Source organism: Haliotis rufescens, unplaced genomic scaffold (genome assembly GCF_023055435.1).
Source record: "Haliotis rufescens isolate VD_foot unplaced genomic scaffold, xgHalRufe1.0.p SCAF_9, whole genome shotgun sequence".
NCBI lineage: Eukaryota > Metazoa > Mollusca > Gastropoda > Lepetellida > Haliotidae > Haliotis > Haliotis rufescens.
The window spans coordinates 19,653,338-19,725,426 of record NW_025964383.1 but is presented as its reverse complement, the minus strand read 5'-3'; the positions used below and the strand labels follow the sequence as shown (position 1 = coordinate 19,725,426).

Genomic DNA, 72,089 nt, shown 5'->3' with positions numbered 1-72,089 from the left:
CCACGCAATTGGGATCGATGACATGCATCAACCAAGTCAGGGAGCCTGACCACCCGATCCCGTTAGTCGCCTTTTACGACAAGCATAGTCACCTTTCACGGCAAGCATGGGTTGCTGAAGACCTATTCTACCCCGGAATCTTCACGGAACGATGGTAACTACCGACAACATCGAACTGGCCACTACCAACTGAACTGACACTCGAACTTGACTCGCTTGAGTTAAACCAGTTTAAAATATCATCTTCAATTCTATGGTTAATTCTCCTCTTTCTATGGATTTTATAACCTTAAGGTAAGTGATCGTTCTTGCTTGCCTGTGATACTACCACCCTAGTGACCCGTGAAGATTCCGGGATAGAATAGGTCTTCAGCAACTCAGGCTTGCCGTAAAAGGTGACTATGCTTGTCGTAAAAGGCGACTAACGGGATCGGGTGGTCAGGCTCGCTGACTTGGTTGATGCATGTCATCGATTCCAATTGCGTGGATCGATGTTCATGATATCAATCACTGAATTGTCTGGTCCAGACTCGATTATTTACAGACCGCCGTCATAGAGCTGGAATATTGCTGAGTGCGGCGTTAAACAACAAACCAACCAACCAACCCCGGCCGGTAGATTTAACCTTCGGCCCCACGTGGTCATCATCGTGGCTTGCTATTGCAAGGTCTAGCGACATTTGACTGACTTCTCAATTTTGGGGAGGTTTGTCATGATCCTGAACCCTTGGAAGATTGTATGGGGTCATTTAGATGGTGTTCACCTTATATTTACCTCTATATACTCGCAAATTATCTCCAGCGAGATACGTACTTGTGATTAGCATGAGGCCTTGATGAAGGAAGGCTTATGGGTAATTTAGTCTCTGATCCCCTTCCACAAGACGATCGTAGCGCAACGAATCATAAGTCTATGTTGAAGTATGGGAGTTACAATCGCCTCGGCGCTACGATCGCTTTGTGGAAGGGACCCCTGTATTCTAAAGGTACGTGTTAACTTTTAACGTGTTTTTTTAAGTTTTATTCTGTTACACTCAATTGGATAATGCTGTGGATCGCGTAGCCTTTTCACACATGAATATTTTTTAAAGGAAGTTATAAAGTATTAAATAAAATCAAGCTAAACTCGCACCCGTATATTACCAGTCTTGTCAACCTCGTGAATAGTTCTGTTATATGATTCGCATCACTCGTCAGAACTATTCACTCGTTTCATAAAATTGGTATTACACGGGAGCGAGTTTAGCATTATATTTAATACTTTATAACTCCTTTAAAAAAAGATTTGATGTCACAGTCGTATATAGTAAAGCTTGTTTTCTGCACGATACGTATTGCCACACATCCTTTGAATAGTGTTGTGACAGCAACATTGCATTATATAGCCAATAATTGTATGAATATTTAAATATGGCTACCAACAATGACTGTAAAAGAAGTACTATTTAAAAATAAATGAGTATCCGCCGTAATGCGGCCGTCAAATCGGCTGTTTCAATCAGATGGGGCGTTTTTATAATATGATACTGTTGAATGACCAATCAGAATCGCGGATTTTCCATAATAAAATAGTGCTTAAACCCCCTTGATTTATCAAACTTTAATTATTCATTAACGTGTCATTAAACCTTCAATAACTAACGTATCATTAAATGTAGTTGTACGTTTTAATGACATATTGCTGTCATAAGCGCGTCGTTTAACTTAATGAAGGTTTTGGGTCATCATTATGCGTGTCATTAAAGACAACATGGCTGCGACTATCTTGTTTGAAAGCTTAGGGCGCAAAGGAAAGACCGTGTTTTCATGAAAACGAACTCGGCACCTCGAATCCATTAAACATGAAGAAGTTTGGAGAAGGAAAGGATCAGATATATCTGCAATCTTGTGAGAGATGAATTACATCCCAATCTGCAAGATCTCACGCGATACATGTTGAACTCCATACAGCTAAATGTAATTAATACTTCGTTACCAGAAGAACAGAAAGTTTGAAATTTTATCAAATAATTATAGCGCCAGATCGGGCACATTTATAGCCGCAATCTTTTCAATCAATGATAAGAAGTTCTGCGTGAATCTGCGCACTTACACGTGAATCTGCGCACTTACACGTGTGTTGTTCGTATATGCAGCCTTGTAAATAAAGGTACGTCACAATTTGAAGTAATGTAAATTCATGGATTAGTTTCACTTCACACAAGAAAGGGGGCGGTGGGGTAGCCCAGGGTATGAAACTCCCAAAAATTTCAGCCAGACCACAGGACTGACTAGCTGAAATACTTGCCAGCCCTGACCAAAACCTGCCTGCCCAGCATAATCATATGTTTCTCAGGATAATTTAATTAAAAATATGAAAACTGATTGCTTTTAGCATGAGCGCATCGCTAAATGTTAGGTTGTCTAAAAGCTAACGGGTTTTTTTTTTGGTTACATTTAATCATTCATCTATACATCTGAATTAATGCTTATCATCGGGAAATATTTAGAATATTTTCACCTATGAAATATAACCCGACAGTCGGGCAGGGGGATTTGAAAATATCTCAGCCCGAGTTGAAATCAACCCGTCTCGGACGGTCGGGCAGGCAGGTATTTCGAACGCTGGGTAGCCTAGTGGTTTAAGCGTTCAGTCGTCACGCCACATGGGTACAATATGTGAAGCCCATTTCTGGTGTCCCCCGCGGTGATATTGCTGGAATACTGCTAAAAGCACTCACTCACTCACTCACTCACACAAGTAAGATACGTTTTCAACTTGGCGTCCGTCATGATCAATTTCATAAGGGAGTTACTCTAAAGACTTATACTAAATATGTCGTGCAAACCAAAGAGAACAGTTTTGCGTGTTCGATCCCGGTCAAAGGAACCTTTAAATTATTAACGCATGCACATCTTATATCCATCCTTCACACTTTACTTACTGAGACATCATGCAAACGCAACAAGATGAATAATAAAGCAGATATAAGCAGTTAGAGAATATTTAAATATTTGTGAATCATATCATAAGCCTCAACCATTTTATCATGTTCTGGTTACCCGATGCTTCTTTGAAAGTGGAAGTTTCCTGCACATCACTGGCGACACAATAGGGTTGGTCAAATCAACAGCCTTTTAACCAATGAAATCTCGGTGGAGGGGACATCACTTTCTCGCCTTATCGCTTTATCGCTCTATCGCTCTATCGCTCTATCGCTTTATCGCTTTCTCGCTTTCTCGAGGTAAGCCATATACCCACTTGACCACTACAGGTGGGCCGCATGTGTTATCTGTTTCAATTGGGAGGGAATGTTGAACTTTTACACTATTTTCTTTTGACATAATTTAACTGTTCAGATGTAGGTGATTTTAAAACAATCCACAGATTTCTGCGTAAAATGTAATTGATTGATTTATGGCCCTATTTAGTTTTATGTGACCATCACGCCGGAAGCAATACGCTCTAAATAAATCAGGCTAAAATAAAAAAATATAAACTTTTCAAAAGAAGTAAAGAAGAGTATAGTTAATAAGTCGGGTTAAGGCGCCGGGACTCGCTGTGCAGAGTTGCGTCCCTTGGGCACGCCAGAAACCTATGATTGTGGGTTCGAGTCCCGGTTCGCCCCGATTATGTTTCTAGGTTTGTCAGCACCATACCCGTGCTCATGGGTTTCACCGAAGGGGTAAACGTGTGAGACCTGCATCACTTCGGGCTTTCCTCCCACATTAAGCTGACACGCCGTGATATAACTGGAATTCTGTTAAAAGCGGCGTTAAACCCAACCTAACCCAACTCACTCACTCACTCTGTCTGCCCAAATATTTTCTTCCTTGGGTGACTGTGCTGCACAACTTACTGTTAAGTAACTATGGAGATATGTTTCTCCACCAACTCGGCTAGTAGCTGAATTTCAGAGCTGTCAAAATTCTTGTTTTTCTTCCTTGGTTTAGGTGGATGCGATGCCATTTTCAAAGTTGGCCGGAAGTAATGCGTACGTGTTTCCATCAGGGAATTAGGGGAATTTTGGAGCAACCTCAAATTTACTGTCAGGTTAATGCAAACACATTAAGGCGTCATAAGATAGTGGTATGCTAATAGAATTTTGATACAAACGATTTTTATGATGTCTTTAACTATTGATCATTAAGAATTTAATGTATTATTAGGATTTCATGGAACCATTAGCGGATAAGCTAATGAAGCTTTGATACAACCGAGTCCAAGATCTATTCCACCCTTACTTTGAAGTCAAATAAAATTTACATTACACTCTCAAAAAAAACAACCGCACAGGTAGATTTTTAGTGAACCTATTGTACCTAATAAAGTCGATATATTTAATTTAATATCATAGATACAAAAATAAAATTTTGGAGCTCAAACGTCAAATGTTGTCGTTGTACAAAGGCATTGAAAACTGTTCATTGTCATGTCACACAAGGCCGAAAGGTTGCGCTGACTCAGTATATCGTGTGACCGCCCCGGGCAGCAATCACGGCTCTGCATTTCCTCGGCACTGCCTGGATAGGTGTACGAATCCTGTCCTGCGGAATTCTGCGCCATTCTGCCTGTAAAGCATTGGCCAGTTGCGGGAGTTTCTGCAGCGTGTTCTGACGTTGACGTACACGTCGATCGAGTTCATCCCAGAGGTGTTCGATTGGGTTGAGATCTTGAGATCTCGACAGCCAGGGCAAGACGTTGATGTTGGCATTATGGAGGTAGTCTACCGTGACACGTGCTGTGTGCGGTGGAGCGTTTTCCTGTTGAAACATCTCCCTCTGGCGGGCAATGATTGGAAGAAGTTGAGGTTGAAGAATTTGATTCATGTAGCGATTTACTGTCACATTCCCTGAATCACAACCAAATCAGATCTCGTGGTGTAGGATATGGCCTTACACACCATGACACTACCGCCACCGAAATTGTCGAATTCACTTACATAATGTGGGGCAAAACGCTCATTTCGACGACGATAAACACGTTGTCTTCCATCTTGCCGGTGAAGAGGAAATCGTGATTCATCTCTAAAGCACATTGGTCTCCAGTTTTCAAATTCCAAGGCTGTAAGGTATGGCATCAACACAAGCGTCGCTGTCGATGGATCTGTTGCAACACAGGGACAATAACTGGTCTTCTGGGTCGGATTCCAGCCTCGCGAACGTGGTTTCTGACAGTCTTGTCCGATATCCTCAAACCAGGGTGTGTCATTTACTGACATACTGACAAATTATAAATCACCATTCACAGCGTTATTAAGTGTATGTTTTGAATCTAAAATTTCAGATATTTACTCTGAGAAGTAACTTTCAAAAAAGGCATATTAGTGATCAAGGGTATCACAAATGATCATTCTGAAACGTCACCGATAATCCTACAATCATTTAGAATGTTTCGTAAAACATGCAAACACGAACACAAAAGTGACCTTTCGGCCATATTGTATAATATTTAATATTGTAATTACGTATAAACAGGTACCATTGTATCATAACTGAAACTTAATGTTTTATTTTAACAAACTTGATCACATTTTTTATTTATGATATATGCATACATTTGTGGAATTGTCTTGGTCTTGGAATTGTTTTTGGTCGTTTGATTGACAGAAAATTGTTGTCTAACGATTCACTGGGTGCGCGTTAATCACAACAAACGATTTAAGAATTACACCTGAAGTTTTATATTATATAATCAATTGTTTCACACTTTATAAATATTGTGATCACAGGATATTAAACTGTTTATTTAATTTCTGTAAGAATTGTAAACAATAAATATAAAGCGTGCCATGTATCCCGTTGGTACTTCGAATTGTGAGAAAAGATGACGAGAAATAACCACAAAATAATGAACTAATATATATCCAACATTTGAAATATATTTGTTTGTTTTGAAATAGTCTTCTGAATATGTGTTTTATGTAAAACTGATGCCTAGCAGGTGCGCGTCTTGCCAATTAAGATACACGGTCAAACTATCTAATGGTTTATCTACTTAAAACATTATTTACATGATGGTAAAAACGGTCATTGTATGTTGTGTCGAAAAAGCTTCAAAACATATTTCAAATCGAGCTTTTTCATACTATGAAAGACAATTAAGTTTATAATTTACAAGCCATGACGTAAAACAAAAAGGGTGTTTGTTTTTTGGTATTTCATATACATTAGGTGATAAGACTACTTCTCCATTAATAACAGTGCAACATTGGTCAAATTACACTCACACAATCAGGACCCGTGAAGATCCGGGGTAGAATTGGTCTTCAGCAACCAATGCTTGCCGTAAAAGGCGACCATGCTTGTCGTAAGACTGTCGCTGACTTGGTTGATGCATGTCATCATATCCCAATAGTGTGGATCGATGCTCATGATATCAATCACTGGATTGTCTGGTCGATTATTTACAGACCGCCGTCATATAGCTGGAATATTGATGAGTGCGGCGTAAAACAACCAACCAAAAAACCAACCAACCAACCGAGTTACAATGAACTATTGCTAAGCACCGCAGAGTTATGTCCTCTTTCCTTTGTACGTGTGTATTCCTCACTTTTGACTGTCTTAGAGGAAATCAATTATCTTCTTTCTAGCAAGACATTTTTCGTATCGAATGTGTAACGTTACATATAAGCATACACGGCCATTTGATATATCATTTTGTCGTTCGGATATTAGGGTAGTGTTTTTTTCGCTCCCACTGTCAATAAAGCTGTTCAACAAAAACATCATCGCACAGTAGGTTTGTCGGCGTACGATAAAAAGTGGCGAAATATGCTGTTTTTTGACGCATAACAAAATCTCTGCACTGTTGAATTTTGTTAAAAAGTTTAATATTTGCAGTCACTTTTTTTCTTTCAGTTCGTGCTGGTACGCTTCACACTCTGCTACATATAGCCGCTCAAATTGCAACGCTGTGATAATGATCATGATGATAATGTTTATGGCTGACATGAAATTCATCAGATATCACCAAATGTAATGAATTACTGAAAATTTGACACCTTTTGCCGTGATGTCGTGTTTTATTTTTTTGGCGATGTCGGCGAAAGACGTCATTGCTATATATCTCACCTAATTTCGTTCATGGTAACAAATATATATTCGATAAGTAAATGAGAAATGGAACTATTTCGACGCAACATCAAATTACTACTTTTACAATGTAAATAATGCCTTTGAAGGTATTCTGGGATGTATGTATCTCAGTACAGTGGGAAAAATAAATGGCGGAAAGTTCTCTTCAGGCTCCGTGTTTGCGCTTTTTTTGAAACAAACTAAACAAGTCTATGGCCAGTGGCGACGTTTCAGAAAGATTATTAGTCTCTTGATAAATCACATATTTCCGCGATCACCAATCATTATGGGATATTTTTATAAAACATTATTGCATTTTCCGCGGAAATGTCCAATATTTTTATTTAATAACATCGGCAATATTTCAGCCATATCTTGACGAAAAGTTAAACATTTTACAATAACTAGATTACTACAGATGTTTTTAACTAGTTTGAGAACATAAAATACAATATTATAAAAACGGTCTACAGATAGCCAGTAACCAAAGGGCACCACACTTGGGACCATGGGGACCGCCTCTGTTATCGGCACTGTTCACCAGCGAGATTTACACCATCCCTTCAGCGGCAGGCGAGAGTACGCAATTTTAGCCACTAATTCAAGTTCACAAATAGTCTTAACTTCTTGGAAACTCTATCGCGTCGTCTATAATCTCCTTTTCTAAAGACCTGCGAAGATCCGGGGTAGAATAGGTCTTCAGCAACCCATGCTTGCCGTAAAAGGCGCTATGCTTGTTGTAAGAGGCGACTAATGGGATCGGGTGGTCAGGCTCGCTGACTTGGTTGATGCATGTCATCGATCCCAATTGCGTGGATCGATGCTCATGATGTCAATCACTGGATTGTCTGGCCCAGACTCGATTATTTACAGACCGCCGTCATATAGCTGGAATATTGCTGAGTGAGGCGTTAAACAACAAACAAACAAACAAACAAACAAATCCTTTTCTAAAAGACAAACAAGGACCAGTAAAGCTGAAACGTGATGACAAAGAATGATAACGGACGTTCGATGTTTCACACCCAATTAACTACACATATACCTACTGTAATTACATTTTGAACCAAAAGGCAGTTCGCTAGTCGTCTAAGGCGCCACAATTCGATGTGCAGAGTTGCACGCCCAAAACTTACGATCATGGGTTCGAATCCCTGTTTGCCTCGATTATATTTCTAGGTATGTCAGTAGCATATCCGTGTTCGGGGGTAAACGTCAAAGGCATGTATCACTTCGGGCTTTCCTCCAGCATCAAGCTGACATGCAGTGATACAACAGGGATATTGTTCTAAGCGGCGTTAAACTCAACTCACTCACTCACGTACAAAATGGCAGAGTAATAACTATACACTTTATATCTATAGGTTTTTCAATATGGCTGCAGTGGCGGCCATATTGAAAGTCGGATTCGAACCTCTTGAACAAATTCACTGTCATCACTGAAATGAGAAGAAAATGTTTAAGTACCCGGACGATGACGATTTTCTGTCACTTGAGATTACAAATGTATATTTTCACGACTCGGGTAAATGAGAAACTCCCGTCCCTGACAACTAAGGTCGCGACTTCGCTGATACCCACACGAAAGACCCGTGAAGATTCCGGGGTAGAATAGGTCTTCAGCAACCCATGCTTGCTGTAAAAGGTGACTATGCTTGTCGTAAAAGGCGACTAACGGGATCGGGTGGTCTGGCTCGCTGACTTGGTTGATGCATGTCATCGATCCCAATTGCATGGATCGATGCTCATGATATTAATCACTGGATTGTCTGGTCCAGACTCGATTATTTACAGACCGCCGTCATATAGCTGGAATATTGCTGAGTGCGGCGTAAAACCAACCAACCAACCAACCCACACGAAAGCTCTGCCTGTGAATGACTGCAAGACTAAGACGGGATATCATTACATCTAACATATTGATTGGCGGAGAACAATGATTCACGACTCGACGACACAGATGCACACCGCAACAGTGACCAGGCAAGGATGTGAGTTGGATTAACACAGTTATAATTCCACACTTATAACACTACATGCCGCGTGAGGGGCTGTCGGGTAGCCTAGTGGAATAAACTTCAAATCCTGTTAAATTTGCATCGTACATACGTAACAAAAAGTAAAACAATACTTCCGTAAATGTCAATGTGACATCTATCATGAATGCAATAATGTCATGAAAGGAAGTGAATTACTCATATTCTTTTTAGCATCACCCCGCACAGGTTGAATTAGAGCTGCAGTCTCTTTTGCTCATTGGGGCCGTGGGGTAGCCCAGTGGTTAAAGCGTTCGCTCGTCACACCGAAGATGCGGGTTCGATTCCTGACATGGGTACAATGTATGAAGCCCATTTCTGGTGTGGGGACCGTGGTATTGCTGGAATGTTGCTAAAAGCGGCGTAAAACCATACTCACTCACTCACTCGTGCTGCGGGATACTGATACTCATTGTGGTACATTGTGAACGGTTGTCCAGATAAGCACCCGATTTGGTCCAGCATCTATGTGTATCTATTACTTAGTGAGGTGAGCTCATGTCATGTCTGTAAACCTCTTCGTGTGGGTCCAGTCATCTTGCGTGCAGAGTTGCGCCTCTTGAATGAATCCTATGCTTGAGACTGGGAATGGCCTACAAATATGTTATACATTTTACATATGACACAACATCGATGGGTGATAATTTAACAAGGTTTTATATCTAAATGTCTGCTGTGGAAACGTCTGGGAGTCTACCGTCCTGACAAGAAGTCATCATTCCGAGTAACTGGCTATAAAGTCACTGATAAATGAGACCATTATTTCGACCTACTGTCTCACCGAGAATGAACCAAGTTCAGACTGCAGAGTTGCGCCTCTTATGTTGCTAGAATCCTATGATCGTGGTTTCAAATCCCTACCTCGGCAGAGATTCTTGAATAAGGAGAGGGTTTTGTGGCTTTTATGTATGAATCCCCATCAAAGAATGACGATGGCAGTTGTTCACAAATAGGCGAACGTGTCCTGCCCCACCGGTGGCACCCGTCACAAACACATGCAAAGGCAAGTTCACCTTTAAAAAGCACGGGAACATATGGTTTAAGTCAGACCTGACCTGCAGGAGTTTACGATTCCTCCCACGTCAATCTGCCACGCCATAATGTAACTGAAATACCGTTCATCAATATCCACTCCCTCATACAATGAATTTATTTTGGCAGACCTTCGGTTAGCAAAATACAATATAATTACATTATCTGAAATATGACCCATAACGTCCATGATGCACACGAAATGATAGTCCTAGGCAGGCATATAATGAACATGTCACAATGCAAAATCGATATAGGATCATATCCTGGGCTAAATTGTAACTTCTCCGTCGGCAGTGTATGCTGTATGACTGGCGCTCTTATCCTTATAAACTGTTAAATTGGACAAAGACGGGACACGTAAAAGCCCTAGTTCAATCAATAGGTTTAGACAGGAAACACAATGACAGAGTTACGAGGGCAATTACCTTCAAGTTCAATAGCCTTCTGACTGCCAAGAGACAGATAGTACCACCGGGTGTCTAGCCAGTGGCATACCGCTCGATAAGCACTGAACCACGATCATTATTGATCTTGCCTCACTGCACACTCTGATGAAAATGATCTCAACCTATCAAACTGATCTCAACTGTCTTTGAACTGGAAATGTTACGTTTCCAGGTGCTGGACATTAGTTAAAAACGAACAGTTACAAAAGTGATATTTTAAATGTTTGATGTCATCGATATCCAATTCCTCTCGGACATTATTTCGAAAACACATACTGTCGGGCTTAATTCTACCACGGAGGATACGCTTAGACTCTCATTAAAAACTGTTTCATTGACTGCAAAGTTATGTTGTTGGTTTTTTACTCTTTTCGCGAACACCTGGTGTCATCAGCGATTTTCAGTGATCCATTCATAAGTTTTACTGCAATGTTGCCTTTTATGCCCAATGGAATTGGGTTCGTCTTATAATCGAGACTGGTTAATCTCTGGCGTTGACGTTTGATATGTAAACCCGAACTCTGTTTATAACTTACTACTGAAATCTCTGCGAGGCAAACTACCCAATGTTATTTCAGGTTAGTTCCGTGGTACCAAATATAACATGCAATGTTCTTCACTATTTTCGCAAATTAAACAACGTATTCAAATATGATACTCGAAGTCACAACACGAACCGGTACAGGAGAAATTGTTCTATGTTCCTCCTCCAACAGTGGAAGATTAATTAAAGCGACAAAACCCTTTCAATACCCAATAGAAATTGTACGACTATATCATGAGCATGTGTTTATGAATCACTATCGAAACGTAATGATACCAGGTGTTCGCGAAAGCTGAGCGTATCCTGCCCCATCGGTGGCACCCGTCACAAACACATGCAAAACCAAGTCAAATGTTAACCTGAAAACACGGGAACATATGGTAGTCAAAAAAGGGAATTGCATCGGACATAATTTTTGTCACTGATGCGTCAAATTTTGAAATGTCCTCCACATGTCTACCATCAAACCTTTTGAAAGCTTTACTGAGGCCTTGCATGTCGTAACCTTGATAAAAATAAAATTCAGAGCAAGAGTCGTATGACGCTCTTAGAAATCTTGGTAGAAAGAGCATGTTTGATTGTATCTTAAAAGTTGTGAAATGTAAACACCAAAAGCTGGAGATGCTGGAATATTGCTCCACATGAAGGGAAAGTTGACTATTGGAAAGGTGAGGTCACCCCTCTTGTCATACAGACTTGTGGAGAGTGTTGCTTGGATCTAAGAAACGAGTGAATCGTTTACGCGGCAGTCAGCACCAATTTATAATTAGCCTGAAACTGGTCCAAACTGACTCACTGAGGTGAGGTGAGACAGCGGACGATTCCAACTACAGTCAAACTCCGTTGTGTCGAACTTTGATATGTCGAACTTACGATTGTCTCGAAGAAAACGTTTGGTCCCTGCGTATTCCTTCTTTATTCATCATTATTGAATTAAATTTTCATTTTCTCGTTGATTGTTTGTCGCATATGTTTGGTGTTATGTATGTGTGTATGTATGTATGTATGTATGTATGTATGTATGTATGTATGTATGTATGTATGTATGTATGTAGTTTGACTCTACAAAATCTGTTTATGAATCACTACTAAACTAACGTTGCTGATTATCATTTGGCACAAAATTGAAAACCCGTGAAGATCCGGGGTAGAATAGGTCTTCAGCAACCCATGCTTGCCGTAAAGGCCGACTATGCTTGTCGAAAGGGGCGACTAAAGGGATCGGGTGGTCAGGCTCGCTGACTTGGTTGATGCATATCATCGATCCCAATTGCAAGGATCGATGCTCATGATATCAATCACTGGAGTGTCTGGTGACTCGATTATTTACAGACCGCCGTCATATAGCTGGAATATTGCTGAGTGCGGCGTTAAAACAGCAAACAAACAAACAAACACAATATTGAACGGTTAACTCCGATATTGTGTTCCTACGATATTTATATTTAAAGTTACTTCACAGAATGAACTCTGTCAAAACTTCAAATATCTTAAGAATGACATCATATGATAACGAGATTATTTCCAAATGTGTTTCGGTATGGCTAGCAAATTTGCGCAACAGGTTTGTCACAGCTTCGGAAACGTCAGCAACGGCATTAAGACACCGTATAAGTCGACGTATTGTCATTTCGTCTCCATGTTGCAGGTATTCAAGCCTGCGGCCCCTTGCGTGGAATGACCCATCGTCGAAGACAGCAATTGGTAGTGACAATACAACGCAGGCGCAGAACGAGACTTGTCATCATCCGTGGCAACCTCAACGGCCAGATATACAGGGATGACGTTCTTCAAGCCGTACTGTTACCATTCCTTCGAAAACATGCAACAGGGAACGTTCTCACAGCACGACAACACTGGGCCGCACATTGGAAGTGTCGTCCAGGATGTGTTAGCTGCACTGTGGCCGTTCGTCAATCACTAGCTCGAATACCAGTTTTAAACCCGACATCTGGGTCTCCAGATCAAGGGGCGTCACCACCAACCTCAGAACCGTCAACAGCTGGAAGGGGCGAGTGACAACAGATTCCCAATGACATCATCAGGCCGCTGGCGACATCGATGAGACGGCGAATCTGGACGTGCATTGGTGCTTGTGATGGTCACTTTCGCTGTCTGGTATCTGAAACAACTGATCATGACAATACCTGCTTCCCTCTGCTCATTACTGTGTACTGTGAAATTGCGACGCCTTGTTTCTTGAAACGTCATGTCCACGTCACCTGTTGTATGACACTTATTGATATGATGCATGTACTATCGCCTGTGATACAGCACTATCCAATAACAAGTTCTTGTTTTTCCTTTTCTAGCCGCCATCGAACATGCGTGTATATTTTCTTTTGCCCGACAGTTTGTATGATATGGAGATCCATATCTTCTAAGTCTGTGAATAAATTCTCATCAAAATTCTCAAAACTTTCTTTGTTATATTTATGTTTGCTGCCGTTGTCTCTTCGCATGGCCATTTTCCCCAACTCCAAAGTGTTTGACGTATATTACAATGGCCGTTTTCCCCAACTCCAAAGTGTTTGACGTTTATTACAATGGCCGTTTACTTCACCTGCTAAGTGTTTGATGCTTTTTACAATGGCCATTTTCCCTAACTTTCAAGTGATTGACGTTTATTACAATGGCCGTTTTCCCCAACCTCAAAGTGATTGACGTTTATTACAATGGCCGTTTTCCCCAAATTCAAAATGTTTTCGGTTTTGTACAATTGCCGTTTACTTCACCTTCAAAGTGTTTGACGTTTATTACAATGGCCGTTTTCTCCACCATCCTCAAGTGTTTGACTTTTATTACAATGGCCGTTTCCTACACCTTCCTTAAGTGTTTGACTTTTATTACAATGGCCGTTTTCTCCACCTTCCTTAAGTGTTTGACCTTTAGTACCATGGCCGTTTCTCCGGCTTCCTAGTGTTTGACGTTTATTGCAATGGCCATTTCCCTAATGGCCGTTTACTCTATTGGACGTAGCAACCACAAACAACTCGCACAAGGCGACTAATTCATAATAAACCTTTAAAAGAACCTGCCACTTTTGAATCCTGACATTCAGATATTCCAAGTCATGTTTGCACGCTTTAGTTTACTGTTAATTATAAACAATAGGGAAATCTCTTTGATCATTGTCAGTATATCGTTTTCTGTCACCGAACTGATCCGAGTGACCTGCTCCGATCTACGTGAAAGTGAAGCTTCCCTGAGTTGTTCCTCAATAGCATCAGTGACATTAGATTTGAAATGATTATCAGAAGACCGTGCTGCAGCCTTTGATCCCTTGGTTTCAATCAGGCACTCCCACAAGCTTTGTCATCAAGCGCTAGATTAGAAAACTGGCTGTCGTACTCGTGATGCTTTGGACTTCCCTTCACTCAATACTTCACCACAGAGCTAAAAAGTTGACACAACATCACAAGAAGGTCATATGCATTTATCTATAACGTGAATCTACTGCATCACTAGGGACAGAATCCTATTCCTGTATTCATAATTCGGAACTCTTTGTCAACTGAACCCGACTCAATTCAAGCCTTTCAACTTCCTGCGAAAGCATTTTTATGTACATAGGAGATATAAAACTGAGGTATAATTTATACTGAAAAATTAGTAAAATTGTGTTTGATAAGAAGACGCAAAGTCTACACAAGAAATCCCCCCAAAAAGTAAAATTATTGTTCATTTGTTCATAAATTCGCAATCAATTTTACGTTCTTAATGGCTTTAAACCACAATAGTCCCATGGGAATTCCGGGACGGAAAACCCCCGGCCGCGTCATACCAAAATATTTTAAAAGATGATACTTGTGTTTCCCCGCTTGGCGCTCGGCATTAAGGTACTAAAACAGGGACCGGTACTATGGTGCTAGTGGGCTAGCACTATAAAATCGGCCGGACTAGTACAAGCAGACACACACACACACACACACACACACACACACACACACACACACACACACACACACACACACACACACCTGGATGGAAAGATAGTATTTGTTGTTTCCCTGCCTGGCGCTGCACACGTGCACACTGAAACAGCAGCCACACAAACATGCACGTTGCTATACACGTGCAATGATCCTGAACGCAACGGTAAAGTCATGAAGCACTGAAGCAGACATTGTATTCACTGAGGATCTGTTACTCTTTCTCCCAGAACTGTTTCTACCAAATTACAACTTTAATCCCGTCTATGTCCTGATCCTGTTACACAATCAATACTTCCATTAAGTGCATTAATCCGTGTATCAAGTTGAAGATGACCGGTATGTCATAGTGACCAGGGAGCCCACTGCACTATTCAGAAGGAACGTGTTGGGGTGAACTCAATGGGTATCTCAGCATAGGACCCGTGAAGATCCGGGGTAGAATAGGTCTTCAGCAACCCATGCTTGCCCTAAAAGGCGACTCTGCTTGTCATAAGAGGCAACTAAAGGGATCGGGTGGTCAGGCTCCCTGACTTGGTTGATGCATGCCATCGATCCCAATTGCGTGGATCGATGCTCATGATATCAATCACTGGATAGTCTGGTCCTGACTCGATTATTTACAGACCGCCGTTTCAGTATATGTTCAAACTTTGAGACTAGCCACTTTGAATTACACATCGATGGATCAGTGTAAATACTTTTAATCCACCATTTGGCAGAAGCTTGTAGCCATGGATACACTACTGCTGATCTATGCTTATGATTGGACGAGTTCAGAAGCCTGATGTTCCACGTATTACAGAGGCTGATGAAGACAGTGGGTGATGGAGACAGGAGGGGATGGAGTAATCGTATGGTCAAAACGTCAACTCGTTAAGCCGAAAACCCGTGTTTGATTTCTGGTGTGTCCTCGTATGGTTTGAATATTGCTAAAAGAGATGCTACTTCAAAGATGCTATAATGAGTAGAGAAATAGGGACAGCACACAAAACATATAGGAAAGACGTTCTAACACTACAGTAAAGCTTAAAGTTTGTTTGTTTACTTGTTGTTTAACGATGCACTCAGCAATATTCCAGCTATATGACGACAGTCTGTACATAATTGAGTCTAGACCAGACAATCCAGTGATTGACACCATGAGCATCGATCCATGCAATTGGGATACGATGACATGCACCAACCAAGTCATCGAGCTTGACCACCCGATCCCGATAGTCGTCTCTTGCGACAACTATGAGTTGCTGAAGATCTATTCCAACCCGGATCTTCACGGGTCTATGGTCTAAAGAAAGAAATCTGAGCAATGTAATTAGGCATCGAACTAACGCCAATATCAAGGCATTAACTCCAGCGCCTTAACTCTTATCTCTCAATACTTAAACACAACGATTTGGTATTACGCTACAAATTACTGAAGTATACGAGGCACTCGCATCAAGACATTCATTACATCCAAACTAAAAACTATTCTTGTTTATTGATGTAATGTTGACAAACAGGGTATTTATACTGAGCACGTTTATTCTGTTGTCCTGATGTGTTGCAGCACGTTAAAGAAATGAGTTGAACGTTGAAACGGTTCAAGCTGAACACAAAAACAAAGCAACCTTAAGATTGTAGTCCATATCACAACCTACCTATTCAATCATACATTCCCTGATAGTTCATTAAATATTATTGTTAGCACAGTACTGAAGTACAGCTGTGTATAACGTATTTACCAGTATATAGCGAAAATAGCTGAAAAAGGTTTATGCCAAATAACCAATAAATAAAGTTCTAACAATACAATCCTGTCCCTCACAACATAAAGACAACTTAATGACCCCTATTGTTTATATTGCCACAAATTCTTTTCATTCTGTAATGCACCGCAGTGCCGCTGTTACCCTAGAGTAATATATACTCCGGCTTGTCCGGCCTTTAAACTTATTCATATCTAAAATGTCCCCGTGGTATTGTAGAGCGTTGTACCAAAGTAGAATCAGGATGTAATAAGATGCTTATAAAAAGGACACATGGGTGAAACAATTCTTGTATTCCCCCGTATTGTTTCAATGTTGTTACAGCCGACGTAAAATGAAATTATCGCTGTTCATTTTCGTTAAACGACGTTATCGGGTATAATGTAAAGTGAAGATACAATATTATTTGAGTAAACACATATTCCGCGTTGGTTATGATTACGTGATTATGTCATATCAACGATTAACAAGCAGATGTTTTCATCGAAACGGATATGCTGCATGTCCATGTTTAAATACCGTAGGGTATAGAGCCGATCCTGTAGATCGTTGTAGGGTATTAGAGCCGATCCTGTAGGTCGTTGTAGGGTATTAGAGCCGATCCTGTAGATTGTTGTAGGGTATAAGAGCCGATCCTGTAGATCGTTGTAGGGTATTAGAGCCGATCCTGTAGATCGTTGTAGGGTATTAGAGCCGATCCTGTAGATCGTTGTAGGGTATTAGAGCCGATCCTGTGGGTCGTTGTAGGGTATTAGAGCCGATCCTGTAGATCGTTGTAGGGTATTAGAGCCGATCCTGTAGATCGTTGTAGGGTATTAGAGCCGATCCTGTAGGTCGTTGTAGGGTATTAGAGCCGATCCTGTAGATCGTTGTAGGGTATTAGAGCCGATCCTGTAGATTGTTGTAGGGTATAAGAGCCTACCCTGTAGATCGTTGTAGGGTATTAGAGCCGATCCTGTAAATCGTTGTAGGGTATGAAAGCCGACCCTGTAGATCGCTGTAGGGTATTAGAGCCGATCCTGTAGATCGTTGTAGGGTATTAGAGCCGATCCTGTAGATCGTTGTAGGGTATTAGAGCCGATCCTGTAGATCGTTGTAGGGTATTAGAGCCGATCCTGTAGATCGTTGTAGGGTATTAGAGCCTATCCTGTAGGTCCTTGAATGGTATAACAGCCTATCCTGTAGGTCGTTGTAGAGTATAAGACTCTATCCTGTAGATCGTAATAGGTTATAGGAGCCTATCCTGTCGATGGTTATAGGGTATAAGAGCCTATCCTGTAGATGGTTGTTCCTTTCATCCCTCCTTAGTGACCGCCTACGTGGTCTAGTTGCTAGAACGTCTGTCCGAAGAGGAAGGTCGGGGCTATATGAATACGTAAAAATATGGCACTTGTTGTTACCCTGCCTGGCGCTCATCATAAAAGGGATAAAACTAAGGTCTGTCTGTGTGAGGTACACGTTCATGCATGTCGCATGTGTGAAATAATCTTGAACGCAGCATTAAACCCCATTTCACCACATCTCACAGTCTTCGCTTGGTCGTCATTTAAGGAGGTTTAATAGACAAGTGGGTGGAAAGTTCTCACGCCGTGCAGAAAGCCGTGTTCGAATCCTTCAGAGGTACTACGTGTTGTCGCTAAACGTGATATCGCTGACAGTGTCTCAGGCGGTCGAATTCCCTCTCTCTCATAAAAATTAACTGTTTTGGATCAGCATATACAAGCGTGCTAGAAAGAATTGGTCAGGTTTCGATTACAGGATCGCATAGGTTAGGATTTGTCGTCTGACAGATCGTTACCTTGCTCCAACGTTTCACTATTATACATGTCGTCATGTTGGGCTTACCTCCCCCATGCAGCATCCATCCGCCATCCGCCATCAATGTTACGACTCCTGGTGTGAAATGGTTGAAATTATATATAATTTTAAGTCTACGGCGAGGGAATCTACTTAAACCATGGAAACTTTGGAACCTGCGCACCTTAATACCTACATGTAACATGCTGAACAACTGGTGTCATCAATTAATTTCAGTGATCCATTCGTTTTATTGTCTTCACGATTTTACCGTTTACGACCAATGGAATCTGTCTCGGAGCCTGGAGTTCTCTGGAGTTGAGGTTTTCTATATTTTTATAGCATATTGAATATGATATCCAAGAACTATATGGGAAACAATGAGAACAGTGTGCTTCGCACCTGCCTTGTATTTGCATTTCGCGTTTTGGCGACATTTTTGGCGAAATGCATTGCGTACCATTCTTCTGGACCACATCGAGAATATTTAGCAATCACGTCAATATCATAAGCAAACATTGCCCTCATCAAGAAGAGACTATGTATATTTTTCGTGTTACCGTCGTTTCTTTTAATGTTAATCTAAAACTTTACACTTGCATTCCATGTAGAGCCTAATTTACTGAAAAAAAATAATTAATTAATCCCGTTAAAACATCGAATTAACTATTACCGTGATGTCAGTAAATATTTCATTGCTCATCGAAGAAGGCTACATTCGTCGGCCTGGGTGTGACCTAAAGTTGCGAAACGAGTTTTCGAAATAGTTGTTGCATCAATAAATGATAGAAGAAAAAGCTTTTTTATTGTCAAGTGGTGCCTACCAAATAATTCAGTTAGGTAATGCCCAGAGAAGACAAAAGAGTCTTTCATCCTAAATTATGTATCACCTTAAAACACATTTGAAAAATTATGCCCTGGTAACGGCTTAACTTCTTTCCATCTCGTTGGTTTAAGTGACACTTCAAACGTATGTATATCACAGATAACGCCCTTCTGCCTAATTGTACAAGCAACACTACTTTAAAAGTGGCATGGGACTTGGCCCAAGTTCCACTTAATCATTATAATTACTTACAATGTATGAGGGACATAATCCTCACCGTCTTATTAAGTCAGCATCAAATACACATGAACTTGTTTTGGGATGTATTTAAGCTCTTTATCAGTTTGTGACACGTTTAGTGGTTCTGACATTCGGCAAGGGCGCCAGTGCTCTACTGAAACAACACTAAGGTATCAGCCAAATACCGCGAAAATCACTCGTTATGTGATGCTAATGCTGAAGCGATGCACGGTGCCATTACCTACTAATTGCGGATATTTGATACTGGACGTTAGATGGTGGTGAAAACGGTTGACCCCATGTGATCGATAACGAACCTTGCCCTATTCAAGGGCTAGTATCTATTGCAAGTCAATTCACCGGTTTAAAGTAAGAATGTGAGTTAGTTTGATTTTACGCCGCTTTTAGCAATATTCCAGCAATATGACGGCGGGGGACACCAGAAATGGGCTTCACACATTGTACCCATGTCGGGAATCGAACCCGGGTCTTCGGCGTGACGAGCGAACGCTTTAACCAATAGGCCCTTAAAGTAAGAAAGACCATCGGTCCTATTATGAGCGAGTTACATAGGCATACAGGCATATTACGAATTATTGTAGTATACGAAGTTTCAAGTGAGTGAGTGAGTGTCTTTGGTTCAACGCCGCTTTTAACAGTATTTCAGTTATATCACGACGTGTCAGCTTAATGTAGGAGGAAAGCCCCAAGTGATGCAGGTCTCAGACGTTTACCACTTCGGTGAAACCCACGAGCACGGGTATGGTGCTGACAAACCTAGAAACATAATCGGGGCGAACCGGGATTTGAAACCACAATCACAGGTTTCTGGCGTGCACAAGTCTCCACAGTGAACTACGCCCATGCTTTCTGGAGTAGCAGGACAACAGCCGAGGTTATATAAAAGCATGACGTATATATATAATGTTTGAATGCCAGAAGACACACATATTATTTGTAGATCGACATAAATATCACCAGGTGGGAAAGTAGTCCGTTTTTGATTTGTTACATCCTGGGGAAAAACATAAATCAAAACTTGTCTTCAACACCAAGGCTACAGACGGAGCAAGTTCGAAGTGACATATGAATAACTGCCTTTATTCACACTCAGTTGAAAGGTCAGGGATGTCCGTTTACAAAACTTGTTTACAGCCTTAAGACTGTCAATCTCATTAAAATCATATCTTAGTCCTCGCTACCGCTAAACAAAGATCTGAGGACATCCCATTACGGGTCACGTCAGAACGACCTTTCGCGAATTTTGACCGATCAATGAAATGACTGACAAGAAATCGATATTAGCCAATCAGAAGCCAGCTTTCCCGAGCTTTACGACACTAGTTTCAAACTGGCGACTACGCTTCGAAACATATTTTGACGTATTCTCGATTAAAAATTATAAAACTGATAAACAGAACGTTCTGGAATGACTTATAGATGGCCTAGATTGTATGGATAATCATAAAACCCGTAACTGTCGTTCGGAATACCCTTTGTAAAATATTTCGAGGTTGCATGATTAGAAAACACATGCCGTCTGTCACTTTCATAATCTGGTAAGCGACGCTCTGATTGGTCGGATGAAAGGTCGTTCTGGCGTAACCCGTAATGGGATGTCGTCAGATCTTTGTTTAGCGATAGCGAGAACTAAGATCTGTTTTTAATGAGATTGGATGACTGGAGGAGCGGGGTCATTAACGTACTGACAGCAGCTTTGTTTGAAGATGTCTCAAGAATGACCTTCATGACCACTCGAACAAGTACCTGTAAATATCCCCCGAAAGGTCATGGATGAAAGTATTTCAATGTGACAGTTTCCAACAACTCACCTGTCCGCACTGCAGCAATCCAGGGCTCCTCCACTTCCGGTGTGGACATTCGGTTAAAATGGCCATCAATACTTCATGCTTGTCGACAGAACCGAGAAAATTGGAGATCAGTCGGTCAGTTTCCGGAAGCAGGGTGCATGCAATTCAATGACTTTACGGTTGGTTGGTTGGCTGTTTTACGCCGCACTCAACAATTCTCCAGCTATGTGAAGGCGGTCTGTAAATAATCGAGTCTGGACCCGACAATGCAGTGATTAATATCATGAGCATCGATCCACGCAATTGGTACCGATGACATGCATCAACCTAGTTAGCGAGCCTGACCACCCGATCCCGTTAGTCGCCCCTTACGACAAGCATAGTCGCCTTTTACAGCAAGCATGGGTAGCTGAAGACCTATTCTACCCCGGATCTTCACTTGTTTGTTTAGGACAATAATGTGCTGGTTCCGACTGCCACTGACGGCAAGTGGTACAGGTTTCATAAACACACAGTGCCATCATTTCATTCTGACCACTGCGCATGTATTGTTATATATATTTACACGGGGATTTACTATCCAGATTGTTTCATATCACAGAGATACACGTTTGAATACCTCTAATGATTTAACGTTTTCAACTGCTTTGCTTCTGTTTTTTGTGAGTGGGCGAAAGTTGTTTCTTCAGCTCTTGAGAAACTTTCGATTCAGTCTTGGTGTCACTCACTGTCTAATAAACCAGAATAATTGAGTTTCAGAAGATACAACTCGACGCATACTGCGTAGGTGGTCGTCCAATTCTATCCACAACGCTGAGAAACGTGCTTAATGCAGGGATAGACACGGTCTCTAGAGCGGCAAGGAGAGCCTAGTAACAATCCAGTCGGACTATTTATTTTTACATGACCACTAGTCCGAAATGAGCAGCTGAATATGTGTATGTGAGCAATGGTGTCTACCCTGTTCAGAAGTTCGAATGTACCATAACATTAAAAAATCATGAAGCTACAACATGAGTTCCATGATTTAAATCTTACAGAGGAGAAATTCCGTATATTTATTCCTCTAATGCTATTTTTATTCGGCTAAAATATGTTTTAACATCGTGTGGACGAGGCAAGCTTGTCATTTTACTGAAAACCAGAGTTTTCCTTCCCTTCCAGTATCAGTCAAGTTCGGCGCAGTTGGGGCCATGTGGTTTCTACCTTCTAACACAATCGGTGGATCTTGTGGTCATGTGGTATGAAAGAATACTAAACGAGCCCCCTTTTATTCCAATTTTATGAAACGAGTGAATAGTTCTGGTATCTGATGAGCGCTTACCCACACCCGACATCACCCCATATCCGGCATCACCGAGCATCCGGCATCACCCCACATCCGGCATCAACCCAGATCAGGCATCATTCCACATCCAGCATCAGCCTACATCCACCATCGGCCTACATCCGGCTTCACCCTACATCCGCGATCACACCACATACAGCATCACTCCACATCCGGCATCACCCTACATCCAGCTTCACCCCATAACCAGCATCACTCCACATCCGGCATCACCCTACATCCAGCATCACCCCATATCCAGCATCACTCCACATCCGGCATCACCCAATATCCAGCATCGGTCAACATCCGGCATCACCCTACATCCGGCTTCACCCTACATCCGCGATCACACCACATACAGCATCACCCCACATCCGGCATCACCCAATATCCAGCATCACTCCACATCCGGCATCTACCAATATCCAGCATCACTCAACATCCGGCATCACCCTACATCCGGCATCACCCCACATCCAGCATCACACCATATCCAGCATCACCCCATATCCAGCATCACTCCACATCCGGCATCACCCAATATCCAGCATCACTCAACATCCGGCAACACACCATATCCGGCATCACCCCACATCCAGCATCACACCATATCCAGCATCACCCCATATCCAGCATCACTCCACATTCGGCATCACCCAATATCCAGCATCACTCAACATCCGGCATCACCCTACATCCGGCATCACCCCACATCCAGCATCACACCATATCCAGCATCACCCCATATCCAGCATCACCCCACATCCGGCATCACCCAATATCCAGCATCACTCCACATCCGGCATCACCCAATATCCAGCATCACTCCACATCCGGCATCACCCAATATCCAGCATCACTCCACATCCGGCATCACCCCACATCCGGCATCACCCCACATCCGGCATCACCCAATATCCAGCATCACACCATATCCAGCATCACCCCATATCAAGCATCACCCCACAACCGGCATCACCCAATATCCGGCAACACTCCACATCCGGCATCACCCCATATCCAGCATCACTCCACATCCGGCATCACACCATATCCAGCATCACCCCATATCCAGCATCACTCCACATCCGGCATCACCCAATATCCAGCATCACTCAACATCCGGCATCACCCTACATCCGGCATCACCCCACATCCAGCATCACACCATATCCAGCATCACCCCGTATCCAGCATCACCCCACATCCGGCATCACCCAATATCCAGCATCACTCCACATCCGGCATCACCCAATATCCAGCATCACTCCACATCCGACATCACCCAATATCCAGCATCACTCCACATCCGGCATCACCCCACATCCAGCATCACCCCACATCCAGCATCACTCCACATCCGGCATCACCCCATATCCAGCATCACCCCATACCCAGCATCACCCCAAATCCAGCATCACCCCATATCCAGCATCACCCCACATCCGGCATCACCCAATATCCAGCATCACACCATATCCAGCATCACCCCATATCCAGCATCACCCCACATTCGGCATCACCCAATATCCGGCATCACTCCACATCCGGCATCACCCCATATCCAGCATCACTCCACATCCGGCATCACCCCATATCCAGCATCACTCCACATCCGGCATCACCCCATATCCAGCATCACCCCATACCCAGCATCACCCCATATCCAGCATCACCCAATATCCAGCATCACCCCACATCCGGCATCACCCAATATCCAGCATCACTCCACATCCGGCATCACCCCATATCCAGCATCACTCTACATCCGGCATCACCCCATATCCAGCATCAGTCAACATCCAGCATCACCCCATATCCAGCATCACCCCATACCCAGCATCACTCCACATCCGGAATCACCCAATATCCAGCATCACCCCATCAACAGCATCACTCAACATCCGGCATCACCCTGCATCCGGCATCACACCACATCTGGCATCAAACCACATCTGGCATCACCATACATCTTGAATCACACCACATCCGGCATCAAACCACATCTGGCATAACCCTACATCTTGAATCACACCACATCCGGCATCACCCCACATCCGGTATCACCCTACATCCGGCATCACACCACATCTGGTATACTCCTACATCCGGCATCACCCCACATCCGGTATCACCCTACATCCGGCATCACACCACATCTGGTATACTCCTACATCCGGCATCACCCCACATCCGGTATCACCCTACATCCGGCATCACACCACATCTGGTATACTCCTACATCCAGCATCACTCCACATCCGGCATCACCCAATATCCAGCATCACTCCACATCCGGCATCACCCAATATCCAGCATCACTCCACATCCGGCATCACCCAACATCCGGCATCACCCCACATCCGGCATCACCCAATATCCAGCATCACACCATATCCAGCATCACCCCATATCAAGCATCACCCCACAACCGGCATCACCCAATATCCGGCAACACTCCACATCCGGCATCACCCCATATCCAGCATCACTCCACATCCGGCATCACACCATATCCAGCATCACCCCATATCCAGCATCACTCCACATCCGGCATCACCCAATATCCAGCATCACTCAACATCCGGCATCACCCTACATCCGGCATCACCCCACATCCAGCATCACACCATATCCAGCATCACCCCGTATCCAGCATCACCCCACATCCGGCATCACCCAATATCCAGCATCACTCCACATCCGGCATCACCCAATATCCAGCATCACTCCACATCCGACATCACCCAATATCCAGCATCACTCCACATCCGGCATCACCCCACATCCAGCATCACCCCACATCCAGCATCACTCCACATCCGGCATCACCCCATATCCAGCATCACCCCATACCCAGCATCACCCCAAATCCAGCATCACCCCATATCCAGCATCACCCCACATCCGGCATCACCCAATATCCAGCATCACACCATATCCAGCATCACCCCATATCCAGCATCACCCCACATTCGGCATCACCCAATATCCGGCATCACTCCACATCCGGCATCACCCCATATCCAGCATCACTCCACATCCGGCATCACCCCATATCCAGCATCACTCCACATCCGGCATCACCCCATATCCAGCATCACCCCATACCCAGCATCACCCCATATCCAGCATCACCCAATATCCAGCATCACCCCACATCCGGCATCACCCAATATCCAGCATCACTCCACATCCGGCATCACCCCATATCCAGCATCACTCTACATCCGGCATCACCCCATATCCAGCATCAGTCAACATCCAGCATCACCCCATATCCAGCATCACCCCATACCCAGCATCACTCCACATCCGGAATCACCCAATATCCAGCATCACCCCATCAACAGCATCACTCAACATCCGGCATCACCCTGCATCCGGCATCACACCACATCTGGCATCAAACCACATCTGGCATCACCATACATCTTGAATCACACCACATCCGGCATCAAACCACATCTGGCATAACCCTACATCTTGAATCACACCACATCCGGCATCACCCCACATCCGGTATCACCCTACATCCGGCATCACACCACATCTGGTATACTCCTACATCCGGCATCACCCCACATCCGGTATCACCCTACATCCGGCATCACACCACATCTGGTATACTCCTACATCCGGCATCACCCCACATCCGGTATCACCCTACATCCGGCATCACACCACATCTGGTATACTCCTACATCCGGCATCACCCCACATCCGGTATCACCCTACATCCGGCATCACACCACATCTGGTATACTCCTACATCCGGCATCACCCCACATCCAGGTTCACCCTATATCCAGCATCACACCACATCCGGCATCACACCACATCCGGCATCACACCACATCCGGCATCACCCCACATCCAGCTTCACCCTATATCCAGCATCACACCACACCCGGCATCACACCACATCCGGCATCACACCACATCCGTCATCACCCCACATCCAGCTTCACCCTATATCCAGCATCACACCACATCCAGCATCACACCACATCCGGCATCACACCACATTCGGCATCACCCCACATCCAGCATCAGCCAGCATCCAGCAACAACCCACAACCTGGATCAGCACACAACCAGTATCAACTGATCATGACACATCCCATTCCCCCAATATATTGCGTCATCCTTCTTCTTGCAACAGACGAAACCCTACATCCAGATTCTCCCCATATCAAGCATCAACCCACTACCAACGTCAACTCACATCCGGCATCCTCCAATATTTTGTATCCTCCTACTCCTGGCATCACACAAAACCTGACATCACAAAACATCCGCTATCCTCCCACATCCGGCATCCCACACATTTAAGTGTCTTCCGCCCACAACCACATTGCTCCCATATTCAGTAAATCACTATATATGTCACCCAATGACAATGAATTCACAGCAAATCTTCAAAACAACATAGCAGAATATTTTAATCAAAGTTTGATAGATGGTTTCTTCTCATCCTCAGAAAAGAACATGACACATTTCGTTCACAAAAAAGGTTTTTTATTCATCAATAAAATCACTCACTCACAGCCAAATGCCTTCGTGGAACACCTAATCTGAACTTCAAAGTCTCAACAAATACGATCCACCATACAGCCTGCAAATTGAGTTCATCTTGCAGAAAACATTTGTGACTGAAGCCAAGTCAGACCTCAGATCTTGCCCTAAAACATGGTCTTCAGGAACGTCAAATAAAATGACATATAGTTTATGTCAAAGCTTGTCGCAAGGGCTATTTCCAGAAGGTTGATAGGGCCTTGTATGAAGAATTAGTATTCGAAGTTAAGGGTGGAACACCACGAATCACGTGTCTAAGTTTTGTTTGTTTGTTCGTTTGTTGCTTAACGCCGCACTCAGCAATATTCCAGCTATATGACGGCGGTCTGTAAATAATCGAGTCTTGACCAGACAATTCAGTGATTGACTTCATGAACATCGACCCACGCAATTGGGATCGATGACATGCATCAACCAAGTCAGGGAGCCTGACCAGCCGATCCCGTTAGTCGCATCTCACGACAAGCATAGACGCCTTTTACAGCAAGCGTGGATTGCTGAAGACCTATTCTACCCCTGGAAGAGACAGTGATAAAATCAGGATAGGTATCCTCTAGGCATGTGTTAACATCTAGAAGTCATACATTAATAACATTTGTGTTATCCCGTTAGGCTTCCTGGTTAGAACAGTAAGCTGTACCTGTGCAAGGCGTCAAAAGGTTCGGTTGGTCATACTCGGTTGCGTAGGATCTCGCTCATAATATCAAGCACAAATATGTCTGGTTATGAATTGATTCATTAAGGCCGTCGTCTGCAGTTGCAATCTTCTGGCGTTAAACAACAAATCAACTCTACAAAAACAACTTGAAAACAAGGCAGTTTCGATTTCCATCACTTATGCTTATCACACCAACTTTTAGCACACACACACACATACACACACACATTCTCTCACACACAAACACAACACACTAACCCATGCATAGACTAGACACATATTCACATATAAAACACACACACTCACATATCACAAACCCACACAAATCCACAGACAGATTGACACACTCACTCACACAAACGACACATCGACGTACAGACTGACACACACAAACTCACCCACAGACAGACACACACACGCGCGTTCACTGTGCACTACTCGTATTATCTACTCAAAGTAGATCTTGTTGCATCAATCTGGGATAAAAGATAACACAGGAACTTGATGGAGATGGAGCAAGACCATTTTCTTTATTGGAATAATATTCTTCATAAACCTGCTGCCACTTGTGCCCTGTGTATTGTCGGTAACACCCCTTGTACACAGCTGTCACAAACAAGACCCAGATCATATCTGAAGTACCCTCAATTATTATTGCTAGCATTTGATCCCCAGCTAACTCTTTAAGCATTAGACTGGCTGAATCGAAAACATCCTGAAAAACGTCTTCTCTTATTTCATATCTTACCTCCACAACAGAACGTCTGAATTATCAGATCTGGCACAGAAATTGGCAAGACATATTGGATTAGAACCCAGGTCTTCGTATGACGAGTCACAGCTGTTGATCATATGCTTAGCAACCAAACACGTTCGCTCTAAAGATTCTTAATGCTGCTTAAAGATATATAATGGAAAAACTTTGTGAAAGTTTAGTGATTATATCTTTCTACCGTCACGCCAAAGCCTGCTTCCGATTTCCCACATTGGTTTATTCAATATTGGTATCTTACTCAGTGAAACATCGTTGACAGTACTAGTAGTGTAAAACGAAGTCTCTTCAATCCCTCAATTATTATTTGTTATGTGAACGTGAATAGTGATTACAGTAAACTACGTTTATAACGAACACGCTTATAACGAACTGAACGATATAACGAACTTATTTCTTAGTCCAGGCCATTTGCTGTTTATATACTGTATATATGCTTATAACGAACTACAATTATTACGAACTAAAATTAGTGGTCCCTTTGAGTTCGTTATAACCGTAGTTTAGTGTATGTTGAAACCACTTGTAGGGCGAACATATACTCATTGACCATTGAGTGAACATATTGTTTACCACCGCTTGTAGTCAAATACGGAACGTCAGCGCCGGACAATAACCTGCCTCGATTAACCGTCGAAACAGATTCCATTGGGCGTAAAATGAATAAATAGCGGTGAAAATTATAGGAATGGATCACTGAAAATCAGTGATGACACCAGGTGTTCCCGAAAAGGGTAATAAAGCATGTCCTGCTTTACTGGTATCATCCGCTACTCACACAATTTGCATAAAAAAGGAAGCTCTTGTTTGTTGTTTGACGCCTCACATCAGTGCCCCCACCACCTGAAGGTGGCGGGTAAACAAGTGAGTGAGTGAGTGAGTTTGGTTTAACGCCGCATTTAAACCAAACTCACTCACGCCGCTGCGTAAAACAATACTCACTCACTCCTAAATTTACAGGCTTTCTCTTTTGTAACTACATGTGCAGTCACGCAACTGGGAGTTGTGGACACTGACCAGTGAGCAGCACGTGTCAGAACACACGGGCGGTCAGAAGGGTTGACGAATTATTCTGCACCTAGGTCGTTGCTGCAGTAGCTGGGGGCATATTAAGCCAACGAGCCTAGCTCAGCGTTAACTCCAGTTACATCATCGCTTGAACCAACTCCAACAAAAAATGGCCAATGACGTAACTGAAACCAACTTTTCCAATTTGAACGTCACGATCACGTATTACATCTTCGGCTCTGTTATGTAAAACATATGAGGGCCCAATAAATCGACACAATTTGAGAATTAAACGTATTATCTTGTACGTAACATGTGCGTGTTCAAGGCGACAGGTTTATTGATTTCTATGGGCTTCCCGACGAATGCATCCCATGGGCGTTAGATGAAAGCGGATAAGGCCTTGATTCACTAAACAACAGGAAGTCTCATTCTTATCTTTTTTTAAATCACAAGGACTAATTATTCTCCTCCGCCCATGTAACATATCCTGACTAAATCAGATTAGCTGTGTGTATAACCACACTAATTATGTCACTTCTGATTATTTAATTATATTGGCGTATGGCGTGCGCTGATGTTGTTAGACAGGACGCAATAAACCAACAGCAAGCTACTCTGGAATGGGTGAGTGAGTATGGTTTTACCCCGCTTTGGTTAGTTGGTTGGTTGGTTGGTTTGTTGTTTAACGCCGCACTCAGCAATATTCCAGCTATATGACGGCGGTCTGTAAATAATCGAGTCTGGACCAGACAATCCAGTGATTGATATCATGAGCATCGATCTACGCAATTGGGATCGATGACATGTATCAACCAAGTCAGCGAGCCTGCCCACCCCATCCCGTTAGTCGCCTTTTACGACAAGCATAGTCGCCTTTTACGGCAAGCATGGGTTGCTGAAGACCTATCCTACCCCGGAATCTTCACGGGTCTGTCGGGAAACGAACCCGGATATGTGGTCCCCATGGTTAGGAAAGATGCCAGGCATGCAGTACGATCGCCGTACATAGTTTACCCTTCCCGTTTGTTAGTGGGTTAGCTTTCCATTAACACGTGAAAGGTCAGCGTTCGATTCAAACACAATTGTTCACTTTTTTGAAGCATTTTAATGACTTTTTTGCTTGTTGTTTAACTCCGCAATTCTTCTAGCAATATGACGGCGGTCTGTGAATAACCGAGTCTGGACCAGACAATCCAGTGATTGACATCATAAGCATCTTTCCACGCAGTTGGGATCGATGACATGCATCAACCAAGTCAGCGAGCCTGACCACCCGATCCCGTTAGTCACCTTTTACGACCAGCATAGTCAATTTTTACGGCAAGCATGGGTTGCCGAAAACATTGCAACCCCGGATCCTCAGGGGGTTTGTCTTGATGCGACCGAATAGTTGTTAAAGAATAAAACCCTATTCAATTATGGACTCGATAATATGATCTAACGTCCCAATCCCAATCCCAAGTCCAGGTTAAGTCATGACATGCTGAGTATCAATGTTTACCCTAAATAGACACCGCATCAAAGATATTTGTGTACCGATTACATAAGTCTTACTGACAGGGTGGGGTGGTAGTTCACCGGACGACACTGTGTATATTGGGCGGCGCCTTTGATAATGCCTCACAACATACTTTTAATGAATGACCCATTAAACGATGATACACATCAGGTTCGCGGCGAAAATACAAGATTCGTTGAATATATCAAAGCACCAATTCATCTTTCATATATTGCTCATGAAATTTGTAAGAACACCTGTTTGTATTTGCGGAACAAAACCAATAGTTTTGAGCAAAGAAAAATATTCTTGTCCATGGGCCAAACTTTTTTATAAAATAGTTGAATTAAGTTAAAATGAGTTAAATTTTGAGTCATGATACAAGAAAAAAATACATTTATGTATTTGCGAAACAAAAACATGAGTTTTAAGTAAAAGAATATATTCTCACACATGGGCCTGCCCATGTGCCAAACCTTTTTCTCGCCCATGGGCGAAATATTTTAATATCGCTATAAAATCGTTGAAATAAGTTAAAATGAGTTAAATTTTGTGTCATGATACTTGAAAGAAGTACATTTATGTATTGGCGAAATTAAAACATGTGTTTTTAAGTAAAGGAAGATATACTCGCCCAGGGGCCAAACCTTTTTCTCGCTTATGGGCGAAATATTTCAATTTCGCTATAAAATCGTTGAATTAAGTTAAAATGAGTTAGATTTTCTGTCATGATACTTCAAAGAAATACGTTTATGTATTTGCGAAACAAAAACATGAGTTTTGAGTAAAGGAAGATATACTCGCCCATGGGCATAACCTTTTTCTCGCTCATGGGCGAAATATTTCAATTTCGATATAAAATAGTTGAATTAAGTTAAAATGAGTTAGATTTTGTGTCATGATACTTGAAAGAAATACATTTATGTATTTGCATAACAAAAACATGAGTTTTAAGTAAAAGAATATATTCTCACACATGGGCCTGCCCATGGGCCAAACCTTTTTCTCGCCCATGGGCGAAATATTTTAATATCGCTATAAAATCGTTGAAATAAGTTAAAATGAGTTAGATTTTGTGTCATGATACTTGAAAGAAGTACATGTATGTATTGGCGAAATTAAAACATGTGTTTTTAAGTAAAGGAACATATTCTCGCCCTGCCCATGGGCGACATAGTGTAAATATTGAGTTTTTGAACATTTGTTTTTCATTTTTTCTTCCTTAGTATGTACCCATGAAAACAGCATGTTTATTTTTGTAAATACCTTTGACCGAGACTGGGCAAAGACCGTAGAGTTTCTGGACTACTGGGTTTCCAGAATTAAAATGGGACGTGTTATTTTCATTTCAAATGTATGCCACTTTATTTTTCGGTTGTGTCGAACCTCTGTTAACTCGAAGTATGTATGTATTTCCCTTCAACTGCGACACCACGATATTTGACTGTACATGTATACCATGAAAATCTGTTTATGAATCACTACTAAACTAACATTGCTGATTATCATTTGTCACAAAATTGAAAACCCGTGAAGATCCGGGGTAGAATAGGTCTTCAGCAACCAATGCTTGCCGTAAAGGGCAACTATGCTTGTCGTAAAAGGCGACTAATGGGATCGGGTGGTCAGGCTCGCTGACTTGGTTGATGCATGCCATTGATCCCAATTGCGTGGATCGATGCTCATGATATCAATCACCGGATTGTCTGGTCCAGACACGAATATTTACAGACCGCCGTCATATAACTGGAATATTGCTTAGTGCGGCGTTAATCAACTAACAAACAATGAATGAATAAAGTTAAGAATTTGTAAATATTTGGTATAACACTCGATAATACTTAAGCATATCATGCAGCTGTTTTTAACATGCAATCTTCTGTTCTTCAGTACCTCAAAAACACTCTGTTCGTATGTGACATTCTCTTGAAACTCCTCGTGACTGTTTGATCTGAGCCTAGGGCAAAGAGGCTTCATAGAAAACTCTGTACAACATCCTCGTTTGATCTTTGATCTGTGAGTAGCCTAACAGGACCAAGTGATGGAGAGACCTCAAGCAAGAGCAGTAAAGACGCATCCACTCGGTTTTCATTGCACGGAGGGAGCGATGGCCTTAGATATTGCTTAGTTATTTTGGTATCATGTGCCTTAAGTTGTACCAAGTCTGTCCTGGGCGAACATACAGACAGACTGTCACTAACTCGTACAGGCCGACCTGGACGTACAGATCCTAACTGGAACGAATCGGTGAATCCTGGCTCGGGTAAGGGATGCAACTCGTTGCTGTGCTACCTTGATTACCTTATCACCCGTCCAACACCTACCTAAACACGCCTACATTGGCAGGGTGAGTGAGTGAGTATGGTTTTACGCCGCTTTTAGCAATATTCCAGCAATATCACGGCGGTGGACACCAGAAATGGGCTTCACACATTGTACCCATGTCGGGAATCGAACTCGGGTCTTCGGCATGACGAGCGAACGCTTTAACCACTAGGCTACCCGACCGCCCCTACATTGGTAGGCACACACACACACACACACACACACACACACACACACACACACACAAAAACCATAATATTATCGTTACTTCACATACGAACCTGCATTCGGACGAATCTACCTACGCACACACACAACAATCATGATACATATAGTGAGTGAGTGTGTATGGTTTTACGCCGCTTTTAGCAATATTCCAGCAATATCACGGCGGGGGACACCAGAAATGGGCTTCACACATTGTACCCATGTCGGGAATCGAACCCGGGTCTTCGGCGTGACGAGCGAACGCTTTAACCACTAGGCTACCCGACCGCCCCATGATACATATAGGCCAGATCACATATTTTTACCCTCTGATTCTCATAAATCGGCCACCGAGGTATCGTTGGAACTGTGTAGGAAAACAATCAAGGGAACACAAAACAAATCATTAGTCGGTACTTTTCTGTTTATTTGTTGTCATCAATCCCAATTGCGTGGATTGTCTGGTCAAGATCGAGTCTGGACCAGACAATCCAGTGAATAATATCATGAGCACCAATCCACGCAATTGGGATCAATGACATGCATCAACCAAGACAGCGAGCCTGTCCACCCGATCCCGTTAGCCGCCTTTTACGACACGCATAGTCACCTTTTACGGCAAGCATGGGTTGCTGAAGACTTATTCAACCCCGGAATCTTCACAGGTCACTGGCAACTGGATGTGACAAAAATTACAAACGTTATCAAAACGTCACTTAGCTGACAACAGACGCCTAAACACTGAAAACATAAGGACCAAAACACAATTACACGAATAACCATTTCTTGTACTCGTATGTTCCATTTCAGCCATCATAAAACACGGGTGTATATTTCTTTTGCCCTGCAGTGTATGTATCAAGATGACACGTCCAATGATCACCTGATATCAAACGTAGATGAAACGAAACTTATTCAAAGTAAATCTATACTCGTAAACTTTATGTATCATTTTTTATGACAGCATGGTAATGGTATCGACTGGTGCAAGATTAGATGTCGCTATCATATGAATTATAATCTGCACTTAGGTGCACACCTGTTGGGTGATAACAAATATCTGGTTTAATGGAACACGAGCTAATCTCTCTGATTACGATTGTGTATCCTAGCTTCATGAATGTTCATTTCACCTGACAGAAAGGCGTGATAGTGCAGTGTTGTGCAACTTTGAACAGTATTTCAGTTGTATTTCAGTATTTCACGGCGAGTCAGTTTTAAGTTTGTTTATTGGTTGGTTGGTTTGTTTGTTTGTTTGTTGTTTACCGCCGCACTCAATATACCATTTAACATCATGATCATAGTCGCCTTTTACCGCAAGCATGGGTTGCTAAAGACCTATTCTACCCCGGATCTTCACGGGTGCACAGACGGCTTGAACAGGCAATAAAAGGTGTCGATCTCCTGTTGGTATATTATTGTTCTGAGTTGCCTGGTAGTTTGAATATAGGTGAAAGAATAATTATTGACATTGCATAACGATGTTGGATATTTACAAATAGACACTGGATTGTGACAGTATTAACGGACAAATTAATGTCAGGAATTCGAAATTGAAACAAGGTTGGTTTTTTATGCTTTGATAAAATATATGTTTACTTTTTTACAATTACTACGGTAAATACATATTGGACAAAAGTAATTTCTGCATTAGTGTGAGCTTGATGTAGATAAACAGATAGGAGTAAAAGATCGTAACCCGTGAAGATCCGAGGTAGAATAGATCAGCAACCCATGCTTGCCGTAAATGGCGACTATGCTTGTCGTAAGAGGCGACTAACGGGATGGGGTGGTCAGGCTTGCTGACTTGGTTGATGCATGTCATCGTTCCCAATTGCGTGGATCGATGTTCATGATATCAATCACTGGCCCAGACTCGATTATTTACAGACCGCCGTCATATAGCTGGAACATTGCCGAGTGTGGCGTTAAACAACAAATGAAATGAACCAATCGTGAGACAGAAATATCTCACATCCAGGGCATCTTTCAAATATGAAGAGACCCCATATTAAGTTATTGATACAGGAAGGAAACAAGACCTTATATTTTGTATCTCCCTGTTTGAAAACAGTATGACTATTTTTACTGCTTAAAACAGGCCTGCGCGAAAGCTGTTACAGTATGTTTCACCATAGCCAGCTGCGGCAGCGGCCATTTTGAACTTTTCGAAAAGTTAAGATGATTTTATTGTGACAATTGGTATATAGAATATGTTGTCTGAAAATGATAATAATAAAAAAATATTGAGAGCGGAGTGAGGCATGAGAAACCTTTTAAATCTAAAATATGTTTTGGATATTTCAACCGTTCAACCAACAAAACTGTTTTGCTGCGTTTAAACAAATTTTGGTTCAAACAGATTAAATATTATGCTGGACAAAAACCACTTAATGATGCTTTGCGATATATGCATTTTCAGAGAATTTAAGAGATAATTAGTTCAACCGAAAAGGCCAAAATCTAAGGTATCGAGAAACCCGGAACATATACGTTGACTCCCACTACTAACTGAACAGATTGGTTGGTTTGTTGTTTTACGCCGCACTCAGCAGCAGTCCAGCTATATGACGGCGGTCTGTAAATAATCGAATCTGGATCAGACAATACACTGATTGACATCCTGAGCATCGAACCACGCAATTGGGATAGGATGACATGCATCAACCAAGTCAGCGAGCCTGACCTCCCGATCTCATTAGTCGCATTTTACGGCAAGAATGGGTTGGTGAAGACCTAACTGAACAGAACTTACAGAACATTTTTGTACATAAAAGCGCTGAGCATTGACCATAAATAGGTTTCAGTGTGGGTGCCTGGGCATATTCATATTGAACGGTTTAGGTTAGTTTAGTTTGTTTGTTGTTTAACGCCGCTTTCAGCTATAAGACGGTGGTCTGTAAATAATTGAGTCTAGACCAGACAATTCAGTGACTGACATCATGAGCATCGATCAACGCAATTGGGATAGGATGACATGCATCAACCAAGTCAGCGAGCCTGACCACCCGATCCCATTAGTGGCTTCTTACGACAAGCAGAGTCGCCTGTTGCTGACGACCTATTTTACCCGGGTCTTCACGGGTCAGTTTGGTCTCGTATAACTTAAGAGTGTCTTCTCATTAGCATAGTTTGCTTCCTTACAGATCCCGTGACTGCGAAATGGGGAAATAAAACTGTTTAAAACAACGAATGTGTCACCGGTTATGATATCTTCAGCATTTAAGTCATGGTCTGTCCTGTGGAAAGTGAAGAGTGTTCATACAAATACGGCAACAACCAGGGCGGTCGTTATTGTAACGCCGATTGCAAGTGAAGGCGACTTCCTACCTAATGAGACAGTGGACTATTTCAGAACACGCTGCAAGTCTCATAAGTATCATCATATCCGCGTCTGTTTAATATCATCATCTTACTCATTTGTCAATAATTCTACTGTTTTGTTTAACAACATATTGGCGGGCACATTAGATCCGCCTTGTAATTAGTTATCATTGATAATGACCATATTTACCGAACTGATTTAACGGTAAATATCATATTCCGACAAAACGGGGGTGATTGGTTTCCCTTGTACAATCCCTTGCAGAATCAATATTAACGTGTGCATATTTATTTATTCGTTATTCGAGTGCCTGAAGTCAAATAATGAACTACTCTATTTCATTCTATATTAACATATTGACAGGTACATTAGATCCACTAAGTAATTGGTAATAAGTGATTGAGACTACATTTACATGTTATCGAATGTATGCATTCACAAATGTATGCATTCACTTAATGGAATGAGTGAGTGAGCTTTTAACAGTATTCCAGTTATATCACGGCGTGTCAGCTTAATGTGGGAGGAAAGCCCGAAGTGATGCAGGTCTTCGACGTTTACCACTTCGGTGAAACCCACGAGCACGGGTATGGTGCTGACAAACCTACAAACATAATCGGGGTGAATCGGGATTCGAACCCACAATCATAGGTTTCTGGCGTGCCGAAGAGACGAAACTCTGCACAGCTAATTGCGGCGCCTAAGACTACTGGGCCACCCGTGCCCTATGTCTTAATGGAAATCAAAATACAAAGAAGGGGTAAATAGTTTCCCTTGCACAATCCCTTTCACAACCTGTATAAAATACATACATATTTATTCGTTATAGTAAAGGGCTTAAGCAATATTCACACCATAAATAAACGTCTGGGCCAGACAATCCAGTGACTGAAACAATAACCCATTGGGACGCGATGATACGTAATCAGCCCAGTCACAGAGCCTGTCTGGTTTATTCGCCTTTTATGACCAGCAGCGAGGAGCCCATGGGGCTCTAGTCAGTTACTTGCGTGTGTGACCCGTGAAGATTTCGGGGTAGAATAGGTCTCCAGCAACCCATGATTGCCGTAAAGGGCAACTATGCTTGTCGTAAAAGGCGACTAACGGGATCCGGTGGTCAGGCTCGCTGACTTGGTTGATGCATGTCATCGATCCCAATTGCGTGGATTGATATTCATGATGTAAATCACTGGATTGTCTGGTCCAGACTCGATTATTTACAGACCGCCGTCATATACCTGGAATATTGCTGAGTGCGGCGTAAAACAACAAACCAAACCAAAACCAAAAAGACATGCGTGTGCGTGAACACTAACCGAATAGCGTATTGTCTAGGGGCTGACTTCGCGGGAATGTTACTCAAATTGTGTTGGTTGGTTGGTTGGTTGTATTGTTGTCTAACGCCGCACTCAGCAATATTCCAGTTATATGACGGCGGTCTGTAAATAATCGAGTCTGGACAAGACAATCCAGTGATTGATATCATGGGCATCGATCCACACACAATTGGGATCGATGACATGTATCAACCAAGTCAGCGAGCCTGACCACCCGATCCCGTTAGTCGCCTTTTACGACAAGCATAGTCGCCTTTTACGGCAAGCATAGGTTAAATGAGAGTCACTATCCAATACTTGCTCATCACGAGTGTGAGTGAGTGAGTTAATATTTAAAGTCACATCGGCAATTTCCCAGCCATATAGTGACTAAATCACTAGTTTAACGCCGCACTCAGCAATATTCCAGCTATATGACGGCGGTCTGTAAATAATCGAGTCTGGACCAGACAATCCAGTGATCAATATTATGAGCATCCTACCAGAAAGCAGTACACGCATGCGCACAACATATACTTAAAACAGAAGTAAGGAAAACACCCAAAGTACACGCACAGGCAACAACACGTGTCACAATTTTCGTGAAGGTTCAAACGGAAAGTGTACAACAGACTCCCCATCCATGGACGCAGTATTTGGCGGATGAATGCTGCGATCCCTTTCACGGATGGGTGTATGATTTCGATGACATAATCGATATTATTCGTGAATTTTCGTATGCCACATGTACGTCATACACAGTTACAAGATCAAGCAAGAAATTTGGAGAATTTGAACTTGGTAAGTATATTAGAGTAAGTATAACAGGTATAAGACACCTATAATCCTACCTTCAAATATCATTAAATAAATACTAAAATTAGTTAAACATTGATTAAATAAATAAACTGATTCTAATTGAATTGCCACAATATTGGTAAACAAATCTATAACCCAATCAGGCAATCAATAGATCCAATTAACTATGTTCTTATACACCCCACCTGGTACATGTATATGTAATTTTCTGTCACTGTTATGTTCATTTATTATATACTTCAGTGTGAAAGACTGAGTTTTCTGAAGTTGAGAAAAGTGAACATAACACTTGATATTTCACTGCAGTGAACATAACACCTGATATTTTTGCAGTGAACATAACAAGTTGACGGAACTATGTTGGCCTACACGAGACAGCTCGCACAGAAACTGTTGATTTACGTTCAACGTTGACAAGTCATATACCGACAGATGGTCATTTATGTAGTTAATACCGATTCTTACCGTTTGTTTATTTAGTTGAAAATGATTTGTATTAAACTGTGAATTTCTCTTCTGATTTGCCAGTCGATACTTTACGTTTCGCAAAGCGCCATTTTGTTACTTGAATTGCGTGTATTCTTTCGCTTCGAACAACCGTCTCATTGATTTGAAATTTATTTTTTGATGAAGTTGATTTTATATATAATCATATCCAAATTTATACTAAAGAATTTTAGTGACATCAAATATTTTTGGTTACTTTTGTTTATATTTTTTAAGATTTAGCAAAGACGGAACTACATTTTTAGTCGTACTTACAGGGGGTGGAAAACCGTCCATGTGTGTTATGTGCGCCACTCGTGAAAATATCTCCTTTCCCCCCGTCACTCGATGAGAGAAACATGATATTTCACTCGCCACATGAAATATCCTCTATATATCATAACAATTATCAAATCATAATCATTTAATCAAAATGAAATCAAATCATTTACCCCATCAGCTTGCTAATTTATTGTTTTACATACATGTGAAATGTATGAAAGAATGTTAATTAATAATGAGGTGCCCCAAATGGGTTCAAACCCACAGCCCAATGCTTTACCACTGAGCTATATACATTTAAAGGGTCATGCATGTCCTGTCAGCAGACCACCTGGTTAGCACACCAAGGGCGATAGCATGGATTACATAACGGGGCCTGGTTCCAATGGCCCGGTTCCAATCCCATAGAAGTCACACCAAAAGATGCTGGTTTACTTTCAAAATGCATGGGTCATGGAAACTGGTTCAATGGCTTTCTAAACCAAGACAGTACTGAACCAGAAATAAAGACAACCTGACGTCATCATAACTATTATATATTATACAATTATTAACTAGTTATTTTGTGAATACATTAAGGATTTATCATCCCAACGCCAAGGGAAATATCAGTTTTGAGGGAAGATAAATCCTTGTTTTCACCAAATAAATAGTTGATAATTGTTTTATTACATGACATTTTGAAAATGTTTAATTTGTTAAAATTTCTACCATTCTGATAGTAAAAGTAACTAATTCCTTTGTAAGCAAATGATAAGAAACTCGCCATCGCTATTATTATGTCATCAAATAATGACGTCACAATCCTTGTTGTGTCATTAATGTGAAGCGGATTATTATATTCACTGGCCATGGTTTCGTCAGTTTCTGATCAATATAACGTTTGATCTGGGATAAATTGTTGAGGAACATCCAATCGGCAACAAGAAAAAGACAGTCATGAAATAAATAATATTAAAACATGTGGTTTTGTTTAGAACATTCCAAAGGGGGACATGTTGTCCGGTTTAAGGATGACTCCAAGATCAAGCACAACTGTTCCATCCCATGTGATGGCGCCCCATTCATAATTGTCGGCTAAAGGAGGTTGGAATGCCACCAGGGCCCTCTACATTTGAAGACTGATACATTATCGGTATGGGTTAAACTGGAATCATTTCAAAGATCATGGTATAATAGAGATAAAAATTAACTGTCAGGATATTTGACTCTGAGATGTAAACACTTTCATGAACTATTTTTTATAACTATACAGAATTAAAAAATGTGTATAGTAGTATATTTCTTAATGGAACTAATTATATAAGCTGGAACTAATAGGGTAGTACATACTATATAGCTCTATATACACAGTATAATAGACATCCATTCATTGACACTGTGCTTTAGTTAATATCACCTTTTACGGCACGCATGGGTTGCTGAAGACCTATTCTACCCCGGAATCTTCACGGGTCCCACACACAATTGGGATCGATGACATGCCTCAACCAAGTCAGCGAGCCTGGTCGCATACAGTGGGGAACTGATTGCAAACAGATAACTTTGATCCAGAGGATAACACGGTGAAAATTTGGTAGCATACCAACCTGTTGATGCCCTATGCCCATCCCCATCGGATGTTTCTTCTTCAAACTAAAACAAGAGTCATCAGAAGATGACTTATCCCCCCGACGTGGCATGTCGGTAAACTCTGTGTACCTTCAAATGTATTTAGATTGGCAAGGAAATCTTTTTCCTTGATGCCAAAACCAGAAATATAATAAAGGTTATGAAATATTGGTTCATGTAGCTCACTTTCTGATGATCTCATGAAATTGTAATAACAATAACTTCGCAGATTCGCACATGAATAGCTCTGTAGTAGCCTCATGACACAAAGGCATAAAGAGAATGTACTAGGTTATTCAGCTCACATCATATATAGTATATGATATCGGTAAAAAGTACGCCTTAGAAAAAAACACCTGACAAAAAAACAACCTAAACATCTTGTTTCATTATATGTCAGGGGCTACAAATTAAAAAGATTAAAATCTATAAATAACAAACTGCACTACTAGTGATCATGATTGATATGTGCATAAAGTTTGGTGAATCTCTGTCGCATGGTTTAGAAGATATGCTCCAGTCGAGGACATTACCCTAAGTTCATCAATTTTCAATTTAAATTGAAAAAAGAAAAAAAGAAAAGAAAATCTGTTAATAGCAAAGGCACCACTACATAACCTGCTTGATAGGTGTAAAAACTTTTGAGAAGCTAAGTTGTATGGTTCGGGAGATATGGTCCGGACAAGAGCACTACCCTCAAATTTCCTAAGTTCATCATATTTCCATGGAAACGACAAAAATAAAAAATTCTAAAAATCTCTAAATAGCAAAAGGCACTACTACTGGGCAGATTGGTAATTGTACCAAGTTTTGTGAAGCTAGGTGGTACGGTTTAGGAAATATGCTCCGGACAAACAATGATTACAGACGGACGGACATGTCGGGGGGGGGGGGGGGGATAAAAACATAAGGCACCTTGCGCAGTGCAATAAACATGTCATCATGAATACCTCTGTGTTACCCATGGATAAAACTCATTAATATAGTGGGTCCTGTGAAGATCCGGGGAAGAAGAGGTCTTCAGCAACCCATGCTTTCCATAAGAGGCGACTATACTTGTCATAAGAGACGACTAACGGGATCGGGTGATCAGGCTCGCTGACTTGGTTGATGCTCATGATGTCAATCATTGAATTGTCTGGTGCAGATTCGATTATTTACAGACCGCCGTCATACAGCTGGAATAGTGCTGAATGCGGACTTCACCAACCAACCAACTAACTATTAACATCTTGGGATCGCCATCAAGTACATATCATTACGGAGACGAGAAGCAGTAACGATACTGGGGTTTTTCTTCTAGTTTGGGAAGAAATGCCTGACTGGATACAATCATAATTGTTTCCCCTTGTGTGCTGTGTTCGTCTGGCGGATTAAGGTCCTTTCCCTTTCTACTTTTGAATAAAACAAGAGCCCACTGCTGTGAATTCCACACAATTCGCCCACATCTCCCCATCGCGTGTCCGCGCCATTATCATGTAAACAACCAGAAGGATCAAATTAGACAGGAATAGATCTGGGACCGTTTTACTGATAGATGAACCTTTTAGAATTTACATCTTGACATCGATCAGATGAAGCGATTGGTATACTATGTGCTAATTTTAAAAGCCTAAGTGTAATATTCCGTTTTGTTTTGAACTACTTGAACTGAGTTGGAATATTAGTTGGTTGGTTTGTTGTTTAACGCCGCATTTAGCAATATTCCAGCTATATGACGGCGGTCTGTAAATAATCGAGTCTGGACCAGACAATCCAGTGATTAATATCATGAGCATCGATCCACGCCTTTGGGATCAATGACATGTATCAACCAAGTCAGCGAGCCTGACCGCCCGATCTCGTTAGTCGCATTTGACGACAAGCATGGGTTGCTGAAGACCTATTCTACCCCGGAATCTTCACGGGTCTAGTTGGAAAACTAGGAGATAAACATACTTAATTTTGTTTTCAATGTAGAGCTAGGTTACCTATATATTTAACTGTGCTAGGTGAATTTCAAATGTTGCTTTTTTAACTGTACTCTTACATCATGGTGTGTCAGCTTAATGTTGGAGGAAAGCCCATTGTGATGAAGGTCTCAGACGTTTTCCACTTCGGTGAAACCCACGAACACGGGTATGGTGCTGACAAACCTAGAAACATAATCGAACTTGTTGTATCTTGGGTTTGAATCGTCCCCAGCGCAGAACAACGTGACTCACGGAATGTGCAGGCGCGCTAGCATGTACGGGAGCATTCATTTTACATGAATTTCAATTATCCGAAACATACAATAGTAAGTGAGCTTTACGTCACATCGGCAGTATTTTAGCCATACCGTTACGAGACGTTATACATTATTATAAACGTATATATAATTTTTATTTATTTATTTATTATTTAAACTAATTAAAAACCTGTCATCAATGGACAGTAAAATTACTAGAATATCACAGATCATTATTTAAAACTAGCATACAACTATAAAAAGATATCACTAAACAGACATGAAACAGTACAATGTAAAAAAGGGATATATAGATCGCCAGCATCTGAAGGTAGATCACCGGATTTGCTTCATCCCTTCAGAAATTTGGAAATTTAGCCGAAATTAAAAGAACACACATTCTACGATTAAAACTGATCACAGCATTCTTCAAATACACTACAGAACCAACGATCATATGCGGCTAGAGTTTCCAAGGGACGCATTTCTGCAAAGCGAATTGCAGCGCCTTAAACAGACAGAACAAAGCGGTATAATTGTTATGATTATCAGACACACGCAAACAAATAGTGATTGAGTGATTGATCATAGTTATTGCAAAAATATCGATTGCCGATAAAGGACTTCATGCTTGTATAATTCCTAAAGCGAATCACGAAACATGTAGGCCCTGCATTCGGGGATTTAGTTAGCTTTTATTAATATGGCAACATTCAAAATCTACCCCTTTGTAACTGATGGGTTTATATGAAACTATGGGTGTGATCACCACGTTTCTATACAAATGCCCCTTTAATCAATGAATGAAGCCATTTCTTACGTTTGTCGTGTGGGATAGAGATGCCGTGTGGTAGAGGAGATCATTGTAGTGAATCTCAGCGGAAGCAAATATTTGAAGCGCTTGTAAAATGTCGAGTGCTGTTTGGGCCATATTGTAACCGGAAGTACCGCTCCTAGCTGCTGTTCGAGGAAATTCATGATGTGACAGTTTCTAAAAGGCTCACTGTACCTGTACCAGAGCATCTGACTGTACCTATAAAAGAGGAATACGAGGGCAATTCGAGGAACTTTACGGCCTGGTTTCTGTCTTATCAAGAACGGACACAGGCCCGTTTAAAGACCTTCGACAGTGACAATAGTCTGGACGGTGAGTGCTCTATATTCTTATTGTTTGTTGTTTAACGCTGCATTCAGCAATATTCCAGCTATATGACCGCCGTCTGAAATAATCGACAATCCAGTAATTGACACCATGAGCACCGATCCACGCAATTGGGATACAATGACATGCATCAGACCAAGTCTGCGAGCCTGACCACCCGATCCCGTTAGTCGCTTCCGACGACAAACACGGTCGCCCTTTACGGCAAGCAAGGGTTGCTGAAGACCTATTCTACCCCGGATCTTCATGGGTCGAGTGCACTATAATTAATATTAGGATCTAAGCTGCTGCCACCTATTTGACCAAGTGCATTGCCCTTTTTTAATTATAAACCAAATCAACTTTTTTGAATTCTTATTGATTGATTAATCATTGTTCTTCAGTGGATCCTCCAAAAACCTATTAATTCTCGACCGCCACGACGTGGAAGGGATATATGAATGGGTGCCGTTCGTCCGTCTTTTCGTCCGTCACATTTCGTTTCCGGAGCAGAACACAAAAACCATGAGAGATATCTTAACCAAACTTGGCACATAGATAGGTCTAGTGGTGAATTGGTGCCTTTTGATGGTTTGGGATTTTTAAAAAAGATATTTTTCGAGTTTCCATGGCAACGACTTTGACTTTTGAAAATGGCGGTAGTCCTCTTTTCCAGAGCAGATCTTGAAAACCGTACGATATTTCTTCACATGTCTGGCACATGATGCCAACTCGCAGTATTGACTACATTTCAGTTCTTGTTGTCAAGTTCTGCATTACTTGTGTGTATGTTCCTCCAAAAGTGTCATGTACACGGTTGTCGCATTCACTTGCTCACTTCATGCAGAAACGCCAGGATCTCTCCAAGCAGCATGAATGTGAACCTGCTCTTGATTCTGGGGATTTTAACTGTGATCAGAGTGAAAAACTGTAACTAGAAGATTTATTTTACGTGTGAAAAATGACTCAACTCATTCACTCTCCAACTTGCTGTCTTGGAGCTACATTGGACTTGTTGTTCGGTGCTGTAGCTTTCCAGACTCCAGTCTACTACTCAGATCATCAGATGATTGGTGCTGTACTTCTCAGTACACCTCATGGTGACCCCTGCTCTCATTGATCTCTAAGTAAAGTAAGAACTTCTCTGATTATTGTCAAAGTAATAACACAACTCGTTACAAATAAAACAGTGTAACTGATCTTAAACCTACTGAACTGTATGGCCCGTGAAGATCCGGGGTAGAATAGGTCTTCAGCAACCCATGCTTGCCGTAAAAGGTGACTATGCTTGTCGTAAGAGCGACTAACTGGATCAGGTGGTAAGGCTTGTTGACTTGGTTGATGCATGTCATCGATCCCAATTGCGTGGATAGATGCTCATGATGTCAGTAACTGGATTGCTTGGACCGGACTCGATTATTTACAGAACGCCGTCATGTAGCTGGAATATTGCTGAGAGCGGCGTTAAACAAAAAAACCCAAAACAACTGTAACTTAGCCTCTTGTTTTTGTCAGTTTGAGATAAAGACATATGGGATATTCTATTCCCCCCAACACCAAATTGTATCTTGGTGACTGGTAAATCAAGTCTAATTGCTGGCTCTTCAACAAGACACACATCAGTGTTCGACAAAAATCGAATTACCTCAGAGATCTAAGAGACTGATCTGATGGAATGGGGTGCAGAATTTAGTCGTGAATCTTGTCAAGCATGTAATATGATAAGACTCTAAATGGTTACTGTTTGGTTTAAGATACATCGCTGTCAGACAGCGGAAGAACGCTGACAAGGATATCTCACGGACTGGAATCCAACAATATCTACAAAATGATGAATGTTTTGAACGTTTCGATATCCCCCTACTTTGACCTACTCTATTCCTGTATTTATCATCAGATTGACAGGTACATAAGGTCCACCAAGTAATTGGTTATCAGTGATTGAGACTGTATTTCCTTGTTATCAAACGTATGCATTCACTTAATGGAAATTATCATATTCCAACAAAGAAGGGGAAAATAGCTTCCCTTGCACAATCCCTTATACAACCTGTATAAAGACCCGTGAAGATCCCGGGTAGAATAGGTCTTCAGCAACCCATTCTTGCCGTAATAGGCGACTAGCGGGATCGGGTGGTCAGGCTCGCTGACTTGGTTGATGCACGTCATATCAAGTGCGTGGATCGATGTTCATCATGTCAATCGCTGAATTGTCTGGTCCAGACTCGATTATTTACATATCTCTGTCATATAGCTGGAATATTGCTGAGTGCGGTGTAAAACAACAAACAAGAGTGCTCTTAGAGCACAACATCCCCCGCATGATTTTTTTTTAACGAGTCAACTGAAGCTCCGTAAAACAGGGGCAGTAACTCTGTCAAAATTAGTCGAAATGAAACGGGACTGCGATATGCGTATCATCAACATGTCGACATCTCGTGTGTAGAGTGTCAGGGATATTCTCTGGAAACTGTAGGAGGAGTTGATTTCACAAGCTTAGTACCCTCTCTCACAATTAGGCAAATGAAGCTCCGTAAAACAGGGGCAGTAACTCTGTCAAAATTAGTCGAAGTGAAACGGGACTGCGATATGCGTAATACTATCATCAACGTGTCGACATCTTGTGTGTAGAGTGTCAGGGATATTCTCTGGAAACTGTAGGAGGAGTTGAGTTCACAAGCTTAGTACCCTCTGTGGGACGGACGGACGGACGGACGGACGGACTGCGCCACGACATAATCCCCCTTCGGCCATTCTGGCCCGGCGGGGGATAACAAACCAACCTGTATAAAAGCATACATATTTATTCGTTATTCGTGGTCAGATGATTCAGTATTATTCACACCCTATATCGACGTCTAGACAAGACAGTAACTGAAACAATAAGCTATCGGGGCGCGATAACACGTAATCAGCCACGTCACGGATCTTTGCCAACTTGTCTGGTTTATTAGCCTTTTACGACCAGCATTGAGCTGCCCACAGTGTCATATTCAGTTAGATGCGTGTGAGTGAACACGTCATGTTAGGCTGTAGCGTCAGTTAATGTCATGACTGATATCTCTTCGTGTTCAGTGTAGATCCAGGGTAGAATAGGTCTTCAGAAACCCATGTTTGCCGTAAAAAGTTGTTGGTTGGTTGGTTTGTTGTTTAACGCCGCACTCAACAATATTCCAGCTTTATGACGGCGGTCTGTAAATAATCGGGTCTGGACCAGACAAGTCACAATCCAGTGATTAATAGCATGCATATGAGCATCGATCCACGCAATTGGGATCGATGACATGCATCAACCAAGTCAGCGAGCCTGACCACCCGATCCCGTTAGTCGCCTTTTAAGACAACCCTAGTCACCTTTTACGGCAAGCATGGGTTGCTGAAGACCTATTCTACCCCGGAATCTTCACGGGTCTGCCAACAACAAACCAACCAACCAATCTTGTTCAGTGTGATGTGATGTTTCACAAGGCTCTCATGGCATTTATACCCGTGATGATCCGGGGTAGAATAGGTCTTCAGGAACCCATGCTTGCCGTAAACGGCGACTAACGGGATCGGGTGGCCAGGCTCACTGACTTGGCTGATGCATGTCATCGTATCCCAACTGCGTGGATCGATGCTCATGACATCAATCACTGAATTGTCTGGTCCAGACTCGATTATTTTACAGACCGCCGTCATATAGCTGGAATATTGCTCGGTCCGGCGTTAAACAACCAACCAACCAACTCATGGCATTTATATCTGCAGCAGCAAAGAAAACATCCAAGAGACTAAATGTTTGGCTCAACTTGTTTAAGAGCAGTAATCCAGTGTTGCAATTTCCAGGAGTTGAATTTTCGGGTGTTACAATAGCGTTAATGGTTTAGTGAGACTCAATTACCAAATTGAATCTTATCTTATCAAGAACATTATTTTACCGGAGAAAGTGTGAGAGAAAACGTTTGCGTCATTTCACTAATGGGTCTTCCATTTCAGTCTTATTGTCGTTAATGTGATGTGTATTTGCGATGCAACGCATTCGTTATTCAACTCATCATAATTGTTGTGCTGATCCAATTGTTGATAATAATATCAATTGTTTTCATGCATATCGACTCTTTGAAGTCGTTACGGTACATGTAGCTATCTAATAAAGATCATGGAATTCCAACGATTAGATATATTGATTTTAGATTTATCCCCTCCCTTGATGAAGCGTGGAAAATGCAATTTTGACATGAATTTATGAACAATGTCGACCATAACGTACTGACTTCCTTACAATCTATTTTGGAAAACGTGGAGAGGTATTTCTGAATTGGATTAGTTAATCTCATCAAGTATGGTATTCAGTCCGTGTATTAATCGCATATATGTTTCTTTGATTAACGTCACATGAAATTATCACTGCAGCAAGGTTTTGTACGTAGTCTACCTTCAGCAGATAAATTAGAAGATCATGAATATGGAAATATGGGTTTTAAGTGTCACTTAATAAAGTCATCAATTATGGATGATAATTGTTGACTCCATCGCCGACCCGTGAAGATCCAATGCTTGTCGTAAGGGGCCACTAACGGGATCGGATGGGCAGGCTTGTTGATTTGGTTGATGCATGTCATCGATCCCAATTGCGTAGATCGATGCTCAGGTTGTCAATCACTGGATTGTCTGCTCCAGACTCGATTATGTACAGACCACCGTCGCAGAGCTGGAATAGTGATGAGTGCGGCGTTAATCACCAAACAAACAACCGTCACAAACACATGAAAAGGCATATTGTTCCTCTGAAAACAAATGGTACATGTCATAATAGGGAATTGCATTGGACATAATTTTCGTCCTCATGTTTAAAATTTGGACATGTCCTCCACGTGTCTATGAGTGAGTGAGTGAGTTTGGTTTTACGCCGCTTTTAGCAATATTCCAACAATATCACGGTAGGCGGGCACCAGAAATGGGCTTCACACATTGTACCCATGTGGGGAATCGAACCCGGGTCTTCGGCATGACAAGCGACCGTTTTTACCTTAAGGCTATCCCACTGCCCCAAACCCCTCCCCCTCCCCCTCCACATGCCTGTGAAAGGGTGCTTGTAACTACACTGTGCTAAAAGTATCAATACTCGGAGATAGAATTTGTGAAACGACGACAGTCGTGAATAGATGTTTTATACCGATTAAATGTCAGAATACGGTTAATCCACATTCTACATGTTTATCACTCTGCTAAACAGACATATATACACCGTGGACAATTACGTAATGACGTGTGGATTTTAAGAAAAAACGAGACGAACGGGTTTTAGACGTGGAGTGGATGATCTGTAAGCAAAGCAACAGCAAAAACACGAATCATGTAGATCCATCCAACAGTTCAGATACGCAAAACGGGTCGTGGACCACAACAGCGTCGATGGTTAGCACATGAAGTTGTAAGTTCAGGCGGGCAGGTTGTCCAAAATACCTCTCATGGAAGAAAAATAACATAATCTTAACAAATAACGCCGTATAATGTCTTTCCGGAATAGACGGCAGAGGAGAGACGCACCTCTTAACACACGCCTCTAACTACAATTGAGCTCAATTTACGCACGCAATGCGCCAATAAACTGAGCAGATGAAGGAAGGTATCTGTTGCTGTTCGACAATGAGATACTCGAGTAAGAAGTGTCCAGCTTTATTTATAGTCAACAGCTTTGGGATTTTGAGCAAAGATGGAGCAAAACTACTTTTTCTTACCCACATGTATCCCGTCCAGAACATCCCGCGTTCGCAAAAGGCGACTAACGGGATCGGGTGGTCAGGCTCGCTCGCTGACTTTGTTGATGCATGTCATCGATCCCAATTGCCTGGATCGATGCTCATGATATCAATCACTGGATTGTCTTGTCCAGACTGGATTATTTACAGACCGCCGTCATGTAGCTGGAATATTGCTGAGCGCGGCGTAAAACGATAATCACGCAACGAACTGACTCTTTTACTCACTGCGTGGGTGAGTGAGTGAATTTGGTTTTACGGCCACATTTAGCAATATTCCAGCAATATCACGGTGGGGAACACCAGAAATGGGCTTCACACATTGTACCCATGTCGGGAATCGAACTCAGGTCCTCAGCGTGACAACCAACCAACCAACGAAGACGAAGTGATTGGTTGGTTGGTTTGTTGTTTAACGCCGCACTCAGCAATATTTCAGCTATATGACGGCGGTCTGTAAATAATCGAGTCTGGACCAGACAATCCAGTGATTAATATCATGAGCATCGATCCAGGCAATTGGGATCGATGACATGCGTCAACCAAGTCAGCGAGCCTGACCACCCGATCCCGTTAGTCGCCTTTTACGACAAGCATAGTCACCTTTTACGGCAAGCATATAGTCACCTTTTACGACAAGCATGGGTTGCTGAAGACCTATTCTACCCCGGATCTTCACGGGTCTGTGTTCGGAATTTACATAGTGCTCTTGTTAGCATATAGTATATTAATCCGTTTTGAGTTCGTCAATGTTAAGATATGAAGCCTTCTGATGGTAAAACGGTCCCACATATATTCCTGTCTGATTTGGTCCGTCTGGTTATCAACATCATCACTTAAAGAAACGTATTGCTGAGTGCGGCGTTAAACAACAAACCAACCATCAACGAAGACGTAGTAATTGGTTGGTTGGTTGGTTGGTTCAGAAAGTCTACTCAGTGATTAATCAACCTACATCTGCTGCTTCATCAACGACATGCGTTGCTGAAGAAAAAGTCTGGGGAAAGTTCGCAAAGAACTTTATCTATCCGACCGGATTAGGCAAACCCATTCCAGTGAATGATATTGGTATTCTAGTACATAAAACGCAGGCAACATGAAAGAAATTCCAAATTTAACATGAAAGGAGATTATATACATAATATTTCATGTGTTCAAAACAGTTGAGAACAGTTTGGCAAAGCTAAGATTGGTGCCAGGAACTATAAATTTAAATTATATTTCCAGTCAGGTAGTACAAGGGTGTCTTCAGCAACCCATGCTTGCAGTAAAAGGCCATTATGCTTGTCGGAAGAGGCTTTGGTTGGTTTGTTGTTTAACGCCGCACTCAGCAATATTCCAGCTATATGACGGCGGTCAGTAAATAATCGAGTCTGGACCAGACAATCCAGTGATTAATATCATGAGCATCGATCCACGCAATTGGGATCGATGACATGCATCAACCAAGTCAGCGAGCCTGAACACCCGATCCCGTTAGTCGCCTTTTACGACAAGTATGGGTTGCTTCGTAAGAGGCAAATAACGGGATCTGGTGGTCAGGTTCCCTGACTCGATTATTTACAGACCGCCGTCATATAGCTGAAATATTGCTGAGTCCGGCGTTAAACAACAAAAAATGAAACGAAGACACCAAAGGCTGCAGCTACTGGAGTGTTGCTCGACATGAAGTTAAAATTGACATTTGAGTTCGGAATAAGGGATTATCACCATTTCCGTGAAGAAAATCGAAAGTCCCTCTGGGGTTCATTGGAGTGACATTGCATGATTTCACTCGATCTGTGTAACGCCAGATCCTGCTGCGTGCGGTTTATATGACATAGAGCTCGTTGTCGATGATCATCCCATGTTTCATTGATAATATGTCCATTATATTATTGATAGTATGTCCAGCTTTCACAACGTTAAGAAATTGGTGCATCAAATTTCTAACAAAGTGGGGATTCCGGGTCCCCAGTAGAACTTGTTTATGGTGAGAGGCGAGGAAAACAAACAAACTACTAGATTTGGTTTGCATTGTTGTTTAACGCCGCACAAACAAAAGTACAAGGGTAAAGTTCACTTAGACAATATGAATAGTTTCTAATTTAAAACTCGTTTGTAAATACTAATATAGGAGCCACAGAAAGGGACATAATCTAACCGAGGACAATACAGATCATAAACAATTGCGTGGATCGATGCTCATGATGTCAATCACTGGATTGTCTGGTCCAGACTCGATTATTTAACAGACCGCGGTCATATAGCTGGAATATTGCTGAGTGTGGCGTTAAACAACAAATAAACAATTAAAAAAAATCATAAACATTTGATGATAATTCTGTTCATACATCAAGTGGTCGAAGATGTAACCTGAAGCTCCTCACAGCGATATCCCGTACGCGGAGCTCTCTAATCCTACCGCTGCCAACAATGGTGTGGCCCCAAACCATGCTTCGAGATGAAACTCGCAACCGACTGACAGCTATGTTTACAAGCAAGTGATGACTGCCGTGACGCCGAATACTCTTACCCCAGCTGAATTTTTTTCTGAATTATTTTCTTTGTCTGTCAATATGAATATCTGTTTCATTACATTTTGTTTGTTTGTTTGTTTGTTGTTTAACGTCGCACTCAGCAATATGACAACGGTCTGTAAATAATCGAGTCTGGACCTGACAATCCAGTGATTAATATCATGAGCATCGATCCACGCAATTGGGATCGATGACATGCATCAAACCAAGTCAGCGAGCCTGACCACCCGATCCCGTTAGTCGCCTCTTTCGACAAGCGTAGTCGCCTTTTACGGCAAGCATGGGTTGCTAAAGACCCATTCTACCCCGGAATCTTCACGGGTCCGTTTCATTACAACTATCCTGTAAATGGTATTGGAGTGAGTGAGTGAGTTGGGTTTAACGCCGCTTTTAACAGTATTCCAGTTATATCACGGCGTGTCAGCTTAATGTGGGAGGAAAGCCCGAAGTGATGCAGGTCTAAGACGTTTACCACTTCGGTGAAACCCACGAGCACGGGTATGGTGCTGACAAACCTAGAAACATAATCGGGGCGAACCGGGATTCGAATCCACAATCATAGGTTTCTGGCGTGTCCAAGGGACGCAACTCTGCACAGCGAATCGCGGCGCCTTAGACGACTGGGCCACCCGTGCCCCCAAATGGTATTGGAAGAATGTTAGGGAGTAACAAACAAACCTTGGTTGATGACCCACGAAGATCCGGGGTACGGTTTTGGTTTGGTTTGTTGTTTAACGCCGCACTTAGCAATATTCCAGCTGTATGACGGCGTTCTGTAAATAATCCTAGTCTGGACCAGACAATCCAGTGATTAATATCAAGAACATCGATCCACGCAATTGAGATACGATGACATGCATCAACCAAGTCAGAGAACCTGACCACCAGATCCCATCAGTCGCCTTTTACGGCAAGCATGGGTTGCTGAAGACCTATTCTAGCCCGGATCTCACACGGGGTTGAATAGGTCTTCGCCAGCCCATGCTTGTTTAAAAGGCGATAATGCTTGATCGGGTGGTCAGGCTCACTGACTTGGTTTGATGCATGTCGTCGTGTCCGAATTGCGTGGATCGATGCGCATGTCAATCACTGGATTGTCTGGACGGAGGACAAATGAATTTAGATAATTATATATATATATATATATATCCCTTATTTCTGCAGTTATGTTGGACAAAACAACATCTTTACCTTTTATGACACCGTAACTCATTGTCTTAATAGAGCAAAGAAAACAACGGGTAGTAACTGTATCTTTAAGGATTTTGTTACGTTATTAAATTGGTCATTATATACGAGTATATGCCTCGATCTAACGCGGTAATTTCCAACACGCAGCAGTATTTTCTGGAACAAAGTTTGTTTTTCTCATAGCGATGATTGATGGTCAACTGATAACATTAAATGAGAGAAAATAATAATAGACCGAAAGTATTAACTCAAAGCACTGTAATCATCGGATCTGGTCGCAACGCACATTAAAACAACGGAATCAGTCACACAGGCTTACTATACAATTATACTGTTCCAAAAAATAAACGAAACATAAATAGAGAATAAATACGAGTATGTGTGTAAGATTTATTTCACAAAACGAGTGTCAGAATTCTTTTATTTTCCGAGCGAGGGTAGTAGAGTAGTTCTTACACGCGTTTCGTGAAATCAATATGACCCACATGGGAGTGTAATATAAATTCTGTTTTGTCGTTTATTTCTTAATCCTTTTGAGTTCCACTTCAAAATAAGCACTGATCACGACCACCGTTTTAGAAAACTACGATTGTCGAATGACGTCAACAATCGTCACCTATGGCGTCATTTCTAGTGTGGTCACTCCAACCTTACGTCACAATAAGATTCGAATGACGTCAACAATGATGACGTAAACTATTTACTGTGAATTAGTGCACATATTTGATGTTGATGCAACGTCATTTTAATTTTCAAATCAATAACCAATGTAATTTCAACGTTGAAGGACGACATTGACCGTTGTGCATATGTGCCAAATGCGTGGGTCGTTCATGACTTCTGTAACTGGATTGTCCGTCCATGGCTTGCCCTCATATCGCCTACACCCCATATGGTCTTCAGCAACCCATGCTTGCCGTAAAAGGCGACTATGCTTGTCGTAAAAGGCGACTAACAGGATCGGGTGGTCAGGCTCGCTGACTTGGTTGATGCATGTCATCGATCCCAATTGCGTGGACAGATGCTCATGATATTAATCACTGGATTGTCTGGTCCAGACTCGATTATTTACAGACCGCCGTCATATAGCTGGAATATTGCTGAGTGCGGCGTAAAACAACAAACCAACCAACCAACCGCTATGGCCTACAATAATTATCATATCAGTGGGTATTACCCACTGGCTATACATGCTTTGATTGATGACTTACTTAACTTCTTTGCAACCACTGAGATGTTGGAATCGAAATGCTGAGTGAAGCTGACATCATGTTTATGGATGGTACTTTCTTTGTTTGCCTTAGCTTGTGGTTGCAGGTGTACGTTATTCATTGTCTGGTGGATGGCAAAATGTATCCTGGGGCATTTTCACTGCTCCCAAACGTTGAAGGACGACATTGACCGTTGTGCATATGTGCCAAGTGCGTGGGTCGTTCATGACTTCTGTAACTGGATTGTCCGTCCATACCTTGATTATTTACACGCCGTACAGCTGGAATATCGCGGTGTCAAAAAGCAAACAATTTAAAAGATACACGAAGTTTAAAAGAGTGAGTGTGACTATTGTTTTATGCCTGTCACCAGTATCACGATGACCAGTTAATTTGTTTGTTTGTTTGTTTGTTTGTTAAACGAATATGCTTGTCGTAAGAGGCGACTAACGGGATCGGGTGGTCAGGCTCGCTGACTTGGTTGATGCATGTCATCGATCCCAATTGCGTGGATCGATGCTAATATAATGACATGAATCACTGGATTGTCTGGTCCACACTCGATTATTTACAGACCGCCGTTATATAGGTGGAATATTGCTGAGTGCGGCGTTAAACAACAAACAAACAATCAAAGTAGAATTCACGAGACTTTTCTCAGTATAGCTCGAATATCAAATACGTACAAATGTACAATTCTTATCCGAAAGGAGCTACAGTGGTTGTTGTTTTTGACGGCATCATGGGTTGCTGAAGACCTTTTCTGGCCCGGGTCTGGAGCTACAGTGAGAATAAAGTTATCAAAACAGAAATAACATCCAATTGCGTGAATTGATGCTCATGATATCAATCACTGGATTGTCTGATCCAGACTCGATTATTTACAGACCGCCATCATATTGTTGAGTGCGGCGTTAAACAACAAAGAGAAATAACACTAGCATGGGTTTTTAGCGTATAATATCAATTATGTCAATCACGGGATTCGATTGTTTACGGGTTGCCGTCTTTTAGCTGGAATAACGTTGACATTTACAAATGTATATTTCACATGAAGGTGACCTACAGTGAAAATATAGAGAGCAAAACTTAGGATTTTACAGAAATAACACTATCCCGGGTTTCCAGCGTTCCCTTCATATAATATTCATCCCTCTTTTTACGGGATCGGGTGGTCAGGCTCGCTGACTTGGTTGATGCATGTCATCGATCCCCATTGCGTGGATCGATGCTCATGATATCACTGGATTGTCTGGTCCAGACTCGATTATTTATATAGACCGCCGTCATAAAGTTGGAATATTGCGGAGTTGGAGTGCGGCGTTAAACAACCAACCAACCAACCTCTTTTTACCTTGCGCCCCATGGAATCTGTTTCTGAGTTGAGTTAAAATTTAACGACGCTTCGGCATTATTTCAACCATATAGCGACGAGACCAAGTTTGATATAATAACAAGGGATAAATATTTTACTGTCAAAACAGTGAAGGACCTCTTTAGCAATGTTAATTCACATTTAATCATTACCTTTTTAAAAGATATAGATCTCATTCACAAATTTTGATGTAAAAAGTTATGTATTTTATAAATCGGTAGTGTATAATTAGTAACTGAGACTGTTCGTGGCTATACCCTCGACGGGGGTTGAAGTAGCGTAAAATTATTGTCCCCCTGAGAGGGTATGTAAGACCACCTCTTTCAAAGTATATTTATATCTACCTCTATTTTAACTGCAGAATATTTGTTAACTTTTAATATCTAACTAAACTCGCAATAATCACCAGTAACTCGGGGAAGTGTAAATCCTGCTGGGGAACCATGCAGGTAGCAGAGGTACCGTAAGTCCCCTTGGTCCCCAGTATGGTGATCTTACCCTTGTTGCTGGCGATCTATAGCCCCATTTTTATATTGTGTCGTACCTTAATAATCAGAAATCTTTAGTGTTCTACAACTAGTTTTGGGTCAATCTGTGATATATTGCTGGTTTTTATACTGTCCCTCGTCGACAGTTTTTATACCTATTGTATAACTTGTTCAAGTCACATTATGGCTGAAATATTGCCGACGTGACTTTAATTAAACTCACTCACTCACTCAATTGATATAATAATAATTGAGTCATTTATTCAAAGTAATATTTAAGAACATTTCATGAAACAGATTTGAGCATACTATATTTACACACAATTTATGAAAGATATTTGAGTATAACAATATAATGTATGGTTTTAAAACACGGGCTATATAGGCCACCAGTAACCAAAGCTAGGCCACCACGCTGGGGATCATACGCGACTGATTATTATTGTCTTACGTTGACGTTTGCACTTGCACCGACTCCATTTAGTATGGAGTGTCAATAGCTAATGGTGTCAGCCTGGCACGCCATGAAGTGTTTGACAAACTAACGTTCACGTTCACTACAGATGTTGCCCGTAGAATCAATCCAGGTATTTGCAGTGCGATATCAGATTACGAAAACCTTAGTGGGGGTAAATCACATTAGTCACATGTCGGACGGTTCTACCTTGTGTTTACCCGTCTTACAATCATAATGTATGAATAGAAATACCATCAAATGTTTATCATCTGTTTTGTCCTTGTTTAGAGTATGTTGTAGTAGTAGTTGTTTAACGCCGCACTCATAATTATTTCAGCGGTCTGTAAATAATCGAGTCTAGACCAGACAATCCATTCATTAATAGCATGGACATCGATCCACACAATTGGGATACGATGACATGCATCAACCAAGTCAGCGAGCCTGACCACCCGATCCCGTTAGTTGCCTTTTACGACAAGCATAGTCGCCTTTTACGGCAAGCATGGGTTGCTGAAGACCTATTCTACCCCGGATCTTCACGGTTCCCACGCAATAGGGATACGATGACATGCATCAACCAAGTCAGCGAGCCTGGCCACCCGATCCCGTAAGTCGCCTTTTACGGTGAGGTGAAATGGGGTTTAACGTCGCGTCCAAGATTATTGCACTTATATAGTGACGTGCATGCACGTGTATGTGTGTGTGTGTGTGGCTGCTTGTACTAGTCCGGACTAATGCCGATATATAGTGCTAGCACACTGAGATACCATGCCGCAGTTTAACATGAATACCCCACTCAGACACAGTATGCTGACTCCGAGCCGACCAGTCCTTGTTTTAGCCCCTTAATGCCGAGCGCCAGACAGGGTAACAACAAGTACCATCTTTTGGTATGACGCGGCTGGGGATCGAACCCCAAACCTTCCGCTCTCCGGCCGGACGCTCTACCATTAGACAACGGAGGCGGTCTAGTCGCCTTTTACGACAAGCATAGGTTGCTGAAGACCTATTCCACCCCGGATCTTCACGGTTCCCACGCAATAGGGATACGATGACATGCATCGGCCAAGTCAGCGAGCCTGCCCACCCGATCCTGTTAGTCGCCTTTTACAACAAGCAAGGGTCGCTGAAGACCTATTCAAACCCGGATCTTCACAGTTCCCACGCAATAGGGATACGATGACATGCATCAACCAAGTCAGGAAGCCTGACCACCCGATCCCGTTAGTCGCTTTTACGGCAAGCATAGTCGCCTTTTACGGCAAGCATGGGTTACTGAAGACCTATTCTACCCCGGATGTTCTCGGTTCCCACGCAATAGGGATACGATGACATGCATCGGCCAAGTCAGCGAGCCTGACCACCGGATCCCGTTAGTCGTCTTTTACGGCAAGCATAGTCGCCTTTTACGGCAAGCATTGGTTGCTGAAGACCTATTCTACCCCGGATCTTCACGGTTCCCACGCAATAGGGATACGATGACATGCATCAACCAAGTCTGCGAGCCTGACCACCCGATCAGGTTAGTCGCCTTTTACGGCAAGCATAGATTGCTTAAGACCTATTCTACCCCGGATCTTCACGGTTCCCACGCAATAGGGATACGATGACATGCATCATTGAAAACAAAGTATGTTTATCTCCTAATATTCCAACTCAGTTCAAATAGTTCAAAACGAAACGGAATATTACACTCAGGCTTTTAAAATCAGCACATAGTATACCAATCACTTCATCTGATCGATGTCAAGATGTAAATTCTTAAAGACTCATCTATCAGTAAAACGGTCCCAGATCTATTCCTGTCTAATTTGATCCTTCTGGTTATTTACATGATAATGGCGCGGACACGCGATGGGGAGATGTGGGCGAATTGTGTGGAATTCACAGCAGTGGGCTCTTGTTTTATTCAAAAGTAGAAAGGGAGAGGACCTTAATCCGCCAGACGAACACAGCATACAGACAGCATGTTGTCAAGCCGAAACAATTATGATTATATCCAGTCAGGCATTTCTTCCCAAACTGGAAGAAAAAACAAACAGTACCGTAGTTACTGCTTCTCGTCTCTGTAATGATATATACTTGATGTCGATCCCAAGATGTTAATGGTTGGTTGGTTAACTCCGCATTCAGCACTATTCCAGCTATATGACGGCGGTCTGTAAATAATCGAATCTGCACCAGACAATCCAATGATTGACATCATGAGCATCAACCAAGTCAGCGAGCCTGATCACCCGATCCCGTTAGTCACCTTTTACGGCAAGCATAGTCGCCTTTTACGGCAAGCATGGGTTGCTGAAGACCTATTCTACCCGGGACACTTGTACTACCCGACTGGACATAATATTAAAAAAATATATAGTTTCTGGCGTCTCCGTTGTATCAATGTTCGCTAGTGTCAGGTTACCTTGCCATACTGTTCTGTTTCTCACAAGTGAAAATGTATTTCTGTAGCTTGATGTTACATAGGGAATTTCTATCATGTTGCCCGCGGTCCTATTTATTAGAATACCGATATCATTTACTGGGGCTCGTTAAATCCTGTCGGAAAGTTAAAGTTCTTGGCAAAGTTCCAAAAAGATAATGAAATCCTACATCATAGAAGCTATTTGTCTCGTGACGACCTGGGTTCGATTCCCCACATAAGTGTAATCGGCGAATCTATTTCTCGGCGTGCTTCAATCGATCCTTTTGATCTATGGCATGGATCATCGTAAATCGTATATTCCATCACTCACTCCTATTCCTTCAAAGGACGTAGATCTAGCTAATAATCAAACAAATTCTTTTTTTTCGCGAGAGCTGCAGAGTCGCGTCCACGCCAGACAAATGTAAAAAGAAAGAAAATGGGGATCCATTACGATCGAAGTAAAAACAGAGTATTACATGAAGGTATTTAAAACAGAATATAGCATATCAATCCGTTTTGAGCTGACCTATGTCAAGAAATAAAGTTCTATGATTTATATGATGGTAAAACGGTTCCAGATGTGTGATTTGGTCCGTGCCACGCCATTCTTTGTATCAATAAAGATGGCGACTCTTTCGACACCAGCGAACTGTGTGGAATTCACAGTATCGTGCTCTTGTTTCACTGAAAGCGGGAAATGAAAGAACCTTTAAGACGTCGGACGTACAAGCTGCACAGACATGTCTTCAGAACGAAACAATTATGACTGTATCCAATACAGCTTCTCGTCTCTGTGATGTGATTGGTTGGTTGGTTTGTTGTTTAACGACGCACTCAGCAATATTCCAGCTATATGACAGCGGTCTGTAAAATGATCGAGTCTGGACCAGACAATCCAGTGATTGACATGAGCAGCGATCTACGCAAATTGGGATCGATGACACGTATCAAACAAGTCAGAGAGTCTGACCACCCGATCCCGCTAGTCGCCTTTTACGACAAGCATAGTCGCCTTTTACGGCAAGTATGGGTTGCTGAAGACCTATTCTACCCCGGAATCTTCACGAGTGCGCCTTCCGATCTATTTAGTCTCCTCATACGACCAGCATGCGTTGATTGGGATCTGTAATTTTAACTCATTCTGTGAAACTGGAATACGCCTAATACAATTAATAATCTGAAGTGTTTCTTTGTTGACCGGGCTGGAAATCTGATCGATAGCATAATTAATTCAATATTTCAACTTCTTAATTTGTTTTGAAAGAAAACTGTTTAGACCTTAATGACATTATCATTATCCAAATAGTACTTTCATACACATCATCCCTTGGGTTTGCCAAATACCGACGATGGTGCATTCGAATCCCAGGTTTGTCAACACGATGACCTGCTTCACTGCGGGCTTTTTGTTCCCTAAAGAAGGTTGTTGTGCATAAAGGTGATTAAAACCAAATATACAAATAGGCAGCATATTTCTAAAAGGTTGGTTTGTTGTTTAACGCCGCACTCAGCAATATTCCAGCTATATGACGGCGGTCTGTAAATAATCGAGTCTGGACCAGACTATCCAGTGATTAATATCATGAGCATCGATCCACGAATCAACCAAGTCAGCGAGCCTGACCACCCGATCCAGTCAAGCGCCTCTTGCGTGTATCTCTATTGATGACAATGGACAAGATGAAGCCACTGCGTTGTCATCAAATACCCCAAACTGAAAGAGCAAACTCACACAGCCGTGCATGAGAACGTGGTGTCACCTTCAGGGGACAAAGCTCCTTCCTTTGTCACTGTTAACAGGAGGGCAGCGGAGTTCAGGAGGGCAAGAGAGCCTAGAAGATGAAGAAAGATCACGAAGACCTTCAATGCCATCACAAAGGAAAATGTTTATAAACTACACGACATGAGTATGGCTGACGACGAGGAACCACACTTCACGTAGCAAATACAGTCGGCATCTCTCAGAACTGAGTTGAGAACATTCTCCGGAATGAACTGGACATGCCAAAGGCAAACTAGGTCCTAAGGCTTCTGGCTCCTGATCAGAAACGCTACAGGTTCATCATCTCTCGTGCGAATTACGTCGTTTTTCTTCAAGCAGACCCAGCTGATTTTGCATTTAACCCGTGAAGATCCGTATAGATAGGTCTTCAGCAACCCATGCTTGCCGTAAAAGGCGACTATGCTTGTCGTAAGATGCGACTTACGGGATCGGGTGGTCAGGCTCGCTGACTTGGTTGATGCATGTCATCGTATCCCAATGGCGTGGGACCCGTGAAGAGTCCGGGGTAGAATAGGTCTTCAGCAACCCATACTTGCCGTTAAAGGCGACTAACAGGATCGGGTTGTCTTGGTTGATACATGTCATCGATCCCAATTGTGTAGGTCGATGCTCATGATGTCAATCACTGGATTGTCTGGTCTGGTATTTTACAGACCGCCGTCATATAGCTAGAATATTGCTGATTGCGGCGTTAAAGAACAAACAAACAAAATTTTGCATTTTGCTGGAAGATATGCAACCATGGATGAGTCTCTTTTGCACCACCATTAGCCACAGACCAAACAACAGACAAAGCAGTGGAAACACTTTACGTCTCCTCCAACGAAGAAGGCAAAGTCTGATCCATCAGCTAGCATGGTGATGGCTTCGGTTTTCTGGAATACGAAAGGAATCTCCTCGCCTGCTTCCCGAAAGTTCAGATCGTAGGGAAACAAGAACACCGTAAAATTATACAATTATTTTCCCACAGTAATATATTTTGGCACGAACCAAGTCCGAATCTGTTCACTTCAATTACGAATTGACAGTATTTTATTCGGTTTATTGAGGTATGAATCGAAAAACCGATGTGCAAACTGTATGATTCCGCGTAGACCCGAGTACCTGAAGCCCATTTCTAGTGTCCCCCGCCGTGAATTTGCTGGAATATTGAGTGAGTTAGGCTAGAATATTGCTAAAAGCGGCGTAAAACCGTACTCACTCACACACTTGAAGTTTTATGTTTCATTTTCGTATATAAATTTATATTTAAGATAACTTCTTAGACGTGCTTTCATTCTTTCTGTATCACTTCGGGCTTTCCTTTCACATTAAGCTGACACGCCGCGATATATCTGTAATACTTTTAAAATCGGCGTTAAACCCATCTCTCTCTCTCTCTCTCTCTCTCTCTCTCTCTCTCTCTCTCTCTCTCGTTAGTCGCCTCTTACGACAAGCGTACAGTGAGGGAGGGAGGAAGGGAGCGTTGTGTAACACTGCAGTCAGCATTACTCCAGCTTTATCATGAGTGGCGGTAAATAATCGAGTTTGTTAATAATTCAACAGCAGACAGACAGATCGACTAATTAAACACACCAAAATATGTTGTTAATGGTATTGACAACATTTACTTCTTATCAAATTTCTGCATTGATTTTGTGGAATAACTAATGTTCAAAGAGGTAAATATTTAGTCTCCACTGCAAATAAATATCCTTTTACTACCGACATATTAAGCACAAACACTTTATCGTGAGCGGGTGAATCTAATGCACGTCCACCAGTGTTCCAGCTATTTGATCACGACAACCTATAAACAAGCGTGTCCAGGGCAGACAGGCGAGTAGCTATATAATGTTGATATCGAAAGCAAGGCCCTACTCCGTCGGGACACGATGATACGCAATCATCAAAGTCACCGAGCCTGACCACCCAATCAAATTTGGTGGCGTCTATGTACAATCAATTAAGTGTTCACGACCTTTTATAATCTAGGCCCGCACGGTTTCTTTGACAATTACAACATTCTCATTGCTCATATTGAGTCAGGCTAGCCGAGAGTGATGTATCTTTTCAGTGGTACATGGATTCAGAGATGATGGACCTTTTTATGAACAGGCTTTTTTTAAACAATATGAGATGACATGGCTTATAATGTTTGTTTGTTTGTTGTTTACCCCGCACTCAGTCTCAGGTATATGATGTCGGTCTGTAAAAAATCGAGTCTGGACCAGTCTTACGACAAGTACAGTCGTCTTTTACGGCAAGCGTGGGTTGCTGAAGACCTTTTCTGCCCAAGTTGAAAATGTTACTTGTCAGTCTTCTTACCAGAGCAGAAAGGGCACGGGTGACCCAGTCGTCTAAGGCGCCGCGATTCGCGAGTTGGTCCCTTGGGCACGCAAGGAACCGATGATTGTGGGTTCGAATCCCGGTTCGCCCCGATTATGTTTCTAGGTATGTCAGCACCATACCCGTGCTCGTGGGTTTCACCGAAGTTGTAAACGTCTGGGACCTGCATCACTTCGGGCTTTCCTCCAAAATTAAGCTGACACGCCGTGATATGACTGGAATACTGTTAAGAGCGGTTAAACCCAACTCACTCACTCACTTTCCAGAGCAGATGTCCTCCGTATTTGTCAGTCGGCATCAAGGGGCAGTCATCTGACAATATTTCCCCCAAAAGTGCGAAGAAATCGAGTGTAATAACTTCCGATGTTGGCACATGTACAATTTAGAGATTTCAAATGCTGATTGGTCTGTTGAAGCGATATTGTGTGACATAGCTTATTGTTTGGATCATGTGTCCTTGGTCGAAAGATCAGGCTTGATCCATTCATGTATTCGTATCTCGTCGGTTTTTCTCTAATATCCTAAAAGACACATTCCACAAACTAGAACTACTCGGCCTGTCATGAACTGTCCGTCTGAGAAAAAAATATAAGTATCCAACAGTTCCATGACTTTCCAGTGATGGCCTCCAGCACACTAGAGTATGTATTCCAGTGGCATAAGGAAATTACACATAACTGTTGAGAATGTTTTATATTTCTTTCATACCATCTCATCCGATCCATTTATTTTACCCTAAGGGCTGCACGAGACATATTTACCGACCAGACTCTCCGCAAACGTTCTCTAAAAACCCTGAAGTGAAATTTCAGTGGCTTTTGTAAGGCACTTAACCTCGGTGCTCTAGTGCACGTGAGTGCTCTTTTCTGGGACTTCAGTGGTTGGATGCACAAGTTTAGAATCCTGAGCATGAGACAGCCATCATTTTATTACAGTGGAATATTAGACTAAATAGAATAATTGCTATCCTGGGATACCATTAGATCATCGCATTGTTGGTATGCCAAGTAGATTAACAAATATGTCTGAGAATGTTTAACCAAGCAATTCACTTGATACTCGTTAATGCATTGTAAATGGTAAACTTCAATACGTCAGTCAAGAGTCACGAGATGAAGGTTTACAAAGCTCTTGACAGTCTTTACCTGCACAGCTGGTGCTATTAACTACTCGCGGTTAATAGTACTTGTGATTAACGCGAACAGCTAAACATGACGCGTCAACATAACAGAATAACCAGTTTCGGTTATCCCCTGAAAAAGATTTCATAAGAGAATAATAAAAGCGGTGATTTTTTTTCAGTGGAACTAAACAGTAAGTCACGCAGACCTCAACACACCGAGTGCTACTTAAACGAATACCAGAGAGACATATCCTGTTGATCAGTCATTTATGCACAGAAACGTCCAGTAAGAATTTAAACTTGAAATAGTTCATGTTTTATATTGAAATTTTAACCTTCTCTAAAATTAATACAACACCGAAAATCTGTCAAAATATAAACTAAATTTGATCATTCAGATTTGGTTTGTTGGTTTGTTGTTTTCAGCAATATTCCAGCTATTTGACGGCGGTCTATAAATAATCGAGTCTGGACCAGACAATCCATTGATTGACATCATGAGCATCGATCCACTCAATTGGGACCGATAACATGCATCAACCAAGCGTGCCTGACCACCCGATCCCGTTGTAAATTTGCAGTGTGTGTATATGTTGCATTATGGGAACGTTTATCTCCACGTAAGAGTGAGTGAGTGAGTTTGGTTTTACGCCGCTTTTAGCAATATTCCAGCAATATCACGGCGGGGGACACCAGAAATGGGCTTCACACATTGTACCCATGTCGGGAATCGAACCCGGGTCTTCGGCGTGACGAGCGAACGCTTTAACCACTAGGCTACCCGACCGCCCCTCTCCACGTAAGAGAATGATCTAATTAATACCTGATCTTTTGCCAATGCCAACTTTTATGCGTACATAGAGAGTTGGGTGGACGGTGTTTTCTTTTGGTTTCAATGAGTCAAAATTTTGTGTACAAATTAAATCAAACACATGTAGCTTCACGCGAAAATGTTCGGTGAAGTAACGCTCTTCTCATTCAACTTTGATTGGAAAACAACCTGTTTTGTGTTGAAAGTCGTGAACACACTGACGGATATATGTGCCTTACACAATTTACATACTTTATTTAAACACCTAAGATGCTTTTCATGTGAACGCATAGTAAATGTACATATATGCACGTGTATAAAGTTACACATGTGTAAAGTTACTTACGTTATATTAGTTTGGTTTGTTGTTTAACGCAGCAATATTCCAGCTATATCACAGCGGACTGTAAATAATCGAGTCTGGACCAGACAATCCAGTGATTAATATCATGAGCATCGATCCACGCAATTGGGATCGATGACATGCATCAACCAAGTCAGCGAGCCTGACCACCCGATCCCGTTAGTCGCCTTTTACGACAAGCATAGTCGCTTTTTATGGCAAGCATAGTCGCCTTTTATGGCAAGCATAGTCGCCTTTAACGGCAAGCATGGGTTGCTGAAGACCTATTCTTCGTCGGATTTTCACGGGTCATGTAAAGACTTAAGCTATTCCGTGCAAGTCACAGATATTTGTCGTCACTTCTTTTTCTTTTGTTTCATGGAATGAATACATTTTCTTTTTTGTTGTGTAATGTTATAGTAAATTACATTATTTTACAGTATCCTCTGGGTTTATTCGAATGCAATGGAAACCTAACACAACACCTCACTTCCCTGCTGGCGAAAAAACTCACTGGGGAAGTATGCTGATGTCGGATGGTGATGTAGTGGTGTCAGTCTTCTTGGGAGGTACGAGTTTTCCCCCGTCAACTTAAGTAACCTCTGTTATCATTTTTTCCTGTGAAATTGTTTTTGGTATTACAATTCGATCTGTAATTTTCACTACAAAAGAATACAAACAAAACTAATCATAATTATAAATTACATTATTGTATTACAGTAACGATATATTTAAAAACATTTAATCTGTCGATATTCTTTATTACATTATTGGAGGCCTCGTGGCCCTGAGTACAATACAATCATACATAATTTATTATGTGGATCTTACACTAGTGTTGTTCAGTTCTTCATGATCAGTGACATGTGATGTAATACATCATATATTTCTAATTTAGTTTACATACATTTCTCTTCAGATTCAAAGCAAGACCTTTGATTGCTAAAAGCGACGTGGAGGACATTAGTTCAATTAATTTCTGACTAGAACGATGTTTATGTCAATATAATTGGAATAAATGAATCTCTACTTTGCTTATAATAAGAACAGACACGTACAAAATGTTACTTGTCCTCGACAACTTCTTCAACAAATTCATCACAACTGACACAGTATTAGTGAGTGAGTGAGTCTGGTTTTACGCCGCTTAGCAATATTCCAGTAATATCACGGCGGGGGACACCAAAAATGGGCTTCACATATTGTACCCATGTCGGGAATCGTACCCTGGCTTTCGGCGTGACGGGCGAACGCTTTAACCACTAGGTTACCCCACCGCCCCACACAGTATTAGTAATAGCAGCTGATCAACATTAGTTCCTCCATTCCTCATTATTTCTGCAATACTGCAGTTTGTATTTTTAAACAATGAGGAAAATGCGAAACGTATCCCAAACGGTGATACAATCTTTATCTGAAACACCTGATGTGAGATACATCTCTGGCGCTGGTAATGAATAGTAGGAATTATTACAAGACAGGAAATCGGAGCCAGAATTGTTTTAAACCATTTCTGTATCTGTATATGAACACATCTCTGTCTGTCTATGTCTGTATTGCACAAGATTGTGGACACACAAAGGATTTCAAAGCGATGTGTACACTTCTCTGTTTAAAGATCGCTTTGAAAGCGTTAGTGTTTCCACAATATTGTGCAATCCAGACATAAGCAGAACCTGTTTGAAAAAGTAACATCCTGACATGTGAAACCCAATTTAATGACCCAATCGCATCATGTGAATTTAACATTTGGCGTATGAGTAATGCTCCAAATTCAAACGAATATTATTCAGTCGACACCAATATTTTTAACACCTACTAAAATAGTTTATACAGAACGGCCAACTTCGCCTAAAAGGGGGCACTTGTACATTGTAGGTGCTCGTTTTCCCAGTTTTAAAACACAAGAATAAACTCACTCGAGTACCTTTTATTCTGTATGTTTACCCTAAATCTGAATACAGATCGGTTTTCCCTCAAAATACTTTTGCTTTTCAGGACATCGTTTTCTAAAATTTCTTTTTGACTCAAGGTACAACCTCAAATTTAGGGGACTTTTTGTTTTTCAAGACGATGCAAAGATTTATATTTCAACCTTTTTAATACATTACATTCACTATCGAACTACCGAGGCTATTCATTTTCCTGCACCATGACTTTGGAATATATTTATTTTATGAAAAACTCCCAATCTAGATATGTATACCAAAGCAAGTCTAGCCAGCTCTAGCTAGTTCTATATGAAATCAACATCGGGAAAAAATATGTTTAATTTTAGTGCCGAGAAGGGTATTTTGTAATGCAAGATTTCATAGACTAAATGTTAGTCAAGAAAATAATAAACCGGAGATGATCCTGATTACATTTTCTATATTTTCTCCAAATGAGATCAACCCGTGACGATCCGGGGTAGAATAGGTCTTCAGCAACCATGCTTGCCGGAAAAGGCGACTATACTTGTCGTAAGAGCCGACTAACGGGATCGGGTGATCAGGCTCGCTGACTTGGTTGATGCATGTCATCGATCCCAATTGCGTGGATCGATGTCCATGATATCAATCACTGGATTGTCTGATCCAGACTCGATTATTTACAGACCGCCGTCATACAGCTGGAATATTGCTGAGTGCGGCGCCAAACAACCATCTAAATGAGATCCTATAACAGAAAATTAAAATTTGGGGGGTTAATTCATCAGGATATTGGATTGTGCTGATTCCTAAGAAAAATTGGCATTGATCTGTTGTTTTCCTCCTTCTTCCCATATAGATTTGGAGATACTCGTAGTAGGTACGTTATCACTGGTATTCCAAGTTATTTGATTTGGACAACATTAAATGACATGAGATTGGTAAGTGATCACTGTCTGTCCGGCGGTGCACAAACATGTTTGTAATACAAGCAAATACAGTAGTTGAAACATAAAAATATCAAGCTCATTCCATTCTAGCCAATAGAGGTAAAACCTTCCTTACTGTCTCAAATCTTTCTTCGGTTCAACATTATAATCATAGTTATGTTTATTCATGTATGGGAGGTCATAGGCGCATGAACAATATACTTAGGTCTTCAGCAACCCATGCTTGCCGTAAAAGGCGACTATGCTTGTCGTAAAAGGCGACTAACGGGATCGGGTGGTCAAGCTCGCTGACTTTAATTTGTTGATGCATGTCATCGATCCCAATTGCGTGGATCGATGCTCATGATATCAATAACTGGATTGTCTGGTCCAGACTCGATTATTTACAGACCGCCGTCATATAGCTGGAATATTGCTGAATGCGGCGTTAAACAACCAACCAACTTAGGTCGTTGTACGTAATAATAGGGCTTCCTTCACATACTTAGCTACATTTCTGAGTATAGTATTTTGGCTATTTAAGAGATTGCTAAAAGTATTAAAACATGGATTGTTATAGAATCTTACAGGAATATACATAATGATGTGTAAAACGCGCAGACAAACACAAAATGGACTTCGTCCTCAATACAACCATTGTTACATAGCCGACAAGCGTTGTGAATAAACAATATCCTCTCTTCTGCCCAGGTTACTCCGTATAGGAATTCACTTAATCTCAACAGGCACAGCATACGTCTATGGTCTCTATTTCTGAAAGCTGTGACATAATATTCCATTTCCAATAATATTTTGACATGTGAATAATACCTTAACTTATTTGTTCTGAGAAGTTGGTTGGTTGGTTTGTTGTTTAACGCCGCACTCAGCAATATTCCAGCTATATGACGGCGGCCTGTAAATAATCAAATATGGACCAGACAATCCAGTGATTGATATCATGAGCATCAATCCACGCAATTGTTGTTGCTTTGTTGTTTAACGCCGCACTTAGCAATATTCCAGCTATATGACGGCGGTCGGTCTTCAGCAACCCATGCTTGCCGTAAAAGGCGACTATGCTTGTCGTAAAAAGCGACTAACGGGATCGGGTGATCAGGCTCTCTGACTTGGTTGATGAATGTCATCGATCTCAATTGCGTGGATCGATGCTCATGATATCAATCACTGGATTGTCTGGTCCAGACTCGATTATTTACAGACCGCCGTCATATAGCTGTAATATTGCTGAGTGCGGCGTTAAACAACAAACCGACCAACCAACCGGTCTGTAAATAATCGAGTCTGGACCAGACAATCCAGTGATTAATATCATGAGTATCGATCCACGCAATTGGAACCGATGACATGCATCAACCAAGTCAGCGAGCCTGACCACCCGTTAGTCGCCTTTTACGACAAGCATAGTCACCTTTTACGGCAAGCATGGGTTGCTGAAGACCTAGTCTACCCTGGAATCTTCACGGGTCTGTTCTGAGAAGTATTTGGCATACAGAAAAGATGAAAGCTTTGCATTTTACCTAGGTTTAGTAAATCTACAGTTTGTTCACTTTCAATAATAAAATCCCGCAGTGCAACTCGCATCTCCCGATAAGAGTAGGTCTACGCAACTATCATTTTCGAGCTTAATAGTGGCGATTTTATCATCAAGATCGCAAGTACCATTATCTTTAGGATTTTCATATGATGGGAATTTTCTTGCAATATCAATATTCCTCCAGAAATAAGAGGTTCCCAACATCCTATAAGCTTAAAATCCCCCAGTTTTACCAAATTTACTAAAAAGGTTAGGTTGGACGTAGAAACAGATTGTTTTAGTTATTCAAAAAAGTTACCAGAACACTTGACAAACTTACGATACAAGTCCTGGAACGTTCGGTAGACATATATGTACATGTAGGTCTCTCTATGTTCCCTGCTCACTCTCGGGAGCACTAGAAGACCCGGGTTGGAATAGGTCTTCAGCAACCCCTGCTTACCGTAAAAGGCGACTATGCTTGTCGAAAGAGGCGACTAACGGGATCGGGTGGTCACGCTCGCTGGCTTGGTTGTAGCCTGGCGTCCATTCCAATTACATGGGTCGATGTTTCATGATATCAATCACTGGATTGTCTGGTCCGGACTCCATTATTTTACATTGCTAGTTAAACAACAAACAAACAAACAAAACCAAATGGAACGCTTCTGATGAGGCATAGATGATATAATTTTTTTCCTTTCCTTATCGGTTGGTCACTCACAATACTAGCCCTTGTGAGGATGAAACAAAAACAGCTACTTATTACTTGACAATTTTCATGAGGGGGTTGGGTGGGGGTGGGGGTGGGGGTGGTGGTGGGGTGAGATGGTCAGGGGAAAAAATAGCAGTTCTAATATATTTACGAATAAGAACATT

General features: G+C 41.9%; 1 protein-coding gene and 1 pseudogene across 1 annotated transcript; both read left to right on the top strand.

Annotated features, from left to right (window-relative positions):
* The first annotated feature begins 21,935 nt into the window (after positions 1 to 21,935).
* On the top strand, positions 21,936 to 26,246 carry LOC124145947 (mucin-6-like). Its single transcript, XM_048390361.1, has 2 exons — positions 21,936 to 21,969; positions 22,897 to 26,246. The coding sequence occupies exons 1-2, from the start codon at positions 21,936 to 21,938 to the stop codon at positions 26,244 to 26,246; spliced, it is 3,384 nt and encodes a 1,127-aa protein (XP_048246318.1).
* Positions 26,247 to 30,387: 4,141 nt separating this feature from the next.
* On the top strand, positions 30,388 to 45,979 carry LOC125377330 (annotated as a pseudogene).
* Positions 45,980 to 72,089: the final 26,110 nt, after the last annotated feature.

Bases quoted from the DNA above. Each gene is read 5' to 3' on its own strand.
- LOC124145947 (XM_048390361.1), top strand. From the start codon at position 21,936: ATGTGCTGGTTCCGACTGCCACTGACGGCAAGTG. The intron at 21,970-22,896 runs GTACAGGTTTCA...TTCCACATCCAG, and splicing joins ACTGCCACTGACGGCAAGTG to CATCAGCCTACATCCACCAT.